Here is a 72089-nt window from a genome sequence, read left to right as displayed (position 1 = left end):
TTTATAGATGCGACGCCTGTTCCCCCGGATATAATATGCATACAAGAACCAGGCAAGAACATACCGAACCTCAGAGGATACAAGATGCACACGCACCCTGACCATCCTCAGATAGCAGCACTGACACGGGCGGACATAGCGGTGAGCGTGGACTACGTCCCTAACTGCGGTGTCCAACATCAGGTTCTCACGGTCTGGCCATGTAGACGCTGCAAGCCAAAAACAGTTATTGCCAACGTCTACAGCCCACCTAGAGATAGGAAGGCAAAGTTCGACGTGCTAGTGACGGCCGCATTGCGCAAAGTGAAAAGCAACGACCGGGCAATTATCCTAGGGGACTTTAACGCTCCGCACTCTGATTGGGGCTATGATCGAGGCACTCCTAAGGGCCAAAGGCTAGCCGACCTCGCGGAGGAGCATAAGCTGGTCCTGCTGACGCGACCGGATGAACCAACCAGAACGGGAAACAGTGTGGTCAAAGATACCACGCCGGACCTAACTTTCAGCAACAATGACAGAGGTGTTACCTGGACCAACCTAGGCGAAGACCTTGGCAGTGATCATTGCATTATTAGTGTCTCAGTTAACACGACGCTGGTTCGCCATAAATTAGGAAAAGCCACCATAACCCATTGGACAGCTTATAGACAAGCAAAGGCAGGCCACACCGTGCGATAGTGCTACAGAATGGACGGAATTCGTCAGGAGAATACACAGAAGCACTACACGGGAAATATCGACAACAGTCGAAACACCGGCAGTACGCAGGCATCTACTACACCTGTGGGAAGCGCGGAGAAGTCTGACCAAACGTTGGAAGAGACAGAGACACAACAGAAAACTCAGGATCAGGATAGCCAGACTTGCGCAGGAAGCCAGTGAGTACGCGCAGCAGCTGCAAGACACCAATTTCCTTCAGTTTTGTGATGCACTCAAAAGAACGCTTAGCACAAAGCGAACATGGGCTATTCTGCGCAGTATGATAGATCCGACAGGAACACGGACCACCACAAACAGAACACTGAAATTAATTGAAAATGAATACGATGGCACGGCCGATGCCCTAATTGAGGACCTTAAGAGCGTCTACATAGGAGTAGCGGACACAACATCAGTGCAATACAACTATGAGGGACCAGTCAACGCGGAGCTGGACGCACCCATAACAACGGCAGAGCTCTATGCAGCCGCACAATCTTTCCGTAAGAACACCGCACCGGGTCCGGACCACATTACAAATGCGATGCTGCGCAACCTGAGTCAGGAATCACTGCGGCAGCTTGCGACCTATTTCAACGATAATGTATGGTACGACGACGGGGAACTGCCAGAAGAGTGGAAAAAGGCTACTATCATACTCATACCAAAACCGACTAAACCCAGAGATCGGCAAAACTTGAGACCAATATCGCTCACGTCGTGTGCAGGGAAGCTTTTTGAGAAGGTGATCCAAACACGACTGAGCAACTACATCGAGCGGAATGAACTTTTTCCCCACTCTATGCTTGGCTTTAGGCCACACGTCTCGGCACAGGACGCCTTTCTTATTCTTCGCGACGAAGTTTTGGACCCGCCACGAAGCAAAGAAGCCAGGATAGTTGTGGCGCTCGATGTCAAAAAAGCGTTTGACACGATCTCTCACGAAGCAATCCTCGAAGGTCTGGAAGACATAGGTTGCGGAAGAAGGGTGTTTCGGTACGTCCTTACCTTCCTTCGCGACAGGAAGGCAACTATTGGGTTGGGCAGTACGCGCTCTGACGTCTTCGCGATGCCCAACCGAGGAACTCCACAGGGCTTAATCTTGTCACCTCTTCTTTTCAATGTCGGGATGAGGCGACTGGCCCTAGAACTCGAGCAAGCACGGGACCTCGGATGTACGATCTATGCCGATGACATAACGTTGTGGGCACACCGGGGTTCCTACGGAGAAAAACAAGACCTATTACAGGAGGCCATAGACAAGGTTGTGAACTTCACCAAGCACGCGGGTATGACGTGCGCACCCGAAAAATCAGAGTTCATGTGCGTACGCAGCAAGCGTCATAAGAAAACTACCACACCGAGGATAGACTTACATCTCGATGGCAAGGCCATTCGTGAAGTCGCCCAAATGAGAGTGCTTGGCCTGCTTATCCAAGAGAATGGCAACGTCGATGCTACAATTCGGAGCTTAACACCAACCGTTAAGAGTGTGGCACGTATGATATGGCGAGTCGGACACAGCCGCAACGCACTCGCGGAAGAAGAAACTATTAGGCTAGTGCAAGCATTTGCGATTAGCCGCATTACTTACGGCTTGCCGTTTCAAAAACTTAACCAAACTGAAATGAAGAAGGTGGACACCCTTATCAGAACGGCATACAAATCTGCTCTGGGACTCCCGAACACAGTCAGCACGGAGCGCCTGGAGCGGTTGGGTATTTACAACAAATATGAAGAACATGCCTCTGCAGTTCTGATATCGCAAAGAGAAAGGCTGAGCTCTACGCCCCAGGGCCGCTCTATTCTCCAAAGACTGGGATACAACGCTCGACCCTTGTTCTGCGGAGACGAAACAGACTTGTTGTCACGAGATTTGAGGGAGCACGTCCATGTCTCACCTATACCAAGAAATATGAGTGCCAGGTACCACGCAGGCCGCAGACAGGCCAGGACGAGGACTCTGCAGAAGCGATTCAGCAAGGAACCGGCCGTCTACTACACGGACGCGAGTGCAACCACTCGCAGGAACTTCTACGCGATCGCCGCAACCAATGGAGTTACCACGATAACCGCTACGGTTAAGACTACCTCGGTATGCGCAGCAGAGGCAGCGGCAATAGCTCTGGCGATACGAGACGCCGACTTTAAGGGTCAGTCGGCTCATGTGCTTACAGACTCGCAGGCAGCGTGTCGACTATTCATGTGGGGAATGCTACCGCGGAGCGCCCGAAGAATACTCGTCTCACGACTGGACCTGGACCACGGCAGTACATGGTGCCCCACGCACAATAGACTCGACGGGAACGAAAGGGCAGACCGCATAGCTCGAGGAAGCAACGACCGAGCAGTGGCCTGAACCCTAGAGGAACCACTGTCCGCCATGCGCGACATATTAGAGAATCAGAGGAGGGAGAGACGGACCTACGGCCCTCCGCACTGCAAAATAAATAGAAAATAAGCCCAAGACTGGCGTCGCATACAAACAAACTCATACCCACACCTAAACCTCTTACACAAGAAGCACCCGACACATTACGCCGACACCTGCCCGTGGTGCGGCGCAAAACCCACGCTGGCCCACATAACGTGGGAATGTACGGCTCGGCCAAGTAATGTCAATTCACCTTTTCTAAGCGTCACAGACTTCGTACGGCAGTGGGAGGCACTACTCGCAAGCGAGGATCAGGGGAGCCAGTTGGCCCTCCTGGACCAAGCTCAGCGAGCCGCAAGAGCCAGTGGAGCCCTGGACTGAGGGCCCCATCCAGACCCCCCATAACTCCGATTAATTGAGCAATAAAGTTTTTTTTTCTCTCTCTCTCTCTCTCTCTCTCCGCACCTTCAAGCCCCATGCGTTCGGCTAAGGCTAACAGGTCTCGTGTGCTAGCAGCCATAGTTCCTTGCCTTTAGAGAAAAAAAAAAATCCGAACGAACGGCTTTGTCCTGTCGCGGACGCCAATTTGTGATGACCCTAATATGGGGACGGAGGTTCGTGTACTCAGAAGGTTCTGACGGTTCTCTTAGGCGGAGCCTCCGAGAACCGACTTGAGGACAAAGCCGTTCGTTTTGAACACACACACAAAAACGTTTAATGGAACTGAAGAAGGCTAAAAAATAAATAGAAGAAAATAGCAAACATAAAAGAAACACTCAAATACACATCAAGACACATTTGGGGCTAGTACGGAGCTAAGTAGTGCGCGAGTCCGGGCTTGCCACGGCGGCAGGGACACACAACAGTCTCGACGCGGTGACGCGGCGACAAGCTGACGAAAGAAGTGGCGCTGGTCTCACCAAAGGTCGTGGTGTACGTTGGTTGACCGGGCGACCGGAAGTGGCCAGCTCTGGCTCGGAGAGGTAAACCAGGCGGCTTGGTGGCACCAGCAGACGGCGGCGGCGTTCTGGCCGGGCATATGGGTGTAGAGTTCGGGCCCGTAGCCCGACTGCTCTTGTCCTGCCCACGGGCACAGAAGCTCGATCGCCGACCTCGGGCAGCAGGCGGCACGACAGACGGGGGCGGCGTTCTGGCCGGGCAGCTGGCGTAGAACTCGGGCCCGTAGCCCGACTGTTCTCGTGCTGCCCACGGACGCAGAAGCTCACCGGCCTTGAGGAGCTGGCGGCACGCTCAGGTAGACGGGCGGCGCACAGGAACAGGTTGGCAGGAGGCCCCGGTCGGGTGAAGCCCTGGTGGCTCGGGTCCGGAACCCGACGGCCCGTCTTCAACGCCCGCTCCGGTGGTTGACCTCTTCCTGCCGTCGCTTCCTGGGACTCTCCTGGCGTCTCCCTTGCGTCTCCTCTGCGTCTCCTTGCGGGTCCTCTGTTCTGCCAGCGCACCACGCTTTTTCTTCTGATCTGGCCGATTTGGCATTTTCCGATTGGCTGCCTGACTCCCCGTGGTCTTTCCTAATTGGTTGCTTTTCTTCTTATTGTTGTTTTTATGCGCCGCGCGTTCTTGTGCCGGACGCTCTTCGGCGTCGTTGTGTTCCTTCTTCCAGCATGGAATCCGCCTCGGCGCGCGTGCACTCATCGTCGTCTGCTCCTGACCGTCCCGATCACCTCACCATGTTGCGCACCGCATATCACAGCTACCCAGATGTACCTACTAGTTGGCGCGCTCAAATAATTCAAATGATACGCTATTTCGTCGAAGTGCTTACAAATTGACTCAAAGTGCTTTGCAAATGTCGCTGATGGTACGCAAATTTGAGTAAACATGGAGTACTGCTAGCAACAACAACACCTTGGACGAAGGAACAAAAAAAAGAAGAGGGCCTAGGCATAAGAATGACAGGCTAGATTTTAAAAATGCGACGACACCTAAGCACTTATGAGTTGTGAATGCGAAAGCGTTAATATCAAGTTGAACGCCCTTGAGCGGTCTTCCGAGTCATGAACTCTTCGCGAGCAAGTGAGCACGTTGAACCGCTTGGCCAACGCCTCCTAGATGGCGCAAGGTCGGTGCACTTCGATTGCTGACGTCATTCTACATTGCCTGAGTAGAAGAGGACATAATTTATTTCAACGAAGACAGAGTGGTCGGTCTGAGCTAACGCCCTCAAGGCTGCTACTCTGCACAGGTGTACGGGGAACAATGACATAAAGGTGTGATGATACATTGCTCAATAGCCAGGGAACCAAATGGGGGCTCTTCGGTGTAGCCCGCGGTCATTTTGACGTCACCGCTTACGTGGCACCGGGCTTGGCAATGGGAAATTTTAGTCAAAGTAGCATGATGTCATAAGGCAGAGGGCACAGGCCTGCAATCTCTGTGCGGCTGGTTTAGCCCAGCAGGTAAGACAGACAGCATTTTAGCGAGGGGTGGTAGGTTCGAAACTGGCTACAGCCAACGTGTTCTTTTCGAATGTATTATGTGTGTTTTTTACAAAATTTATTTTCTTTATAGAAATTACCGAGGCAATGTCAGAACGCAGACGAGAGCTTGCGTGTCCAGGGAACGCGCGAGTAACACAGGCCTGTGAGAAAGAGGTTGACGTGGCGTCGCAGCGATGCCCGGGTCCCTCACGCAACATCTGGCACGCCAGCACTCCAGCGCGGCAGCAAGTGCTGCTTTTGGCGAGCCCTGTTCCGTCGGGGCCCGCACGCGACATGTCGTCGCAGCCAATGGCAATTTAGGTGCCATTTTGCTGCTACAGATGCCAGCTTTTGCCCTCGATGAGCCACTTGATGCTCTCGAATTAAATACGCGCTTACCCAAGAATTGCACGTAAAAGCAGGCGACAGTCAAACGCGATCATGGGAATACTATCGCAGGCGGCCCGCCATCGGCAAACAGATCACATGAATGAAAAGCTTTGTGAATTCCGCCCGTGCACGTTAACCTACTCAATGAAAAAAATGCATACTTACGAACACCAAGTTGATCATTATTTAAAAGACAGGTTCTTTACGTTTCTGGCTGTGAATTGGATCTGTAGACAGGGCCGGATTAAGAAAACTGGAAGTCCTGGGCTAATGCGCTGGCAGGCCCCATTTCCCTATACCGACCCCCCCCCCTCCCCGCTGTCACCTGATACGCTACTGGAAATATGCCATGTTTCATTTTAATTACACCAAATTAAGTAGAACGAAGTGCGACCAAGGGGATTATTATTATTGTTATTATTATAAGGAAAGCAACAAAACTTGCTTGAACCGCGTGATGATGTAATAACCAACACATATGTTCACTTTGTGATTAATCTGCGTTCTCTTTTCAGCAAAATCTAGGCTTTAAGGAAAGGTTTAGTGCACTCAAGACGAACAAGAACGTAGAAAAGACAGCACAGCTCAGATGCCGATTCTTCTGAAGCTAGGCTGTGTTTGTATCACCAAGTTTAATCCCGTGAGGAGACGCATGGTTGTATCCAAAACATTCTTTAGTAAAATTCAAGCATCAGACTACAGTAATCTTTATACACGTTACTTATACACTTATACACTACTCATACACGTTACGGTATACACGTAAGTATGCAGTAGATATGTACAATACTTAACGCAATACAAACACCATAAAAATGCACTAGAATACAGATGAAAATTACCAACAGTAATTACAAACCATTATTTGAAAATATTTTTGTTAAAGGTAAGATAAGCAAGGACGACACCAAATAAACATGGCACTATCAAAAACAACAAAAATACAGTTCTTTATAAGCACGCTAAATTTCACAAGAAGAACAAACAAGAGACGAACAACGAAGATTTGCAAATCTCGAATTACACTGCGCGGCGTTTCGTTGGCGACGTGGAGGCTGGGAGGCGACACAACGAACTTATTGGAACTATTCATGTATAGCGTAAAAAAACAGTCCTCTTTTAAAGTGGCATTTTTCGCGCCTTCGCTTTGGCGAAATCAGATATTATCTGTTCGAAGGATAGATCGCGAAGGAGGTCGCTTTCAATGGACATGGTAGCAAGTGAGTTCACCTTGTCGTAAAGGAGGCTCGAACGAAGGCGATTTTTTATCAGCGACAACTTGAAAAACGATCGTTCGGTCTCACAGTTTGCCACGAGTATGCTTAAGTACATTTGCGAAGCACTAGGAAGGTTCGGAAACACATCAATAAGCATTCTTTCATGCAGCAACTTCATTATTCCCAGGGGCCTCGGGTCTTGGCACACAGAGTTGCGCAGAAAGTTCGCAAACTGAACGATTTGAGCAAAAAATGCTGGCTCCAAATCATTTTTGTTGGATTTTACCAACTTCTCAGCCTGCTGTGCCAGAGAGGCCTCGCTCCCAAATTCTGTCAGCAATTTTAAGAATCAGAACCTTTCGGAGAGCTCAGTGTAGGCAGCCTTTCACACTTGCAAAGCAGAGCCTAGACTGTCAAGTACAACATTATAGGTCTCTACGATAAACGTTTTTCTACCTTGTAGCGCACTACGCCTGCTTCCGTCCAGGTGCTACTCAAAACGATGCGTTTGGCCTCATCCTGATAACATTGATTGGTACTTAGCGTGAGTGCTCTCTCTTCGAAGGTACCAAAGAGATGTCGCAAAGAATTAACAAAGCCTTCTAGAGATCTCAGCAGGTCTACAGAAGTTGAAATGTCTAGGCCTGGTTTCTGAAGTGATATGCTCGTTTTGTCAAAGCGCTCCAAGATTTCACTCCAGAAAATCGCCATGAATGCAATCTGTAGTTTTGTCATTTTCTTGAAGAGAGAGTGCGCTTCGTTCCTAGTGTCACCGTATTCTTCCCTCGTTCTTTAAGATAGCTTCAAGGCAATACAAGACTACATTGAAATTTTTCACAATGGCCTTACATGATTCAGCGTGCCTTGACCACCTGGTCTCAGAGAGACTTTTCAAAACAAGCTGCTGGCCAGTTCCGCCCATGCTGTCCAAAAGCTACATCCATCGCTTAGCTGAGGCAGCAAAGAACACATACAGTCTCTGAATTAACAGTGGAAAATTTGACTGCCTTAAGGCAACTGTCAACGCTACAAGCGCCAACTAAGTTCAGTGAATTACCAGCACACGTGACGCAGACTGCCAATTCGTTCAGGTGTTTGATTTCAGCTTGCAGTCCTTTGTATTTTTCCGACACATTACTGTCATTATCATAAGCTTGGCCCCTACAATCACCAATTGAGATGCCATTGACGTCAAGAGGGACATCACGGTATCGAAAAGATACGAGCCGGTATGCGATTCAATTAGAACAAATCCAAGAAAATGTTCGTACGCTTTTCCATTTAAATAGTATTGTAAAACAACTGACATCTGATCAATGTGAATAAGGTCTGGAGTCGAATCAACATTTAAAGACAAGTATTTTGCTCGTTTAACTTCGTCAACGAGACGTTCCTTAAGAGCCTTTGCCATATGCTCGATAAATTCATTACAAATGATTTTTGACAGATACGATGGGTGCACTTTTCCATTGTTCCCGTAGCCTTTGATGTGCTCCTCTAGAAATGATCAAACTTGGCAATGGACTCAAGCACTCCCATATGATTGCCATTTCTCCGTGAACCAAAAATCCCTTCACTGACCCTAGACGCTCGGTTGCGGTCAGCTAGAAGCTTAACTACAACGACTACGCGCTTCAACGCCTCTGTAGAGTAAGCGGTCTCAGTGACAAGATGCTTAACCAGCTCCTTGTCAATTGTGCTGCTCGAGTTAGAGCGGGCGAGGCATGCTGCCACGTAGTTCCGATGCTTGACGCTATTTTCATGTACGCAAACCTTTTCTTCTGCTCTCTTCCCATCAAAAAAGCCGTGCGTGGTGAAAGAACTGGGGTTGCTGGAAATCAAAAGTAGTTCGCACATGAAAAAGTAAGCGGAACCTTTGGACTCTGAGTACATTAACCAGTGTCGCATGGACGCCTCCCCATTTACAGCCTTTCATACAAAAAGATGAGGTGACATCTAGCGTTTCTCAGTTTTGTATTGCCTTTCGGAAGACGGGAAATTTTCTGCCTGATTTTGAAAATACAATGGCCCTTTCTCAAGGCATGCACTCCGAAAGCTGTCAGTACTAACGTCCGGCCACTTAGCTGGGTAAATTCGGAGAATCTCGCAACGTACCTCATGCTGCGGGGGTGTCTGTACTTCTCTATTCCCGCAACGAGCAGCCGTCTCATTCGTCCTCTCGAGGCACACTTTGTGGGTGGGAACATGATTATTTGAAGCCAAATTAACAGGCAACAACTGAGTCGGTTCTTGGAGTGTTGTTTCCTGGCCCTCGTCAGTAGAAGGAGGCTCATCGGGAAGGTTTGGCACCTGTTGATCAGCAGTAGTAGAAATCGGGCGTGGCGGACCGGACAGCTGGAGCTTTGTCGCAGGGGCCCGGCCGAGTAGCATAGACGTTGCTGACTCAGGAATAGGACAGGACTTGGTTAGCGTCGGTTGCTCAGAAATATGGACGACCAAGGTTGGCACCGTTTTCACAGGATCCAGACAACCAACATGAGTCAAACCTTGCTTCTTGCCAGGAAACCATGGTGATAGAGTTGGGAAGTCCTCCACAGAAGCACACTGGGTACTATTGGGAGTTTGACACGGACTCTGGGTAGAGCGATGATACTGCTCCGCGGAAGCTGCATCCGGTATCTACTTTGTCATCTTTGGTAGCTTCTTTTCAAGCTCTTCTCTTTCTAACTTCGCCTTTCAATTAGACACACCACTTTATTGCTTCCGACTGAACATTTTCGCACGAATGGACCTAATAGTTCACCGGGCACTTCGTCAGTCCGGTGCGACCTCAGGTGTCCAACGGTGGCCATCCCGATGACTGGTGCATGCTGCCTAGGTGGTCCGTAGCGGGTTTATGCGGGCGGGCGGGCTTATGCAAAATTAACCGGTGGCTCGGGGCTGAATCGCAGCCAGCGATCAACTTCCGTTTATACAAGCGCGCCGCGTCTGTCTATTACTAGCGCCAAAGCAGGCGTTCACATACGCATAGAATTCCTTGTACAAGTTCCCTCCTTCTCCGTACAAACTCACTCCTTGTCCCGTTCCGATCTCGTATTTCTATTGGCTAGGACCAGTCGTCTGTTCTGGGAGGTTCCCGATATTTCTTTCGCCCCGTCGACGCCGAGCGTGAGAACGAAGCGGAGAGGGCGCCTCCTAGAGCGGGCCAAGTTAAGCGCCCTCCGTCCTCTCTGAGTCATCGTTTTTCTACTTTTTTCTGGAAAGTTCGGCGGCCAGTCTGACCTACTTTTTCCGTCGAGCGCGCATGAGGGTGCGCAGCCATTAGGCAGGAATGGGCCCTGGAGACAGACCTTTGTGTCCAGCTCTCCAACTTCCCCCTTCACTCTTACACAACCGTAGCCCGAACAGTGAACATTCCATGCCCCACGGCACTCGGACAAAAGCACTGTGTGACGTCTTCTTTCCTTTCCTGCCTAGACTCTGCCATCAGACTCATCATCATCTGCTATCGGATTCATCCCCCCCCCCACCCAAATTACCATCACGGTAAAGAAAAGTCGAATGAGAGGCACTGTTGGGTACTGTAGCACATCCTTTCTATCAGAAGGACAGCGGCGGAACTATGTGAGAGGTGGAGGGTGGCGTGGTGGTGACGAAGGGCAAGGAAGATTTAGGTCCTCATCCCACATTACATGTTTCAGGTGTTTCGCCCCTTGCCCCTCCTCTCCAGACAGCACTGGACAGACGGATTGACAGGAAACCACGAAAACTCTTTCAAGCAAACGAATCTCACTTCGTAAGAAAGAGGGCCCCGCCGGGGTGGCGGGGGATTCCTGTTCTTGCAGCTCGACAAGCTCTCCCCAAATAATCAGGCTAAGCCCATGGTGTTACATTAGCAGGAGGGCCTCGTCTACTCGTTCTGGTATTCTCGCTTCATATATACATGTCGCTCGAAGTTCCGTTGCCCATGGTTCCATATACTAAGCAGGTTAGAATAAATGGGCCCCCTTATCCTGCTATCCGAGGTGAGGCCCTGGTCCTCTTAATCCAACGCTGTCTGCAAAGCACATTTCCGGAATATTTTAGAGCGCAAGTAGGACCCAGGGATACGCTTTACAAGAGCCTTAAGTGGAATATCGAGAAGGTTGGATGTAGTCTGCGAAGATAGAGATGTTAGAGACCGAAATGAATTATATAAGCCCTCTGGGTCATGGAGGAAACGGCTTTCTGTTGGAAAATATTCCCGCAGCACTACAACACACATTTATGTTTATCATTTTCAGTGACAAAATAACTGAACGGCAATACAGGCCAGGAGTGTAGTGTACCTATCAGAAAAAAAAAAATCACACCACACTGCCTAACCTACCGCTGCAGCGATAGGAAGAACCTCTGAGAGCCTCAACGCATTATGGGCGCACCTTGTGCAAGGGAGTGTCAGTGTTTTAACCACAGAGTTGTTTAAGCTTGAGTTCTGGCGCTGTCGAACGTTAAGAGAAAACTTCGCTGGGCGAATCGATCGGGAAACGTTAAGCGAAAGGAGGCTAAGCGAGATGGGGCAGAGGGACAGCTCTCTATGAGCGCGCGGCGCGGTGCAGCTGCCGTGGAGAGGAGGCGGGTTCCAATTCAGTTTGCTGGGCCTGGTGATGACGTAATCTCTGACAAGCAGGTGCTCTCCTGGAAGAGAGGCGATGTGTGTACTGGCGGCGTCAATATCTGGTCTACTTTCGAGATGGGCAGACCAAAGAAGATCCTTTCTTCTGAAGAAGCCGAGCGAATGCGAAAGAGTGGGGAAGCCGCTCGTGAGTGTTGAGGCGTAAGCGGGAATATCCTGAATATAAGGCTAATGCTGCCAAAGCTAAGTGCCGGAAGATGGGTGCTGATCCCGAGTTGCGCACCCGACAGGCAGAAGTAAAATGTCGACACGAAGACGCGCATCTGGATGAACGAGGTCAAGCAGATCGGCTACAAAGAGCGTCGAATCCTGGCTTGAGTACCATAGGGAACTTCAAGCGAGGATAGAGAATGGCTCCTTCTGGTGAGCACGGACGATTCAGGTGAGACTTTCTGACCGTTCAGTTTGGACAGAGTTGTGCGGTTTGAGGTAAATGTGCCGTTTAATGTCTCCAAGCAGAGATGCTGCCAGACTTCGTGAGAAGGCAGTTTGGGCGGCGGTGCGTCACTAAGATCAGGGGAAGTGATGCAACTACTGTGAGAGGCAGTTGCATATACTTTTTTTATATTATATGATATATTGCATTAGGTGGGCCTCACATTTCTATGCTATCCTCTGCGAGATTGCTGGAGTTGCATATACTTGGTCTTCAGCAATCTCGCAAAGGATAGCATAGAAATGTGAGGCCAACCTTTCACAGCGGCCACAAAGAAAGTTGGGATAAAGTGTAAGAACAGGACAAACTGTGCCGACTTTAGTGGGCAACGCATGATGAATTGGGACGAGATTTTCGACCACTACCGGAACGGCAGTGAGGGGTTTCAGGTGCCAAGCACTGATGTCGATCAAGTCGGGTCTGCTGTGCTTGAAGCAGATGATATGTGTGAAGTGTATCGGGATGATACGGGGCACGAGGAGTGCTATGCCGAGGAAGATCGCATTTGCCCGCGTGGAGTAGAATAGGATGAAAACCCCGCGGAGAAGGCGAAGAAGTTCCTGAGGACGAAGGACTGGTTGAGCAATTTTGAATTGTTAAATAATGCATTTGACTAAGCCTTGTGTGAGTGTTCTTTAAATACTTTAAGCTCACGTTGAGCTGAATTAAGGTATGTTTGAGCTTAGGTGCGCGAAAAGAACGCGAACAGGTCTGCTGTTTCATCAGTCTTCGCAACGTTAAGTCTGTGATGCTGGCCTAAATTCTTATACGTCTGCAAGGTTATAACAAAGGACGCAAGAGGTGACCCCAGTATCGCACGAAGCTAACCCTCTGTTCGTGTTTTATACGGACACAAGTTATCCGCACAGCCACCGCGCAATCGCTTTTGCATATCATACTCAAGAATATCCATTTTTGGTACTTGGGTGTCCCGTTGCTACGGCGATAATTGCGTTGCCATTTGATAGAAGTTGTCCGCCACAATTAACCGTAGGAAGACATATCGTGCTTGTGTTCGGGTAAGAGCGGAAACAACGCAAAATTTAAGAAATATAAAGCTATCTCATACCACAAACTATTAGCTTTTAAAACTAGAATGTGCGCCGCTAAAGTAATTTGGCGGCCTCCGCAGAAGTAGTGAATGGAATTACTGATATTATGTAATATTCAAAATAGGCTAAGTTTCGATGCATAGAGAGCGCATGGGCATGTAGAATAGGGGCTACCACTGTGAGAAAACTGACCGGCTTTCGGTTTCAACCATATTTGCAGAAAGTAAATTCCGAACGTAAAAGGCAAGCTTCAGCGCCCGGCTATCCTTAAATTGAAAATAATATTCAATCCTCGTTAAAATTGCGTATATTACTCACATATGTACCGCCTTCCATAAGACAGCAGCACCAGAGTTCTTGAAATATATAGTGGTCACGATGCTTTCGTAAAAACCTATGAAAAAGATTGCCTTGCTGCCTGAAGGGGCCGCACCGTGGCGCTAAGGCCGATTGAAACGGAGCCAAGCCTGGCAGCTGTCACGCGAGCTAGCGTAGCGGCACTCGCAATTCGACATGCTTTTAACGCGTTAGCGTTAAGGGCCCCGTATCGCAGGAAATTTGGGAAACCGCCCTTACCCAAGCCGTCCATGTGGCGCAAGGAAGTTTGTGAACTAATTGTATTTCCCAGTCTTATATATGTAGAAAATTTTAAAGTACCACTTACACACTACCTGCAGACATGATAGTGTTTGATTGTATTTCAATATACGAGAAAACATAATTATGTTACGCGAGAACTCAAACCCTTCCTCCAGCGCTTCTACCATGAATATAGCGACCACGGCGTCCGCCATTTTCGCGCGCAGGCGCGCGAATATCTTGGAGGCCACGAAGCGGCGCGCCCGCTTGTTTGCAACCCCTCCAGATGGCACCCGTCTCTGCCACATCGCTGCTGGTGCAACAGGCCGCGTTTCTACCAGAAAGCCGTTTGCCGCCAGCATTTCATTGTAAACATTATGGTTACATACGCTGCAGCTGCCGCGAAGCGAGAGAATCAGTCACGGATCTTTCAATGCTATCGGGTTTCACTCTTAAGAGCGAAGCTTAAGTGTCCTTCAAATTTTTTTTCGTTAGCCGTCACAGTCATCGAAACAGTTTAACTTCGAAGACCACAGACAATAAACGGCAACGAGCTCTGTGACCACATGCTTTTGACTGAGGTCTCGCTATTACGTATCACATCAGGTGCTAAGAACGAGAAAATGTAATAGCGTGTAGCGCCCCTTGTCTCAGGCCCGGGCCGTAGTCCACAACTCACTCCGCGCGCAGCGCCCGTCAATGAGGAGAGAGAGAGAGAGAGACAACTTCATGTAGTCGCCTGCAGAACGACACCATGACTAAATGGCGCCGTGACGCGGGCCCCGACGTCTTCTCAGCGGGTGGTCTCTACTCAACTCCAGCGCGTGTTACTCCCGCGGTCGGTCGCCCTGAGGGGCAACGTTCCGTCGGTTTCGCTCGGCCTTTGTCTTTCAAGAGCCGCCGAGGCCTGCTGGACGGCCCAGGTTTGGCTTTCGTGGTCGTAGCATTCCGCCGCAGCCGCGAGTCGTGGTGGAATCGTTGTACTTGTCGAAGCCTCATTGGGGAACTTGGTGCAATCCCATAGGATGTGCGTCAGGGTGGCCCTCTCCCGCTGGCACACGCGGCACACATCACTCACATATAATTTAGGGTATAGATGAGTCATTAACACTGGGGTGGGTAAAGAACCAGTTTGCAATTGTCTGAACAGCACCGCCTCCGCTGGGCTCAGCCCCGGGTGCGGGGGTGGGAAAGTCCTTCGAGCCAGGCGGTGGAACTGTGTGAGTTCGTTCAACGTCGTCATGCGATCCTTGGCACTACACCACGTTGGATGGTCGGTTGCAGCGGCGCGGTTGGTTAGCGCTCGCGCCACTGCGTGTGCCGTCTCGTTGTGGTTATCGTGCTTCTCGGACGCATCGTTGCCCGCGTGCGCCGGGAACCACTGGATTCTAACATACCGATTCTGTCGTTGCAGGTCAGCCGAGCACAGAACGCGCACAGCCTCACCACAAACTTTGCCCTTTGCATAATTCCGCACTGCACTTCGCGAATTGCACAACACCGTCTGGCACCCGGGGTCGGCAATGGTCAGGGCAATGGCCAACTCCTCCGCCTGACACGCCTCGCGGACCCGTAAGCTCGCCGCTGCCCTCGTTGCGCCGGACGACGCCTCGATGACGGTAGCTACGAACGTCGCCCAGTCTCCCTGGTATTCTGACGCATCCACGAACCTTGCGTGCTCGTCCTTGCCGTGAAAGTCGATGAGGGCCTTGGCCCTCGCCGCTCTTCTCTCCTTGTTATATTCCGGGTTCATGTTTCTCGGGATGAGGTCCACCCGAATCCGGCGCCGAGTTCCGTCCGGGACAGAAACGTCGCTACTCGCCGCTTTCGCTCCGGGCGTGAAGCCCAAGTATTGAAGTATGCGCCTGCCGGCTTCGGTCATAGAGAGCCGCTGCAGCTGGGCGGTCCGTTGCGCTTCCGCAATTAAAAATTAAAAGAACAGTTCAACATCCAACGCTGCCGGAGCTGGGACTTCGTCGCATTGGCTCCGTCAGATTTAGAGACCCAGTAACGAACACGTAGCTCCCACCCTCCGGCGTCGATACTGCCGGCTCTACTGCCCTTCCTGCTGGTGATGACGACCAGGAGGTCGCCCGACCTGGTGGTACTGCGGTGGCCGCTTTCCAACACATCAACCTGCCACCATTTTATTCCACTAGCCCTGCAGGTCAACGCGCACTTACGTCTTCTGCATATCACCAGTGAACAGACTAAGTTCTCACTTACATCTGGTGTCCTGCTTACCTCCGGACGTTGCCGTGGACTTAGAGGATGTTATCACCTCGCCGGACCCGACTCATCGCTGCGACACTTTGACGGTAGTTATGATTTCATGCAAATTCATTTGTACACTTTATTTTGTCTAATGCAGTCTTGAAGTGTGTCAATGCGCCGTCGAGTAAAACACCCTACGATTACATATGTCATCATTCTCTTTCTAAAACTCTGATGCGTTGCATGTTTGCCGTTTGTGCTACGTATGCTTGCAGTGGCAATATTCACTAATATCCATCCTCCTTTTTTTAGCATCTAAACGCCGAAGTACAAAATGCGGCGCCATCATTGCGTATGTTCGCAAGGACACCGCCAACACGGAAGAAGTGATGAATGTGGCCGGTCTGCATTTAAAATGTCACAACGCGGCGAGGTGGAACTCGCCGCTACGAATCATGAGAAAGATCGTTCCCACTTTTTCGAGTCACCTAGGCCTGAGAAAAATTCTGCATGCGTGCAAGAAGGCTAAATATCTAAATATAAGCTGAGGCTGCGGACAGACTGTCGACAGAAAGAAAACCACGGAGTTCCTGCAGAAAAGGCACGAGACAGCCGGGACTTTGCTTCCCGCGTAGCGAAAAATCAAAGTTTCCGTTGCGGAAATCTCAAGCAAAGGCACACTTCTTTGCAAAGAGGCGGTAAAGGCCTACAACGTAGCCTTGAGGAGCTGTTCGCAAGCACGTGTACTGACTGTTTCTTTATGGCTGCCCTCGTAGACACACGGCTTAAGTCTTCTTGGTGTTCAGCTGGAACAGCCGAACAGATGTGTTCTGCTATGATGGTAAGGGGGGGGGGGAAGGGGCTGTTTTGTTAGGGCAGAAAAATGCCAGCACTGTCGCGAATGCAGATACCGAAGGAGGGCCATGCAGACTGATGTTTAAGAAACATCAAGAAACATTAAAATGCCCACCTATGCAATATGCCTGGATGCATTGCAGGGGAAATTTCTCTCTGCCTTACAGATGGAACCTGCGCAGACACGGTTAAGGCCCTGGCCTATTGGAAAGGGAACGCTAGCCGCTTTCCCTTGCTTTCCCGCCTCGGAAGAGCAGTTTTTGCTGTAAATGCGACCTAAGCTGAAGAGTAATGCGTGCTCTTTGCGGCACCTCTGATAATGGCAGCGAAGCAACATCGGCTGTCAAGCACATATTTTGTGCTGCTCATGGTTGCGAGGCGCAACACATAGTTCGGAAGAAGGCAATTATTTTATCTGACTTTCTTTGTTTCTAGAGCTAGCCACTGAAGCAACCGTCATTTAAGCTGCGGGGTTTCTAAGCTAAGTGGCGAAGCGCCCATTAACTCATGACATTTTGCTGCAAAATTAGTATGGATAAAACCAAAATAATGCTTATTTTTGCACCTTGCACTTCTTGCGAGCTTTGCTGCAGCATTTATAATTCACTAGGACACCTAAGCAAAAATATACAATTTGAAGTCGCACCCATCGAACTCTGGCTGCCGTGATCAAAATCTGCACAAGACTTCTAGCGGTGCAGAGTAACGCCATAGCCATTCAGCTACAGTGATGAGTTGCAGAGTTCCCTATACCATCCTTATTGTCATTTCCTATCACGTCGATTATTGTACCTAAGATTTTAATAAAATAACCACAAAAACTTTCTGCCCCCCAGGAAGTGAGGGTAAAGGAAGAACAAAGAAGGTCATTTTATATATTATTGACCATATTTGAGTTTTGTAGTAATTTATGACTGTACGATGAGGGGTCGTACCTAGAGGGGACCAGTGGAAAGGCGCAAGGCATCTAAATCCTGCAGCCTCAGCGTATGGTCGACGGTAGCTTTCTATCGCACGGTGGCTGTCGATGAGAATCGCCTCGTCGGCGATTCCCCTCGCCTGTCGTTTCGAGTGAACAGCATCAATGCGCGAGCCCAGCCGGGCGCAGGCTTTCACCGAGGCCTGCGTGCGCCTGGCAGTACTACGCTATGGCTGAAGCTTCGTCACTGAGGGCGGTTTCGGTGTAGACTGCGTGGCTGAAGATAGGGAGGAGCACCGCGAACTCCTTTCTGTTTGATGCTGCGACTCGTGAGATAACTGCCTCTCTGAGTGATCAGCATTCACGTTTTAGGGAATCGGTGCCAAGACCTCCGTCCGGGGCCAATTAAGCGGAGCAGAGAAAGAGGATAGAGGCGTTGAAGGTACTTGCAGGTAGAGATGCGAGAGCATAAAGTGAGTGGATATCGTGGCTCTTAGTCGGCAACTGATGTGACTGCTTGGCAGCCTTGGCTATTATCTCGGAAGGATTCATCTGGGCATTTGGGCAAGGCGAGGTAAGGATGTGAAAGGCAGCGGGCGGTGACAAGCCACATGGCTTCGTGCTGGAGCGATTCGACTTTTCTTGCTTGCTTTTGAGTCATACAGTAGTACTTATAGCCTTCGGAAAAACGTGCGCGATTCAGTCCATCTCCAACCCCACAGGCATACTGAAAGTAGTGACTCATCGTTCAGCGGTCGCGCCTCTAGCGTCAGCTTCGTTTATTAAGCAAAATTGTGGCGGGAGTTTCATAATGAACAAAAACATTCAAGGATTTTGCAGTACTTACGTTCCCGTGGAAGGACTGGATGAAACGCTCAGCCATTCCTTCCCTGAAGTGGCAATGCGGGCGGTGGCAACAGAGCGCGGGCAGGCGAAATGTCCTTCGGGAGTCACGTACTTCCACAGCTCGTTATTATCATTCGAAAGCTCCGTCACTAAAATAGCCTGTGCGTTCGCAAACGTAAAGTGCACTTTGTATTACATGGATAATTAAACGGAGGGAAGTGCGGGGGCGTGCGTGAAACTCTTATATAGAAACAACCAACTTACCGCCGTCTATTCTCGTGAGGTTTCCTCTACACAACAATTTATGGACACAAGACATTACATTGTTTTTTGTCTGAAGCATTACAACTGCATTCTGGATCAGGTATTGTTAACAAAATAGTAAATCTGAAATCTGCAAACATTTTGCGTGGAATAATAGAGCTTCATGCATATATACGCGATATTTATCAAAGAGATAATCACATGACCTCATTGCCAACTGCAACTCCTCATAGCTGTGGTTAAAACTAGCGGCAGCAGCCTGTGTATAGTCGCTATAGACAGGCTATGGAAGGAACACGTGCGTACATTGTCAGTTTTCCTCATGTTTAGTGAGCTCACCTATTCTAGCATCCCCTTTCGCGAGCACTAATTAAAAAACGACAGAAAGTTGAGCTAGCTGGTAAGGATTCATTATGCAAAAAAGAAATGAAGCGTGCAGACAGGACACAAGAGTAGAGAAGTGGACAACACGAACGCCGACTGTCAACTGAAGGGAACACTGAGGCGAAAAAAGATGGAGGATTAAAGTTTACCAAGGAATTTCCTCAGCGACGCGTGATTCAGTTTCTTGACATTTCCTTGGTCTTCGAACAAAATCACGTTTGTTAGCGGTACTCCCCAAGATCTTCGAAGCCGTTGCTAAACTTTCAGTCCAAGCATTCCAAAGTAGTAAAAAACGGAATTGCCATGTCGTGCCTTAAGTCTTCTCTCACCAGATCCTGCATGCACAAAATGAGCGCCAGTTTTAATGCGCAGGTCCGGCGCGTATTAGAAGCAGGTTATCCTAGTGTAGCAGTGGCCACTGTGGCTTAGAGCCTAAAGAAGTTGGTTTCGAGGGGGATGGACGTGATTGCGGAAAGCAGTAATAGCAAAAAAAGAGTAGTGGCTATTCCGTACATTCATTATGTGCCGCACAGGCTTAAAAAAGTTGCAAGTAGATATGATGTTGCTTTCACTGCTCCCAATAAGCTAGGTAAGATATGCGCTGCCGTGCAGAGGAAAAAGGAGCAGGTAAAAGGCAAAAAAATAACAGATATTTGTCCAGTGAAGCACAATAAGAGCAACAGATTTACTGACTGTCGTATGGGTGTGGTTTATAAAATTCCCCTTAGCTGTGGCAAGTTCTACGTAGGTCAAACGGGACGGTGTATCAATCAAAGGCTAATGGTGCATAGAAGGTCGTTAACCGGTAGATCGCCTTCTAATCTTTCCCTGCATTGCCAAGATTGTAACTGCACGCCATAGTTAGATGAATGCGCTACATTGTACAGGCATAGGAATGAAGATACGCGTCTTATGGTAGAGGCATGGCATATCTCTAAAGGTGGAAGTGCGTGCGTGAGTCAGCCTTCGATTACCTAACATAAGGAAGAGATTAAGTGCCTCAACAGTTATCTCCCACGTAGACCGGCACAAGTACCCGACTGACACGTGGTGATACAATTCCTGAACTTGCGCAGATGAGTTTTGTGTCTTCTTTATTTTTCGCCTCAGTGCTGCCTTCAGCTGATAGTCGGCGTTCATGTTGTCCACTTCTCTACTCTTGTGCCCTGTCTGCACGCCTCACCTCTTTTTTGCACTCATTAAAGGCATTTTTTCTGAAAAAGGAAATGTTCCATGTAAAGCCACGAAGGTTGAGCATGTTTCATATGTAATTATATGATGTGTGCAGGGAAGACCCTAAAGAATAATCAATTGTTGGTTGGTGTGGCTATTATAACTTGCGATGCCTAACTTTATCAAAATTATTAAAACCTATAGCTGTCACTCGGACGTACATTCATGTATTTTACATGAAAACACAGGGGACCATTGGCGAGCAGTTCATCGAAGCGCGACTGATACCAGCGCATTTATCATTCAGCTCACTAAAACGTAAGCGTGAGAGCCGTTAATTGAAAAGCGGCACACGTATAACGAATTTTCGGCGCAGTCAACCACAACGTCCGAGTTCTCTCTCGCAGGAATTTGTGTGACGTGAGCTTGATTCTGCCCAGCAGTGGAGAAATTTAAAGGATCCCTTTTGTCATTCTATAGCGGTACGTGGAATATACTTACTGACCCAAATCGGCATGAGAAACGTTCACTGAAAACCAGCTCATCAGTCGGCATCAAAGTATTTTATTGACGAGTGGTATACAGTGAACTCTCCCTTGGATGAACTTCTAGGGACCCAGGGAAATAGTTCACTAAAGTGAAAGTTCCCTAAACTAAATATTCACTTGAACATGGAACAGCATAGGGCATAGCAGACATCGAGTCAAAATGTGAAATGCAGTTTTGAAACAGGGCGAGAGACAGAGGAAAGGGGAAAGGCAGGGAGGTTAACCAGAGGGGAAGATCCGGTTTGCTACCCTACGCTGGGGAGAGAGGGGAGGAGGAGGTAAAGTGATAACAAAGTAGAGATAAAGAATGAAGGGACCGTAGACATACAATCACAGTCGGTCGCTGTCGCCGCATACTGCCTCCGCACAGCACAGTAACCCTTGCAGCACTATAAACATCTGTTCGGGCTACAGCCGCTTGTCCAATTCTGTTGCCTTTAAAAACTGCAGCAGTGCCCTTATCCCCCTCTTCTGCGATGGCTTGTGATGGCGGCATTTTAAAATAAGTTCCTCTGTTCGAGGTCTCCGGTCAAAGCGCGCTATCGCGATTGCGAGCGATCGTCTCTATCAATTATAGCGAGGACAGTCCCAGAGAACGTGTTGCGGAGTCTCCTCGTTACCACAGTCATCACACGAGGCGTTGTCTGCCCATCCGATTCGGAAAGCAAAAGACTTGGTGAACACCTCCCCTGGCCATATTCGACAAAGCAGGGCAGCTTCGCGATGGCATAGTCCAGCTGGCATGCAAAGGCATAGAGAGGAGTGGGCAGTTTATGAAGTTATGTGCATCAATCTACAGGTTGTCCCACATAACTTGAGCCATAGTTTTAAAAAATGAAAAGTACTTCGGACGCGAGATGAACCAAATGCATAATGTTGGCACTGGCCTGGAATTACTCAGGCTATTTTATTTTCCCCTTAACGAACGGATAAGTTATGTTTATTTATTGAACTTTTTAAGTAATGGCGGCAGACCCCAAGTGTTATACGCAAAGTTGTAGAGTACCTCGAGAAACCTCTGAATAAATTGTTTACTAAGTGATATATCTCACCTTGTTCTTTCTTCTGCGTTCCTAAGAAAGCGCGCGAAATATGGAAAAAAAAATATCACGTCACGGAGGGATTGCACACTGTTATTGTGCTCCTCTCAAGCGTGCGATGGATGAACAAGGTTGGCTTCAGCGAGACTGGCACGCGGCAGGGCGTTATGTCTGGTGAATGTATCTGGGCATGCGGCTTTTATGGCATGACCGCGCCTACGTGCCACTGGCCGAGCGGTGCCGAAGCTATAAAGCGTCTAAGGAGAAGAAAGAGAACAAGAAAATAGATTTATTTTTTCATGCCTGAAATGGGAAAGAGCTCGCAGCCTGCCCACGGAGTGCCATGGGGTTGGGAAGTGAGGCAGCGTTAGGGCCCGAATAATTTTGCAGTGACCTTCAATCCAAAAAGTGCCCTTTGATTATAATGTGTGTTCGAATAGATCACCATGAGCTGCAATGAACATTTGGCATCTCACGGGCACATTTTCCGAGGCGTTCTTCATCATGGCATCAGGGATGGAGTTGCAGACTTGTCTTATTTTTTTCGTACAGGTTCTCTGATGTGGTTCGTGTCCAGTACACCTGATCCTTGACGTAGCCGCAGAGGAAGAAATCCAGGAGAGTTAAATCTGGCGACCAGGCAGGCCTATTGCAGTCACAATAAATATCGATAGTTGTTATTCTGACAACTGTCGCAGTCACAATAACAAATTTGTATAAGCGTGGGTAGGTTTGGCTGAGTGCGATATTAGAGACGTGCCGAGCCGACAGAAATTTGACCAAGCGGAAGGGCATACTAATAAGTAAACGTGTTTGACCGGCTGGTTGTTGATCGGGCAGTTGGTCCTTACGTTAATGGTGAAATCGGCTCCGTTGCATTGTTCGAGTACTGAAAGTGGGTTCGCGAACGCTTTAGGACATTCTTTGATAGCTGAGTATACGTTTCTGTTTTACAGCCAAGCTGTTAAGGGCTGGTTCCCTCGGGATCCCGTCCCTGTGTAGACAAAGAACTATGATATCAGGATTCGTTCCAGCGTCGACGTCTTCCACAGCTGGCTCGTTGGCTTAGAAGACAAAACTACCCATACGTGGGCCGATCCCGAAGATAGATAAATACCGGGCCAAACCACTGCGAAGGTGAAGCAGGAGTTAAGCACTCCCCATATGTGAACCGATCCTGAAGATAGTGCAACACTGGGCCAACCAGCGGCGGAGGTGAAGCAGGTGTTAAGCAGTCTCTATATGCGGGCCGATGCCGAAGATTGTGCGATACCGGGCTGAACCGCTGCGGAGGGGAAGCAGAGGGAGAGAGAAAGAAATAGGTTAACCAGACGTACTTCAACTTTGCTATCCTGGATTGGGGGAAGCGGTGTTGGGATGAGGAGAAAGAGAGAGAGAGAGGACAGAACAGAGAGAGGACAGAGAGAGGACAGAGAGGAGAGAAGAGTGCGAACACAGTTTCGCGCACAGCTGAAGGTTACTGCCGAGTCTACACACGGATGCCAAGACCTGCCTACTTGATGCATTTCAAAAGCGTTTTCGTGGCTTTGTGTGCCATCGACGCGTACAGCCATGGTCCAGGGATCTTCATTCCCGAAAATGGTCTATAGTCTAGCTGGTTCAATGCTTTCCGGAGAGCTTCACGGTTGACGTCGTTTTGGCGACAGATACAGAGGATGTGATCAATGGTCTCTGTGCTTCCACAAGAGTCGCACGTGGGCGTATCCCCCATTCCAATGCGGAACGAGTAGGTCTTGTTAAATGCCACCCTGAACCAGAGGCGGCACAATACTGTCGCTTCAAAGCGGGAAACTTTTGTTGGCACTTGTACCTTTATGGTAGCATCCAGCTTATGAAGATGACACATCGGGAGGTTTCGAGAAGACCAGTATCTAAGTGTCATAGCGTCAGCCACGATATGATGGTTTCTTGCAAAGTGGGTTCTGGATAAAGGGATTGGAACTGATCGGGCTTCCAGATGGCAAGACTGCGCGGCTTCGTCAGCGATGCGATTACCAGCAATGCCGGTATGTCGAGGTAGCCACTGGAATATATTTGTAAGTCTTTTAGCGATGACATGATGGTCATCTCCTCTAATTTCATACGTCAGCATCTCATGAGTCCTATAATATAGGACAAAATGCAGACTGAAGTGTTGCCTTAGAGTCGCTAAAAAATAACCCATTTTTGAGGTGTCTCTTGCAGGAGATATTTGACAGCAGCTCGCAACGCATCAAGCTCTGCCGCCGTTGATGTTGTCATGTGGGACAGTTTGAATTTTATTGTGGTTTTCATGGCCGCAATGACAATGGCACCTGAAGACCTGGTAGTTGAGACAGAACGATCAGGAAAGATGTGTATTCGGTCCCCGCATGTCTCATTGATTAATAGCAGCGTCATCTATTTCAGAGCTATTCTTGGGTGATTGGCCTTCTTTAAACCTGGAAAACATAGGCGCACCTGAGGCTCTTGGAGACAACACAAGGGTAATGAAGGCCTTGCTGCTGGTATGTGTCCTAACGGAACACAATCTGGATGGGTGATTATAACGTCAGCAAACGTTGTACAAGCTCTCTGCGGTGGCAAGAACGCCAAGCGATAGTCATGGAAGCGGGAAAAATGACAGATATGCGTCCTGAGACAATTCATAGCAACGTATGGTTGGATACAATGATCTTCGGCGAGTACGATTCTGGCAGCTATTGATTCACAGCGACCAAGTCCTAAACACGTGCCCAATTCTTGGCCCTCTGAGCTCTCCAATGAGCGAATATTTTACTTGCACGTACTGGACAACATTAGAAGGCTGTAGTGTAAATAGCCTAGGAATAGAGCTCTGTACAACTGAAGCATGGGGCGTACAAATGTGCCCCATGTTTCCCACACGTGAATCTCAGTACCTGGACAATCAACAACAGTTCTTCCTTCAGGCACGTGCAATGAAGGCCATAGAAAAGGTTTCGGTCAATTACTACACCCAACAAACTAAGGGTCTTTCCATAGGTGATGATGTGTCCAGTAATGGAGACTAGGTATGGTGTCATAGGTTTACGTGTTAATGCAATCAATGCACAATTCCCGGTCGACGCAGTCAAGCCTTGTGTTGGAAGGTATGCTGATGTCCAAGGTGCTGCCCGCTGCAATCGCGCGCGAACCTGAAGGCGAGTGACCACAGACGTCCAAAAGCAGATGTCATCTGCGTATATCGAGAAGTACATTAATTTAGGTAACACTTCAGCTAGACCAATGAGTCTCACATTGAACAACGTGGGACTTAATAGTCCTCCTTCAGGCACGCTGCAGTAAGTGTAATATTCAGCTGTGGATCCATCTTCTGTTTGTACAAAAAACGACCGGCGAGTTCTGTAGTGGCACAACCATCGAAACATGCGGCCGCCGATTCCAATTGTCTCCAGGTAGTTGATTGACGGCGTCATATGCAACGTTGTCTTATGCGCCTTTCCCGTCGAGAAAAAGGTCAACTGATATGCGCTTGCGCCTTTTCTGCTGTTGCACAAACCTTTTCAGGTCAATGACGCTATCAATTGAGAAACGACCCCGACGAAAGCCTGCCATGGAAGCTAGGTACATATTGCAATGCTCGAGATGCCATTCTAGACGTGCAAAGGCTATCTTTTGCATTACCTTTCCGATGCAGCTGGCCAGAGCGATAGGGCGATATGCCGCCAAATGCAACGGAGATTTCCCGGCTCTAGTGAAGGTACCAGCCAACTTCCACTGCCGGAGAACTGTGGCTCTATACCATGAGTTGTTGAAACTGCTCAGAAGCGCTCTTCTTCCCTCTTGTCCAAGGTGACCCAGGGCAGCATAGGCAACGCTGTCAGCGCCTGGAAAGAATGATCGTTTAGAAATGGCCAGGGCAGCTTCGAGTTCTTCCATTGTAAAGGACACGTCCATTTCTGGCACCCGAGCCGCATGGAGGACACATGCATCAACGTTCGTGCTGACAGGCTCGCCAGTGACTCTCACACAGAATTCAACACCACATCAAAGTCAGTTTGGCAAACATGGAAGGCCAAAGGTGCGTATGGGTGTCGTTGTTGCAGGAATCAACGAAGTCCGCGGACTGTCCTCCAGATATGTGAAAGCGGCTTGCGAGGGTCCAGTGATTTACAGAATGTCTTCCGTCGCTCACTCTCTAATTTGTCTATGCGACGCTGAGAGAGAGAGAGAGAGAGAGAATAACTTTATTGAATTGGGGAAAGGGAGATAGGGGATTAGGAGCCCAGGGCTCCACTGGCTTCTGCCGCTAGCCGAACGTGACCAAGAAGAGCCTTCTGCATCTTCGGGTCGGAACTGGCGAGTTCTGCCTGCCGTTGCTCCAGTGTGTTGATTAGATTGTACTTAAGTAGGCAACTTTCTTCTCAATGCGTCGTGCGTCTCTGAGATCATACAATCATTTATTGCATCTGTATCGTCGCTCAGCACGCCGTCGAATCGCATGAAGTCTCTTTGCTTCAATGTCGAAATCCGTTCGCTTTGAGGACAGCGATAATAGGCACTTGGCACCTTTCATTGCTTCTGCGATGGTGTCGTCGACGTTGCCGGTGAAATTTCTCCAACACTGGGAAGCTGAGACCGTCCCCGAGGAGTGGAAGCATGCGGAGGTAGTGATGATTCCTAAACCGGGCAAGAAACTGCAAATTGAGAACCTCAGACCGATCTCGCTGACATCGTGCCTGGGAAAACTGTACGAACGAGTGGTGACGCTGAGACTACAACAGTACATGGAGGACAACGAACTGTATCCCCACAACATGTTTGGCTTCAGAGCAAACTTATCGACTTGAGACGTACAGCTTCAAATCAAAGAAGAAATACTCGGGAACGTCCCCAGGAGCGGGGAGAACATAATAATGGCATTGGATATAAAGGGGGGTTTTGACAATGTAAGCCATGAGGCTATCTTCACGGGCATGAACGACCGGAACTGCGGGAGGAGATACGGCTACGTCAAAGCCTTCCTTTCAAACAGAACGGCAACGATTGGCCTCGGAGAGCTCCGATCAGAGAAGTTCCTTACTCCAAACAAAGGAACGCCTCAAGGGTCGGTGATCTCCCCCACGCTTTTCAACAAAGCCATGATTGGCTTGGCGAAACAGTTAAAAGAAATCGACGGCATACACCATGCCATGTATGCCGACGACATCACCATCTGGGTTAACACAGGCTCGCTCAGAGAGAAAGAAGAGAAGTTACAAGAGGCAGCCACCTGCGTAGAGGTCTACGTCAGAGCAAGAGGGCTAGCCTGCTCCACTGATAAGTCCGAGCTCCTGAGAGTTTGGAGAGGAAAGCAAAACCGCACAGTCCTCACCAGCAACGAGTTAAAGCTCAACGTCTACCCCGAGGGGAAGCCGATACCGGAAAAGACGTTCATCAGAATTCTGGGGATGTGGATACAGTCGAACCAACGCTGCACCCACACTCTCGCCCTACTCAAGGCATCCACCCTCCAAGTGGCCCGCATGGTCACGCGCATCTCACACAGACGCCACGGCATGCGAGAGGAAGACACACTCAAGCTGGTCAGAAGCCTGGTCGTCAGCCGAGTGGCATACAGCCTCCCATACTACAATCCCATCAAGAGTGGGGTACAACAGGCGGACGCGATTCTACGCAAAGCCTACAAAACCGCACTCCACCTTCCCCACAACACCTCAACCGAAAAGCTCCTAGCCTTAGGACTACGCAACACCTTCGAGGAATTAAAGAGGCGCAATTAGTCTCCCAGCAGCGCAGACTACAGCAGACCCTATCTGGCAGGGATCTCCTGATGAAACTAGGCTGCGCCGATCAACTTCAAGAGATACAGAGGACCGAAGCAATTCCGGACGAGTATCGGAACACACTAAAAGTAGCACCCATACCCCGGAACATGGATCCCAACCTACACAAAGCACGCACAGAAGCGAGGGCTGAATACCTAGAAAAGACACTAGCGCCCCAAGAAACGACGGTATATGTGGACGCAGCCACATTTGCCAGAGCAGCGGGGCAGAGCAACAGCAACGCGGTAGCAACGGTGATTGATTCGAACCTACGCGAGATCACCAGCGCATCACTACAAGGCTGTACAATAGTCGAGGCTGACGAAGCGGCCGTCGCTCTCGCGGCAGCGGAGGGATATCGGTCTGAACGGTCTCTAACAATCCTTACAGACTCACAAACGGCATGCCCCAACTACCTACGCGGCAGAATAGGGCACGGAGCGCTCCACATACTCCGATCCGGAGACCACATAACACAACGACAAACAAAAGAAGAACCAATTAGGCATACGATAGTATGGACGCTGGGACACACGGGAGTGGCAGGGAACCAGGAGGCGGACAGGATAGCTCGAGGGTACACTTATTACCGAGCATCCAACGTAAGCGACCTCGAGGGGACCGAACCTGTACCCCAAGACTATTCAGCGATACCAAATTATACAAGAGCTGCAGAAAGCGGTATCCACCACCGCACACCTCCCTTAGCAGAGAGGACTCTGTCGCGTGGAGGCAGCTACAAACGGGCTCGTGCCCGAACCTAAACGTACTCAGCAAAATTTATCCCACACAATACAATGACAAATGGCCCTGGTGCCACGAAACACCCACGCTGTATAACATAACGTGGGCATGCCAGAAGATAGACGTGGTACCCGTTATACCAAAGCCAAGTGCGGCGCAATGGGAGGGAGTGCTCTCCAGCGATCGCCAGGTCGACCAAGAAGGTCTGATTCGGCGAGCACAACTGGCAGCAGCATCCAGTGGAGCCCTGGACTAAGGGCAACCGACCGTTGTGCTAGAAGATGGACGAAGCCATCTGAAGACCGCGGAAGACTAGCGAACCTAGAGCTGATAAAGTTTTTCACTCACTCACACTCCGATACGCTTCTTGCATAAGCGACGTAGGCCAACTTCAGTCAGTGCACTTCAAGATACCACGAGAGAAAGACCGAGCGAGTCCATTATTCGTTAGGTAGGTCGGAATGTGATCACTCCTGTAAGTCTCGATGTCGCAAAACTATTAACATGAGACGTGAAGTTCTGTGACACTGAGCTCTGACACTAATTTTTCAAGGCCGAAATAATGACTAAACACTCTTTCTCTGTAACTGAGTAATTAGCCTATGTCTTTGTCAGGGTTCGGCTGTCATGGGCGACGACATATTCATTGAATCCCGCTTTTCGTTGTGCGAGTATAGCTGGGTCCGAAAGAATGCCGTGTCGCGATACGACATGCCAAGAAGGATGAGCTTTATGGCATGTTCAGGAAGCCCCGCGTCATTGAGGTATTTAAAAACGTGCTCGAAACGGCTGAGATGTGCGCGAAAATGAACGGAAAAGATAACAACGTCATGCAAATTGCATGGATATGTGTTCCATTTGAGGCCGCGTAAAATATTATACATCATGCTCGCAAAAGTGCCTGGACTGTTACACACGCAGAAATGCATCACGTTGAATTTGTGTGATCTCTCAGGTGTTACAAATTCCGTTTGAGGTCTATCTAGTGGTGCCATAGGGACCTGACAGGTATCAGGTCCCTACCCAGCGAAGAAAACAACTCCACTCACGGCAAACATAGAAGGGCGTCGTCTATGAGCGGTTACGGGAAAACGTCCTTGCGCATTATCTTGATCAGACGGGGGTAGTCAACGCAATACCGAAGAGATCCATGCTTTTTTTAACAAGAACGACCAGTGACTGTCAGAATTCTGTTTGAAGGCTGCACGAGGTCGCACTTGAGGAAGTCACCAACCTGGTCACCACTCGCAAGGCACTCCGAGACGAATACTCGCTGAGGGCGTTGCCGTATAGGCGCATGACTGATTGCATCTATCTGGTGAAAAACAGTCGATGTGCGGCTCAAACCAACAGCATGGCTGTAAAAAAAAGTGCGACACTTCTGCAGGAGAGCGATAAGCTGGCCTCGTTCTAAAGCTGATGTTTCGTGATCGATGGAGCTGAAGAAAGCGTCGAGGGGTCACGGATGAGCCACATGGTCACAACTAAATGTGCTAAGGTCCAGAGAAGTAGAAGCGGCAGGAGCGTCAAACATGCAAAAGGTGTTGACTGGTTGGACGAGTTTTAGGTCTTCACCATGAAATAAAGGTAAAGGGCACGGTGTGGTATTGCCGACGAGCATCTTCGTAACTCTTGCGCCGCCCCGAAGAGTAACGAGAGCTAAGGACAGGGCCAGCGGTCAACATTTGCGGTGCAAGAACACCTCAGAGGGCATAAAGAGAACAGCGTCATCAGCAATAGCGGCGCACGACACAGGTGCGAGCAGGGAAAGGCATGGAGGGACGGCATTGTCCTCGGGCACAAGCAGTTTATCACTAGAAGTACGCTTTTCAAAAATGTCAAGCTCGGGAAGAGCAGAAAGTTCGAGTTCGACGTGACAACAGTCAATAACGGCGTTTCTTAGTTGCAAGGAAGTCCCAGCGTAATATAAAGCCATGGGAACAAGAGGGCAACACGACTAATTCGACGTCGTACAGAAAGTCCTTGAATGAAGAATAGAGAAGTACAGGCAGCGAGAGGCGTAACGTTTTCAGCATTAGCGCTTCGGAGGGAGAGGCTAAAGAGCTCCATGAAAACCTTTCTTACTAAGCGACCGAGTTCGGCGGACAAAACGGATACTGGAGCTCTTGCATCGACAAGTGTCATAACGGCGATCTCTTCGACAGATTCTTTAATTGGGTGGACTGGAGAGGGACGCGGACTTGTGTATTGCGATGTGGACGCAGTTCGTGTCTCAGGAACTGCGGCCATCAGTATTTGTGCTTGCCAAACTCGGTACGGCGACGCATCGCAGAAATCGAGCGACGATGTGAAGATGGTTATGGGCGGGTAGACACGGTAGAGCCATCAGGGCAAAAGGAAAAGGTAGGAAGGCTGGAAGCCTACGGGGAGAACTGAGGCGGGGAAGATGATGCCCATCGTATGTTATGAAGACGAAGCAAGCCAAGACCTCAATGGCGCGCCGCGTCACCAGCACCACCCCAAACAAAACATATTTGAGGCTCATGGAAGCTGCGCCACTTGTGAAGGTAAGGTCGGAGTCGTGGCTGAGGAGTACGAAAATGCTGTCGCTCTAGTAGCGGCGTAGGAATAAAATGCTGTCGGTCTAGTAGAGGCATCATCATCATCAGCCTGGTCATTCCCACTGCAGAGCAAAGGCCTCTCCCAAATTTCTACAACTACCCCGGTCTTGTACTAATCGTGGCCATGTTGTCCTTGCAAACTTCTTAATCTCATCCGGCAACCTAACTTTCTGCCGCCCCCTGCTACGCTTTCCTTCCCTTGGAATCCAGTCCGCAACCCTTAATGACCATCGGTTATCTTCCCTCCTGATTACATGTCCTGCCCATGCCAATTTTTCGTGATTTCAAATAAGATGTCATTAACTCGCGTTTGTTCCCTCACCCAATCTGCTCTTTTCTTATCCCTTAACGTTACACCCATCATTCTTCTTTCCATAGCTCGTTGCGTCGTCCTCAATTTAAGTAGAACCCTTTTCGTGAGCCACCAGGTTTCTGCCCCGTACGTGAGTGCTGCTAAAACACAGCTGTTATACAGTTTTCTCTTTAGGGATAATGGCCACCTGCTGTTCATGATCTCAGAATGCCTGCCAAACGCACCCCAGCGCATTCTTATTCTGATTATTTTAGTCTCATGAACCGGATCCGCGGTCACTACCTGTCCTAAGTAGACGTATTCCTTTACCACTTCCAGTGCCTCGCTACCTATCGTAAACTGCTGTTCTCTTCCGAGACTGTTAAACATTACTTTAGTTTACTGCAAATTAATTTTAGACCCACCCTTCTGCTTTTCCTTTCCAGGTCAGTGAGCATGCATTGCAGTTGGTCTCCTCAGTTATTAAGCAAGGAAATATCATCAGCTAAACGCATGTTACTAAGGTACTCTCCACCAACTCTTATCCCCAATTCTTCCCAATCCAGGTCTCTGAATATCTCCTGTAAACACGCTGTGAATAGCATTGTAGAGATCGTAGCTCCCAGCCTGACGCCTTTCTTTATCGGTATTTTGTTGCTTTCTTTAGGGAGGACTACGGTGGCTGCGGAGCCGCTATAGATATCTTTCAGTATTTGCACATACGGCTCGTCTACACCCTGATTCCGTAATGCCTCCATCCTGCTGAGTGGCATAGGACGCGCCAAAACGGTGGCGGTCATTGCATAGGGGCCGGCGAGAGCTTATGTGGACGAGATTGGGCAATTGCTTCTCGGTACGTGACTGGTGCAGTGACTGCCGTCTGTTCACGGGCTGTTGGAACGGCTTGAGAAATTTGCTCGTTGATGAAGTGGCAGATCGTAGGTAGCAAAGCGGGTGTTGGTTCAGGGACACGAGACATCAAAGATAGCTGCGAGCGGCCTCTGCGAGAACCAACCCCTGAACCTTTAGGAACACAGTAGCATGGTTGTCGCCGACTCCATGGCTTTGCAGAGAATGGGCGGGCGTAGGGGGACGTCGGGTGTGAAGCCGCTGCCTGCGCAACTGGTCGTAACTCTGACACAACTCTACCACTTCGACGACAGGCTGAGGACTTTTTGATAATAACACTTGTGTTCAAAGGCTTGCGTACGCACTTTTAGAGCAAAAGTGCGTAAGCAAGCCTTCGGTGTCACTATGTGAAAAGGAGATACGATTCCTCGGTTTATCTTTGTGACTATTACAGTACATGTTTTCCCCATGCCTTGCACACGTGTACGGTTCATCGAAATGCGCCACTGAATGTTCTTTTTTGCTGTTACGTTTGTTTCCGCTCGCACGGTATATATTCATGGATGCGTGAGAAAATAAAAATCTATAGTTGAAAGCGAAGCGCTGTGTCTGTGTATCTGTTTCTCTCTGCGTCCTCGTTCAGTCGCGTTTATACACTCTACCTGTACGTGATGATGTTATGTTTGATCTCTGGAACTGGTTGCTCTAGAGTTCACCACTGGTAGAGTGCTCGGGCGAGCTCGTGAGCGGCTTCGTTACCTGGGACTTCTTCATCAGCTGGAACCCAAATAAAAGTTACGTCCCTCCTAGGAGGGTTTCTCAGTAGAATTGAGAGAGCCTCTTCCGAGATTCAACCTTTGGTAAAAATTCGCATAGCTAATTTGCTATTGCATAATATTATCTCTTTTGCAGCCGCACAAGCGAGCGCTTCTGCAACCTCCTCGGCTGCACAGGCGTCCCTCGTGTACGTGGATCACGCTATCTTAACGCACCTGTCGCCATCAACCACCGTCGATACCGCAGCCACGTCTCTGCCGCAAGCGGCATCTACGTGCGCTGCTTTATACGCCGGTGTGTTCTTAGGCCTATTTACTTGAGCCTTAGCCTTGTGAGCTCTCCTCTCTTTGTTGTAGATGGGATGCATATCTTTAGGTAGAGGGGGGGCAATTTGGAAGCGCTTACGCACGTCCAACGGAATGTCCTTCTTGCCAGTCGGGGCAGCCCTGTCGCATTAGATTCCTGCCCATTCCATGATTTTCCTCCTTGTTTTGGACTGGCCTAATCTTTCCAACTGAGACACTCGTACAGGCTCAGTGAGTTCAGCTAGCGTGTTGTGAACCCCCATTTTGAGAAGGTGGTCTGCGAAAGACAGCAACAACGAGCTGAAGCCGCAGGCGATGCTGCTGAGGCGAAGCTAATCTTCTTAGTTACACTAAGGTGATTGTGTAATCTGTGTGACCTATGCGTTGAATTGCGCTTTCAGATTTGCAGCGCGTTTGCAGGGCGATTTACACAAAAAGAAACCATTAGACTAGACGAGCGCTGCACATCACTTCATTTGATATCCAGCATGGTGGTGTATGTGTGGATGCAGCATTGTCTCTTGTGCCAATGTATCTAAACTGAAATCATAAGGTAAGCATCTTGAGGTAGCCTGGCATTTCGTAACTGCAGTGGAGAAGAGCTATTTGTAAGAATTCCAACACAAAAAAAGCTGTGCTGAACAAATTATGTACGTTCTAGGTGCTTTGTGCAATGCACACAAAAGAGGCTCGAGAAACCTCAGTTTTGTAGCCCAAAATCTGAGGAATAAAACGCACGAAAGCTTGTTTCCTTTATTGTTTGCAGATTATGCAAAAAACCGCAGCAACAAAAGTTTTAGCAAGAAAAATCACCAGCGCTAGCGCATCTACGTACACGACAATGGAGGATGCACGTCACCGCTACGGAACACTCCGCACGTGAGCTCTGCGACGCGGCAGCTATCGGATGTCATCGCATGTGACATTGCCTGGGCGCTATCTCTCTCTCTCTCTCTACCAATACATAATACGCAGTACAATATAGATCCAGGCTTCCTTTTCACAGGTTTTATATGACACCAGTTGAGATGTGTTGTGGTCAATATGTAGAGCAATGCGTTCCAGGTGTATGCTTTCCATTGCACGTTTCAACTGCCATGATCACTGCTGTCAGAGAGAGAGACAACTTCATGTAGTCGCCTGCAGAACGACACCATGACTAAATGGCGCCGTGACGCGGGCCCTGACGTCTTCTCAGCGGGTGGTCTCTACTCAACTCCAGCGCGTGTTACTCCCGCGGTCGGTCGCCCTGAGGGGCAACGTTCCGTCGGTTTCGCTCGGCCTTTGTCGCCGAGACCTGCTGGACGGCCCAGGTTTGGCTTTCGTGGTCGTAGCATTCCGCCGCCGCCGCGAGTCGCGGCGGAATCGTTGTACTTGTCGAAGCCTCATTGGGGAACTTGGTGCAATCCCATAGGATGTGCGTCAGGGTGGCCCTCTCCCGCTGGCACACGCGGCACACATCACTCACATATAATTTAGGGTATAGATGAGTCATTAACACTGGGGTGGGTAAAGAACCAGTTTGCAATTGTCTGAACAGCACCGCCTCCGCTCGGCTCTGCCCCGGGTGCGGGGGTGGGAAAGTCCTTCGAGCCAGGCGATGGAACTGTGTAAGTTCGTTGAACGTCGTCATGCGATCCTTGGCACTACACCACGTTGGACGGTCGGTTGCAGCGGCGCGGTTGGTTAGCGCTCGCGCCACTGCGTGTGCCGTCTCGTTGTGGTTATCGTGCTTCTCGGACGCATCGTTGCCCGCGTGTGCGGGGAACCACTTGATTCTAACATACCGATTCTGGCGTTGCAGGTCAGCCGAGCACAGAACCCGCACAGCCTCACCACACACTTTGCCCTTTACATAATTCCGCACTGCACTTCGCGAATCGCACAACACCGTCTGGCACCCGGGGTCGGCAATGGCCAGGGCAATGGCCACTTCCTCCGCCTGACACGCCTCGCTGACCCATAAGCTCGCCGCTGCCCTCGTCGCGCCGGACGACGCCTCGATGACGGTAGCTACGGACGCCGCGCAGTCTCCCTGGTATTCTGCCGCATCCACGAACCTTGCGTGCTCGTCCTTGGCGTGAAAGTCGATGAGGGCCTTGGCCCTCGCCGCTCTTCTCTCCTTGTTATACTCCGGGTTCATGTTTCTTCGGATGAGGTCAACCCGAATCCGGCGCCGGGTTCCGTCCGGGACAGAAACGTCGCTACTCGCCGCTTTCGCTCCGGGCGTGAAGCCCAAGTATTGAAGTATGCGCCTGCCGGCTTCGGTCATAGAGAGCCACTCCAGCTGGGCGGTCCGTTGCGCTTCCCAAATTTCCTCGAGGGTATTGTGTACCCCCAGACTCAGGAGCTTGTTGGTGTTCGTACACTCGAATAGTTCGAGCGCCGCCTTGTAATCTCGGCGTATCAGGGCGTTGATTTTATTCGTTTCACATTGCATCCAGTTGTGGAAGGCTGCAACGTAGGTGACGTGGCTGATTACGAAGGAGTGCACAAGCCGAATCAAGCTTTCCTCCTTCATGCCGGCCTTGCGGTCGGCAACCCGTCTGATGAGACGTATTGCGTTGGTAATCTTGGCTGTAAGGCGGGAAATAGTCTCGCCGTTGCCCCGTCGGTTGTCTATAATCATTCCGAACACCCGGATTTTGTCGACCTCCGGGATCACGTGGCCGTTCCTCGTCACGATCTTGATGGCCTCGTAATCCCTCGCTTCGCTCTTCTTACGTCTGACGTACTTCGGTGGTAACACCAGCAGTTCTGACTTGCTCGGTGAGCAGATCAAACCGGAATCGTTCAGCTGGTCTTCGATCGCGTCGACGGCTTCTTGCAGCGTGCTCTCAATGTGACCATCGCTGCCTCCCGGAACCCACAGCGTGATGTCATCGGCGTAGATGGTGTGCCGGACGCCCTCGACACGAGAGAGTCGCATGGCCACCCCCATCATAACGAGGTTGAATAACAACGGCGAGATGACCGAGCCTTGGGGGGTCCCGACACTGCCGAGCCTCTTCTCTTGGAGCCGTAGATCGCCGGCGCAGAGCTCGGTAGTCCGCCCCGTCAGAAAATCCTTAATGTAATTGTACGTTCTTGCGCCCATGTTCAGTCTGGACGCCTGGGCTAGGATCGCAGAGTGCTTCACCTTGTCGAAGGCGCTCTGCAGGTCCAGCCCCAGAATGGCCTTGTTGTCTTTCGTTAGGGTGTCATCGTCAATGATATCTTTCTTCAACAGAATCATCGCGTCTTGGGTGCCGAGGGAACGCCGAAACCCGATGATCGTGGTGGGGTATAGTCCCGACTCCCCCAAGTAATCCTGCCACCTACACATGAGGACGTGCACCAACACCTTGCCCACGCAGGACGTGAGCGAGATGGGCCGGAGGTTGTCCGTGTTCCGCGGCTTGCCTGGTTTGGGGATGAGTATGGTCTTGGCAGTCTTCCACTGCTGGGGCAGTGACCCCGCACTCCAGCACTTGTTGTAGTAACCGGTGAGGTTTTCGATGGCCACATCGCTGAGGTTCTTGAGCGCTCTGTTCGAGATGTGATCCGGGCTGGCCGCTGACTTGCTGTTCGTGCAGGGCCGCTCGCACCTCCTCGACGCTGATGTCGCGGTCAAGATTCTCGTTGGCTTGACCGCCGTACTCGGGATGCCTTTCCGTGGGTGTAACGGGAAGGTACTTGCTGTTTATGCGTCTGATTACTTCAGTTTCCCCGTTTACCTTGACTGCTCTGTGAATGATCTTTGCGAGGCGGTCGCGTCGGTGGGATTTTGCTTTAGTATCGTCGAGCAGATGCCGCATGAAGTTCCAGGTTTTGCCGCAATGCATCTGCCCGTCCGCAGCATTACAGATTTCGTTCCATTGTTGCGTGCAGAGTAACCGACAATGAACTTCGATGGCGCGATTCAGCCCCGCCACCTTCTTCCTTAGACGCCGATTTAGTCGTTGCTTCTTCCACCCGTTTAGGATAGATTGCTTTGCTTCGAATAAGTGCGCGAGGCGGCTGTCAACCTTGTCGACCTGCTCATCTGTTTCTATGATTTTGGTCGCCTCCTTGACCTTCCCCGCGATGTGGGCTGACCATTCTTCTATGTTCTCGATTTCCTCCATCTCCGTTGGTAACAGGCTACGGAAGGCATCCCAATCCGTAAAATTATGTTTTCTGGTGTCCTCCGAGGCCTCGACCTCTTCCGGTATGATGACCTCTACAATGTAGTGGTCGCTGCCGAGCTCTCACCCCGTGTTGCGCCAGGAGATATTCCCCTTCTCGTCGTTCTTCACGAACGTGAGGTCCGGCGTCGTATCCCTGGACACAGAGTTCCCGATCCTTGTAGGATCAGTCGAGTCTGTGATGAGGGTGAAGCCCAGGTCTAATGTGTCTTGGAACAGGTCTCGCCCCTTGGCCAATTGCTTGTTATATCCCCATGCCGGGTGTGCCGCGTTGAAGTCCCCGCAGGCGACGAGCCTGTGAGTCCCCGCCACGGTGCTGGCTCTGTGAAGGAGCGTCTTGAATTTTTGCTTCCAGTGTGAAGGGCTACTGTAGACGCTGAGCAGAAAGGTGCTGTTCTTTTGTTTCTTGCCCGTAACGACCTCGATGAGAGTGTATTCAATTTTACTATTGTGCAACTCGTGCTCAATGGAGGTGAGTCCCTTGCGAACCAATGTGCATATCCCTCTACCGCCGCTGACCTTTGGAGACTTGGCGTATACCCGATAACCGGGTAGCGACACTGCATCAGTGCGAGTCTCTTGTATCATGATTATATCAGGCCTGCTTGCTACTTGTGTTATGTGTTGCTGCACGGCTGCCTTCTTGCTAGCGAAACCGTTACAGTTCCAGTGCCAGGTCACGAGACCCTTTACTGCTGCAGTTGTTGCTGGTGCTGGAGCGGCCTTGATTGTTGCTGATTGTACTGCCGCCTTATTTGCTGTATTGCTTTCGTTAATTGCTGACACGTCCGCTCGATGGCGGCGAACCTGTCGTTAATCATCGTGGTGAACGTAGTCTTAATATAATCTTCGAGCCCGTCGAGGTGTTCCTCGATTTGGTCGACCTTGTCTTTCAGGTTGTCCACCCGGTCGTTGAGGTTGCGCTCCTTCAGGTTCTCGATCGCTCGTCTCTTGGGTGCCGGTTCCTTCTCAGCGGATGTTGATGGTACAGCGCTGCTGATGCTGGGTGTTGGTTCACATGATACCGCTTGGGGCGTTTCGTTATTCGTGGAACGGGTCGTCAGAAGCTTCTTGATTTCCATGATCTCGTTTGCCATCTTGATAATAGTGGCTCGTTGTTCTTGCGCCTGAGTGCCTCGTTGGCTTCCTTCAACGTCCTCATCGCCTCGTCTTCCCTCGTCTTGCTGTTGTTGTTGCCATCGACCGTCTTGCTGGTGCTAATGGTCTTGGTCGTTGCGGTATTGGAGGTGGTGGTGGTGGTGGCACCCCCCTGTGCTTTCTTGGCACCGCTCCTTGCTGCATCGGCCCAGCTCACGCGGTCACGTGACTGCGATCGCGTACGGCTAAGGCTACGCTGTCTACTCTCGCTGGCCCTGCGCTGCGAGACGGAACGTGACACTCGGCGACCAGCTGGGCCGGCAGGTGCTGCGGTTGCTGACATCAGCGATGGAAATTCCTCAGCTCTGAGAGATGCTCGTTGTTGCTGCTGCGCTTGTTGTTCGGCCATCTTGCGCTCCCATCGTCTCCTTGTAACTACGTATGGGACCTTGAACCTATTCTTGCAAACCTTGTCACCGGTCAGATGTGGCCCTCCGCACAATCTGCAAGTGGGGGTACAACTATGGTCTTCCTTAGGGTCAACGGCCCCGCAAGCAAAGCAAGCCCTCACGTGAGGGTTTGGACAAACGTCGCGGCGGTGGCGCACCTTCCCGCACTGCTTACATACATCGAATTGTTTTCGATATAGGCTGCACTTGGTGAGAACGGGACCATAGCACACGTCATTCGGGACCTTCAGGCCCTTGAAAGCCGCGATGACTGTTGTCGAGCTGCCAATCCTCTTCGCGCCAAGTGCCAAGGGATTTCTCGAGTTAACAATGTTCCGGTCGATTGCGGCCGTGGAGTCCTCTATTGGGATACCTGTAATAATGCCTTTAACTGTGCCATATGGTGCGGTTTGATATGCCCCGACCACGTGTTCCTTGCCACCAATGCAGATCGATTTTATCTCGGCGTAACGTGAAGCACGTATATCGTCGGGGGTACTCACCACCATGATGTTTTGTTGCAAGTTGGGGCAGAAGGTGTCCGATGCTCCGTCCTCCCTTGATACTTTCGCCGCCGTCATGAAGGCCGATGCCACGGTGGCGGTCTGAGTCCTCGCAATGTTAAGGCCTCCCCGAGGCCGCACTGTCACCTTCGTCTCCTCCCTCGGTAGAGCGTCCGGCATCCTTACTGCCTTTGTCACCGAAGCTTTCACGTTCCTGGCAAAGTTCGTCGTAGGTCGTGACTGGCGAGCGGCAGTCCCCTGGCCGGCCAAGGTCTTTATACGCCGGCTTACGTGCGACCAGTCTGCATCGTCGTTGAATTCCTCGGAAGAAATTTCTTCCCCTTGAATTTCAACACACATCTGGCTAACGCCGGAATTCGCCGGGTCCCGAACAATGGACGTCTCCATCTCGGTCGACATGTTTGTATAACCGCCGCCCGAAGACGACGGCCTTTCCTCGCAGAGGTTCGGCCCGGCTATGGGCAGATCCAAGCTGTTCGATTAGGCTTAGTGGAACGGCGCCGGCCTCCACGGAAAGTCCCGGGAAATTGGCGAAAAATCGTACCTTTTGGTAGCCACCGGTACCGGTTGATGACCCGCACTCTGACAGACACAGTGGTAATAGTTATACCGCGGTAAAAAATAATTAGCACTGCAAAATTGGTCATAAAATCCGGAGCCGATGTGAGCACGTCAGCTCAGACCTCACTGCTGTCAAAGAATGTTGGCACGGCCCTTAGTTGTTCACTGTCAAACTTCTGTGTCGCTTTCCTGGCAAGTATGGGCTAGCCATATCCCCGTTAAACACGAAGTTAGAAGTTGAAATGTGACGCGTCACGCGCACTTACTAGACGCGGTGTGAATCGAGAGCAGGGTGCGAATCATGCCAGTGCAGTCTTGCTCGCTGGTGGAAATCGACAAGAGTCAAGTGGGCATTAGCTATCGGTTACATGCAATTGTGCCGCAGCAGCCAAGTGTAAATAAGAGCCAGTCACGAGCTGTTACTCAGCGCAAACTCTGCGACGATTATTCAACGACAGTTCGGTGCCCGATACCGCAATTGTCTGGTGATGAAGCAGCGATCATACCAGGAAACCAAAGCGAAGGTGCAACGGTTTAGATGTCCAAAAATCAGCTGCTAAACGCCACGTCTCACACGACTACTATAATAGAGTAGGCGGCATTTCATGAAGCCGGTGAACTGATTTAACAGGGGTGCGATATGGTGTTGATTGGTCCGAAGGCCTAGTCCGACAATAGAGGACTCTGTTCGAAGCAAACTCAGAATCTAGGCACACACCTTCTGAAAATGGAAAGTGTCTTTCGCGTCATTACGCATGGAAGAGAGTGAATATTGGCGAAAAGGTCCACTTTTATGTGACGCGGCTGTTGCGTGTGATGTTTAGTCTGACAACATGGCGGAAGCATAGGCAAAGATGATAACTGTTCCCCTTTCACTCTAGGCTCGCGTAATCAAGATATGACTGCGCGGTATTCCGTGTCGTTGCACTTCATTTCAATAAAACAATACTCCGAAATCAGCAGTCACTTTATTTGCGTAGCCCAGGCCAAGACCATGCCCGCTCGTCTAGTCACCATTACGCACGCGCACTGCCCTCCGGCTTCTTCGCTCGCGCCATTATCTCGGCATGGCAACCTCGAGCATTCATGTGAGCCGGGCGTTCTGGAGAGGTCCACGAGAGATGGACTGGTGTCCTTTCACGACATTACTAACCATTACAAACTTGAGCGGAGAATTTACCCTCCACCGGACAGGCAACCGGTGAAGGCGCAGGAAAGCGTCTGGCGAAGATTGCAGACGAGATCTTTCTATAACCCATACGTGTTACACCAAATCTACCCGGACGTTCAGCCGGAATGCAAATGGTGCCAGGAACTAGCCAATTATGACCACATATCATGGAGCTGTAGCATAGCGCCGCCACCGGCGGATATTATGCGTGATCCTTCTCTCGAGCAGTGGGATGCCGTGTTGGCCAGCTCAGACCCGGTCGTACAGACCAGGGCCGTGGAGTGGGCCATCCAGGTCGCCGTCAGCCATGAGCTGATGGCCATCTAGCACGGAATCGTCCGCACATGCCTTCTGACGAAAATAAAGTTTTTCCATCCATTCATCCATCGGCATGGCAGCTGCCACGACCGTTACAGGCTTCGCGCTCGCGTTTTACGACAGCGGTCCCGGGTCCTTCGATTTTTTATTTCGCCAGCCGAGAAGGGAATGGCGACAGTTATCACCTTTGCCTATGCGTCCGCCCCGTTGCCAGACCAAACGCCGCACGAAACAGCCGCGTCACAGCAGGGAGGATCTTTGCGCCGATCCTAACTCCCTTGCATGCATAATTATGGGATCGGCAATTGAAATTTGAATTTGGATATCTGGGAGCACAGATACGCTAGAGGAATTATTCCAACTGATACTGTGAAGAAACACGACTGCCTCTAATTTTTCAATACAAACATACTCACATACTGCAGCCAACAAAACGTTAATCTTTAATTTTAGTTGACTGGTTTGCCGACAGCGATAATCATCATTTCACTTCGTGTCCCCTTGGCCACATAACTCACTTGCAAAGGTAGCCTTCGCGTGCCTCGCAGTGCTTAATTTCCATAACCATAAAGCTTATTTTTGGGCAACCTGTGTATATATATATCCACCGAGTTAAGGAAACACTCAGCAGCTATGCCAAACTCGGGAGGCCAGGTAAGGAATGAGTTGCTTTTCTGTTGAGCGCGTAAGATTTCAAATATGTAAAAAACGTGACCTAACGGTCAACGCTCGTTCGCTTTATACGGAATACCCAGTGAAAGATTCTCAGCAATCACTGAAGTTACAGTACACTCAAAGAAACCAAGAAAACATACTGACGTGCTTTCAATGTAAGAGAAGGTCCCCTAATCCACACCTCAGACAAGACGACCTGTTATCGAAGAAATATTCTTCGCTCACAGCAATTCGGAGCGTAACGAAAGTACGAACAAAAGAAAATTGCTGCGGTAATTCTGATAACTGGGCACTCCGACTCGCCTTAAACATTAGACTCGGGCAATGTATGTAAAAAAATCTCAAAAAATCGATAGAAATTTTTCGCATGTCCCATATCCCGCTAAACGCAGGAGAACGGGCGTTGTCCCGGAGCGGAGGAAACCCAAGCCTGAGAGTTTTCCCCACTGCAGCAACCTGGTACCGCAGCGCTCAACTAGACAAACCGAGAGCTCATACTGGATTAAACAAGTGTGTTCTATTTCGCTGGTGTTGTAAATTTTTGGCAGCGGTGTAGTCGTGTTCAGGATTACACCGCTTCCGAAACTTTAAACCACCCGCAAGTGGTATACACTTGGTAACTGCTCTGTGTTTGTCTGGTTGAGCTCTCAGCCACCAGATGGCCGCACCGTGCAGCGTTTCACGTTTCACGTTCACGTTTACGCCCCGCTCAACGCGGTATTTCGCCAGATATGTCTTCGTTTAACAATGTACTGGATACGCTAAAACCCTTGAATGAGCGCACGCGAAATTTCGCTACCGCATCTATTCAGCCGAATTAGAGCAGGTCAATGGGATAAAATGCTCCATCATTGCAAATGCAATAAAGTCAACCAGGTGAGCGTCTGGGTTGATGTTTGATGGTAAGAAAAGTGGAAAGTAGGGAGAGCCTGGGAACTGCGCACACAGAGTAGGACGCAGAGTGGGACTACAATCGGTCAATGAAACGGCTGTTTTTGAACAAATGTAGCAGACCACGAGTAGCTTGGTACTGCAGCGACAAATATGGCCACGGTTTAAGAATTTGTTGAAGAGTGCAATGTTGTTAGTTTAGACCCTGAGCTCTTCCCAATTAACTTATTGACGAGGTTGTACTCACCATACCAGCAGACGTGAGGTAGAAGCCGTCCCATGACGTCAGCGTTCCGGGGTAAGAAGGCGTCGAAATTGTGTGTCCTGGAATAACTTGTTCTGTGAAGAAAATGTGCAATGGCAACCACACATCCATAAATCAGTCATCAAGGAAAGGTATATTGTTTTGCGAAAGAAAGCAAACATTGATCTGCTAAAAAGCCAAGTGGCAGCGGCCAATGTAGCATTGTGAATGACCTGCTCAAATTAAATGATAGATCAAAACTTTGTCAGGACCTAAAGAGACTGACTCCGCCATTTCCCCATTTTTCCCTACCGCAGCTGAACAGCATCTGGAAGAACGAATCCAAAGGTGACATGTAACCATACCCCCCGTGAAGGTTAGCACTGGTGACGTAGAGGTTGCAAGTTCGTTGCGGGACGGGACGGCCGCATATCGATCGAGGCGAACTGCGCAAACGCTCGTGTACATAGATTGAGGTGCACGTAAAACCACCCAATGTTAAGTTCACTTATTTTAATATTCGCCACAATTCTTGGGTAGGAAGATATGTGCTGTTTGAAGTATGAATGTTCATGTTTTTAATTTAGCAAATGATTTAAGTACATCTATAGGATGTCTTAATAAAGGTACTAATTTAATACCCACATGACTCAAAATTTCTATGTACGAAGGTCAGCACGTTTTAATTCCAAAATGCTATATTGTATTCTTGTGTGTGGAACCACTTCATCTGGAAACTTAAGTAGGTTACTTGTTCTCCAAAAAAAAGCCCTTAGAGCCATTGAAGGTAATCATGGAAGAATTCGGGATTTGGCTACAAAGTCCCAGACGTCGGAATACCTTTTTCGGCATCTCAGCCACATAGGGTATCGCCATTTCTGTATACCGCCGTAACGACACCTACGTTAAGATACTGGGGCTAACGTACCTTCAAAGACCATGCTACTGCCTTCCAGTTACCGCATGCATTGCACCCCAGACTCCTTGTCGCTATCTTAACTCCTTAAAAATTAATCGACGCATTTCTGCTAGACTTTCAACTATTCTTTCAACTGATGTCTTTCTTGTGTCTTTCTTGTTACTTGCGCAATGACCGCATGACCGGCTCCTTTAAAGCCACAAATACATGCCGCCAAAGACACCCCTTAATGCCTTCCCACTCTCCCGCTCTTGTCCCCTCGTCTTAGGAACCACGCTCACAGACGTCAGCCGACAGCGCTCATTCTCTTTGAAGTGTCTCCCTTTACAACCAGCCGGCACCGACAACAACCGCACGCGACGTCACTGTACTAACCCTTCAAAACTAACATGCCGAGGATGACGAGGCCACCTTTGAAGAAGATACGTCCTCCTATGGAAATGTTGGCCAGCGTTTCTGATGCATCTTATTCTGTTTATCGCCTTTATACCACAGTCTGGTATTCTATCTGTCAGCCCCTTTCTTGATTTTGGATTTCCATATGGCCGTATCTTGAGAGCGATTTGAGTTGGGGCATCTCGGTGCGTCGATGTCTCGTAGCTTTCAGCATGCTGTGTGTTCTCGACGCCCAGTTCGGACTGAAAAGATAGACACCACGAAGCTCACTTCGCTCGCTGCTGCTGCCGCGTTTCGTCACGCCAGTGTTTTGAGGAGTGTCCGCGGTTAGCGAGTGTGATATGTTCATGGTTACTGCGCGCGCTGACGCCATGCTTGTTCATTTAGTTAGCAAGCTCATGCTTGCAAGCTGGTACGGCCGCCAGAAGTACTATGCTTATTTTGTATGGTTGTCTGCTAATTTGGTGTCGCAATCGATGCTTCGCGTTTGGGCGAAACTGCGACTTTTTCGTTACGTGGACACTCGCTTGCTCTTGTTCGGCAAATTACACCAGAACAAAATGGTTATTATTGTTTTAAAGTTCTTGCGCGAGCTTTTAATCATAATGTTCTGCAGTTTTAGCACACTAGTACTTCCTTTGAGCATGGGCACATTCGTTGGCAATAAACCCCATGCGTTAGAAGCCACTCTTGAACATTACATTAAAGCGTTCACAAGATGTAAAAAAACGCATTGTTCTTTTCATGTTTGTGCGCCTTGTTCAGATCTAGCGGCCACGAACTTGAAACCAGCTTCCGCTATTACTGCACAAACGGAATCTGTCAGATACCCCCATCACATAATAGTTGCAGCGTGTACAATACTCATTGCTATTGAAAAAAGAAATGTGAACTGCTGACGCACACGCGGTGATGGGACAAGGAAAGTTGGCATACTTCCCGCACGTGTAGACGCTTTCGCACCGTTCGAAGAATGTCGCGGCAGGCTCAGGTACAATGACAGCATTTACCGCGCCTAACAGGATTTTGCATTTGTATTCGAGTATCACAAGAAAGTATACTGTGCCGGCAACAACGGCACTAAACCACCTCCGTTCGCGACGCGTCCATAATCGCGCCCGTTGCACGAGCACACGATGCCTCGAGCTCGCTTCTTTCCGACGCCGGCCCGGCTGCGGGAGCCACCGGGGACCTTCTCCGTCGGCGTCGCCGCCGCTGGGAGGCGGCTCTCAAAAGTTAAGAGTTGGCACACCAGCTCTGGGCCGTCCGGCAAGCCGAAGATGCCGCCCAAGTCCAAGGACTTCGAGCCGCCACCTGAGGCCACCACAACAAAAGCTGCCAGACCATTCTTGAATTTTTTCTCATACACTGACGCAGAGTGTGTGTGTGCGGGGGGGGGGAGGGGGCTTGTCAAACAGCGCAAGGAACGTTAAGCCCCACGCAGTGCCGCAGTAGTGTGCGCAATGCCATTAAGCAGCGGCAAGTTGTATGTCGGGCTAACTGATAGGTTCAAGAACGATAGACGCAGGGCAGATGATTTGCCCCTTTCCAGCTCGGCACGCTCCGACTTGGCCGACCACTGCCGTAGCTGTGTTTGTGTACTTATTCTTGCAGACAGTCGCATTTTGTCAAGAGACCGGCGGGAAATTACACGAGAAATTATAGAGGAGTTTAACATTGAAATGCTGGGATACACATGCGGCAGTACACGATCTATTTTGTTCGTAACAAAAAAATTCGCTCATCTTTGTAGGATAGGTTGCGAGATCGACTGGTTGTTATGGCAGCTAGTGTTTATTTTCAAACTTTCGATTAATTCTTATAGGCCATGACATTAGTTTCATCGACAGGTGGTGCTTCTAAAGTTCTTTCAGTGTGCCATTGTATGCTTGAAATTGTAGATCTTGTCGGGATATGAAGTTAACCAACGATCCTCAGACCGGCTGGCTTGGGGAGCCCACGGCAAAAGCAGAAATGAAGCAGTGCTGGGTTACACGGTTGGGGCCTCTTTTTAAGTGACGTACGCACAGAGCAAAGTTAGCTTTGAAGATATACTCAGGGCCATCGATCAAAATAAATATGCGGCTAAAGTGCACAAATAGCTGTAACTGAAAAAGGTGGACGCAGAATGAGGGAAGAAGCGAAGAAAGTTCGCAACCAAGTATAGGTTAATTGAAACTGTAAATATAGAAACTGGAGTGATCGAAAAGAAAGTGAGAGGCACAGAGACAATAAATTGGATGCAAAGAATGGAAAAAAAACGGACACGCCGGTTAACAAGAATGAGAAAAAAGAATTTAGAAGGGAACGCCTGTACAATAACACAAAGAGATAACACACACATTTGCTTATTGATACTCGAGCTAGTTACTTAAGGACAAAAATATAGCGGAACAAATATTTACAAGATGAGTCATGTGCATGCAGCAGCGAAAATCCTGAGCCCACTGAGTACATCCTACTGGAATGCGAATGGATTCACACAATGAGACGAAGAGGTAATGTGTACCCGCCAGGAATGATTGGATATAACGAGGACGGAGGTATCAGCCGGTCAGCAGTCGAGATAAGGAATAGACGTTTGGGGTATTGGTGGGAAAATGGCAGGCAAAAGACTGATACCACCGGATCCGTTACAGTCATAGGTAGCGGTAGAAAATAGACGGAGAAATTTTGCGTAAGAGAAAACAAATTAAAGAAATGTGTAGAAGAATCCTGGAATTTAAAGCATGCACCGAAAACCTGAAGATTTGAGCAGGCTAAGTGATCATATATAACCACCTTGTTTCTAAGGTGATGCCAGTAACTTATCACCAAATATTGCTCCTACAATAAAACTACCAGTTAAGAATTTGCGCTCGTGTCTAGTCCTTTCCTTATTTCGTGTGTTTCATGCTGAACTCAAAGTAAGAAATTTCATGCCCTATGCTAGCTTGTATTTTTTATTATTATTATAAAAATCTTACAACTCAGTAGGGGCACTCCCTTTTATCGGGGAGAGCGGGAAACCTTGGGAAAGGGAAGGCCAGAGTATACGCAATTTTCCACCAGAAACCCTACAAATACACGCAGCATGGTTTGAAACTATACAAGTCCGCGTTATATATGACACATTGTATCAGAACTGATTGTCGTTATTTGAGGTAATGTCAACCCTAGCCACGAGGGAAGTCCAACATAGGGAAAAGGAGAATGCGGAAGACAGATAGGAAATTCGAGAGCAATGTGAAAAGGTGCAAGGGCCCAACTTGGTGGTTCAGCTACGAGAAGCCAGGAAAACAGTTGTGCGTTGCCTAGGCGAATGTCAGTGAAAGGTTCAGGTTCTCGACATCGGATCATCCACCAGTAACCCATTTCGGTAAATTCGGCTAAGCCATCACATATATAAGTTGGAAGGTCGAGGTTCGACGTCTTTTTGCGTTTCTACATGGTATCGCAATGCAGCGAATGCCTGCAGGCTGATGACGCCCCTGCAAGACCTCTACTACAACCACAATAGGCGTTAGGTAGCTTTGCTTTCATACCCGCTGCAGTGTCCGACGCAGTGCGATGCCAGGGAAAAATGTATTTCTTCTGCACACGTAACATTCCGCGGTAGAGGAACCATGTATCATGAGCCATGTACAAGTCGTCGAAGTCGCCAACAATCTTCACAAGCCCCGTACATGCCAAGATCTGGTCGAATGAGTGCAGATCTTTCTTCCTCCCAAGGGCTCTTTCCAAGTCTTGGAGGTCTCCAACCAAGTTAAGTATGCTGAAAGATGCCATAGAACGTCATAAAGATAATTACAGTAGATTAGCTTATTACAGGATCTTAGGATTCGTTAGGTTAAAAAATAGTGTGACAGAACGAATGAGAAGTATCATTTTGTCAATCGTTTACAAAAATTCACCGACGAATACTATAATCTTTCATTCAAAATTTGAGCTCAGCTTTATACGTGTTTTCATTTCGCGATATATTGAGGCAAATAATTTAAGAGAGATATATAGCAGAGTCGGAGATCGTCGAAAATATGTTCTGCGGAGCAAGCGCGTGAGCTTTTACACTTCACTCGCCGAAGGCTCCAGTGTAGTCGCCATTGCCGCGTGTCCCCGAGAAAGTACCACATTATTCGCGTCGCTCATACGATCAGATTACAAAACAGTCGCAAAACATGACAACTGAAACAAGTGCGAACGACACCAAATCAAGGAAGCCAAACAAGCTTGAGCAATCGCTGACGCGAGCAGACAGAAGTACGAAACGCGCCGTCGGGCGGGTTTGCATGACACTAGTTTCCCTCACGCACGTCACTGAAGGGACCGCTCTCAATGGTTTGCGTCATTAGAGTGTTTCAGTTGAGCGTGTTTGCGCTCCGCTAAGCAGCCAAGAGGGGCGGAAGCGCGCATGCGCATGCGCCGTCCGCTCAGCCGTAAGCGGGCTAGCGGAGCGAGGAACACGGTCCGCTGAGAAGCTGGCTGAGCGGAGCGTGCTGCGCAGCGTTTTGGCTAGTGCTGGCGTCAGAAAGGATTGGATTGGATGCAGAAAGCAAGCGCGCTGGCTGCCACGTGGCGTTCCCTAAGACGGAGCTTTATGTTCCATTGGATAAAATGGACCGGTAACGCTTTACAAGCGCACGTCTAGATACTTCACGGATAAATAAGTTTATATATATATATATATATATATATATATATATATATATATATATATATATATATATATATATATATATATATATATATGCGTTTTACTGTATAAGAGTGATCGATAGATGTTTTTCTTTTCTTCCATTACCCTGAACATGGCCAGGGGGTGCTGCAACTACGAAAGGTCTGCTTCGCTCCGCTAAACGTATATCGAAAACGTGAAAATCGCCCGCCGCTCCACTGTGGCTTAGCGGGGCAGCTCGGAGCGGAGCGTACCGTTAGGACGCTCAAATAAAACACACTATTCGCAGCTCGCTTTTTTTCAAATCACGCTCGGTATTCGCTCTTTCGTCTTTCACTTTGCTCGTTCGCTCGGTTACGCCAACGCCGACGCTCGCCGTAGGAACGGGCTGCGTTCCGAAATAAAACAGAGGAACTTTGCAAGAAAGTGATACATCACTCGCACAGGGTTATGATTACATTTCTGTGCGAGGGCCTGCGATGCATGCACTAAATGTGCACCCATATCGGTGGCTTTTTCAGTTAGGGTTATAGTGTGGTGATACCGTGCACAGTTCCGCAATATATCCAGTTATTATTAATGATTTACCAAAGTAGTGCGACGCGATACCATTGATATTGGTGAAGCCGAAATCCTACAATATAACTGAAATACTTAAAGCGCTATTCTCACCACGAAATATTCGCTTTGAGTGAAACGATCATTGGTGAATTTATTACAACAAGGGCCAGTCTGCACGATTCAGAATAAAGTATCTGCTGACTTGTCGTTAACCAAAGAGAACAGCTATGGCACAAACCATCCGTAAATCGCGCTTACTTTGGTACATTTGCATTGCGAAATGGACGTTAAATTACTTAACGAACTCCGAGGTTCGGTTCGATGGCACGCTAAAATCGTAAATCATTTAAAATGTTTGCCAAATATCTGGAAGTATATATGAAAACAGCTGATGACGTTACGGGCTAAATTTGCCCACCTGCAGGCAAATAACTAAGGGTGAAGACAGAGGGCGAGCAAGACAAAATGTGGAAAACAATATGCCCCATTCAGGAATTCAAATAGGTATTTGCATGGTTACCTCTCACACAAACTAAAGACTTATCTACTCATGCTTCAGCGTTTGCATTGAGGGAAGGTCTAGGTATATTCTCCACCTAACTTCAGTGGATATTTCCTTCGAGACTTGACATTTGAGGAGGGAAGAAGACGAAGTGTCTTTCAGGCAGAACGCCGGGTCTTCCAGCTCTACCCATTTTGTGAATTTCTTAAACTTTGCCAGTGAACTGCTATTTCCTCCTTAACTGCGATGGAGATGGAGTCTCACGCACGTTCGCCGGACTCGGCAGTGCCCGCGGCGGCTGCCTCCAGGAAGCGCAACGGCACCGAGAGCGACACTGACAGCGACGACATCATGCAGTACTATGTCAGCAGTGAAGATTCTTGTGACAACGCCTTCGAGCTGGTGCGGAGTCGTAAAGCAAAGCGAAGATTTCTCAGCGCATCATCGAATTCGAGTGAGTCCACCATGAGATCTTCGCGGGATACCGAGGAGCTCACCATCCTGTTCTCGCCAGTTCTCGCCACTGACAACCTGAGACGCCTCAACAGGTAGGGCGTGTCTTCACATCTAGAGGTGCTGGTTCGAAGCGAAATCAAAGACATCAGAGTGAACACCCATAAGAACGTGCTAGCGATTGACGTAGAACACGCGGCTGCGTTGGATTCTTTGCGCGAGGTCACGGAACTTGGTGGGATGAAAGTCCGCCCTCATATTCCGCTGGGCAAACAAGTCCGTACTGGTATAATTTACCATGTTGACGACACCATTGTCGACTCTGATCTGTCAATCTTATTCAAGCCAGCTACGGAAAACACCATCATCACAAACGCGTTTTGTCTCGGCACGTCGCGGTGTGTGAAGATCATATTTAAGGGCGAATCCCTCCCATCGCATTAAATGTCGGCCACTTCCGACATGCAGTTCGCCCCTTTATACCGAAACCGCTGCAGTGCTGGAAGTGCATGAAGCTTGGCCATGTGAGTAGTGTGTGTATTAACACTATCGTCTGTTCTCGCTGCACTGGGCCCCACACCACAAACACGTGCGAGGCCAGTGTGCTGAAATGCACAAACTGCAGCGGCCCTCACGATGCATCTTCGAAGGATTGCCCTTTGATTCGAAAGGAAATGCAAATATTGAAGAAAATGGTTAGAGACCACTCGTCTCACCGAGAAGCAGCAACATCTATTAAGCGACGACGGTCACGTCGCCGACGTCGATCAAGGGCCTCCAAAGCCTCTGCAGAACGCCACACACGCATATTACCACCTACTCTTCCGCCCAGGCCAAACGCAATCAGCTCAAAGGACAAAGGTGCACCGAACAACACGGCTGCTGACGCATGGCCTGCACTCCCGAGGTTACATGCCTCTACTGAACGAAATACTTCTACAGCAACGGACACTTCGTCTGTTCCTCATAAATTGGCGGACCAAGATCAACAAATTGTTGTTATGATCAGCTCTCTGGTGAGTGCTATTCGTGTGCTTCTGGACAAGCTACAGACACCAACAGCTCGAAGTGCATTGCAAGTGCTGGATGCCATCAGTCCGGTGCTGGCGAGCCTTCAGAAGTCCAGCGCTTGGGAACTTCTACAGCAGAATCATGGCTCATCGACAACAACAGGGATTGTTCCGGGATGATGTCAGAAGTGCCTTCATATTCCAATGGAATGCGAGAGGCCTGAGGTCACGTATTTCAGATTTTCGACAGTTCGTATTTGAAAACCATTTTCCTATACTGGTCATCTGTGAACCGAACTTATCAGCCTCCATAAGACTATCAAGATATGAATATTTTCTTTCAAACACGTTTGTCCGTAGTAGGAAGGTTCTGGTTTACCTTCACAAGGACCTTACGTATTTTTCCCAACACGTAGCGCCACACGACGGTAACCAATGCGTCTGTGTTACTGTGAAAAAGAAGAAGCTGTCTTGTACTCTTATTGGCGTCTACCTTTCTCCAAACAGTCAGTTTGATAGAAAAAGACTGGAAGATATTATGGCTGCTACTCCCGATTCTTGGATAATAACAGGGGACTTCAACGCTCACCACCATATATGGGGAACATCCAGCATAAATTCGAGGGGCAGGTAACTAATATCCTTTGCATCAGGCCACAATGTGTGTCTTCTAAATGACGGAAGCCCGACATTTCTGCGAGGAACTACGTACAGCAGCTGCCTTGACTTGACTTTGGTGTCACGTTGCCTGACTTTAAGCGCGCAGTGGTTTACTGATATTGAAACCCATGGAAGTGATCATATTCCGACATATGTGAGAATCGATGGACTAGACGCCGCATTACCGGTTGTCTCTCGCCAAATCGACTGGTCAATCTTTCAAAATCGTATAGAAGACACAGGCAAGACACATATCGCACGCAGATTAGAAGACATAATTGCGGACGCTATGGAAGATTGTGCACGCTGCTTCACACATTCATCAAAGCGTACAGAGAATGACATTCAATTGGAAAGGCTTCGTGCACTACGTCGCCGAGCTGAAAGGAGGTACTAGCGCACGAAGTCAATTCTTGACTTCAGAGAAGCTCGGCGCATGCAAAAGAAGATCAAACGCCGAATGGATAAGCTAGCGGATCAAAGATGGAAATGTCTTTGCGACGCACTGGACCCCCACAAGCCATTGTCCCGTGTGTGGCGTACCCTGCGGGGCCTTTGCTCAAGTCCCCAGCAACGACACCCTTTCAACGCTCTTGCTCTCAATCAAAACCGCCGTGAAATACACGTCGCAGAGGAATTTTGTGCGAAAGTCGCCGGCGGCACAGTTTTGGTCCCTCACATGACTTTAGGCAACATCCCCTGGCCACGAGATGCAAGTATGAACGCTCCATTTTCTATGGAAGAGTTAGAAGCTGCTATGGCGCTCTGCAGGTGTTCGTCTTTACCAGGGCCCGATGGCATAACATATACTGCTTTGCGCCACCTAGGTCGAGAAGCACGAAGAGAACTTCTCAGCCTTTTTAATAGTTCATGTCAGAATGGTGTCGTCCCACAGGAATGTAAACGCAGCCGCCTGCTACCGCTTCTAAAAGCAGGAAAGTCGCCACTCGAACTGGCATCGTATCGGCCTATAGCTCTTGCCAGCTGCGTCGGGAAGCTCATGGAACGGATGATCCTCATGCGTCTCGAATGGTACCTTGAACGCCACAAAATTTACCCTGACTCTATGGCGGGATTTCGACGCGGTCGTTCATCGATTGACAGTGTCATCGATCTATTATCATCTGTAGAACAAAAATAATCTCGGAAGCGATTATCAGTAGCACTCTTTCTTGACGTGAAAGGCGCTTACGACAATGTTTCCCATAAAACCATTCTATACGCACTTTCGACAATTGAACTAAGAGGGCGAATATATTGACACTTGACTTGACACAAAGGTCCTTGTTCGTAAGTACGGAAGATGGTCCGACTACCGACCACTCCACATGCCGAGGGTTCGCCAAGGCGGTGTTCTGAGCCCAATTCTTGTCAACCTCATGCTTCTTTGGCTGGCCGAATCCCTACCGGAAACAGTGAGTGTCTCAATCTACGCCGACGACATCTGCATCTGGACATCAGCGGTCACTCGCCCGCAGGTTCGCGCACGGCTACAGAAAGCAGGCAACACAGGCATCTGACTACCTTCACACACAAGGCCTTACCATCTCAACAGAAAAATGTGCCTTAGTCGCTTTTACGCGAAAAGCGATGACTCGTTATCCAGTATGCATCAATGGTCAGCCTAAATCCTACAAGAGAAATCACTGGTTTTGGGGCGTCATTGTAGACCGGGACCTCACTTGGAGCCCCCAGGTTTCCCACTTAAAGAAGAAGCTCGCATCTATTGTTCACGTCTTCAAGTTCATCGCAGGCAAAACATGGGGATCGTCAGTGGGCTCCATGCTACACTTATATCGAGCACTTTTCATCGGATTCCTACGCTATAGCTCTCACGTGCTTGCTAAAGCATGCAAGTCAAATCTTCGAGAACTTCAGAGCGTGCAGGTGCAGGCAATACGTGTTTGCCTAGGCCTTCCGCGGAGCGCCTCAACAGCAGGGTACCATTATAATGGCTCAAGATCATCCGATCACGACTTACATTAGCACCGAAACGCTTAGAGCCCATATTCGTCATGTTTCACGGATGCAGTCAAGCTCTTTTGCGTGCCTGCCAGAACGACGACCACAGGCGTCCTTCTCCAACAAGGTCAGCATCCATCGTGCCTCCTTACCATCGGGCTTCACACCCTCAGCACGTTCAACCTCAGCTTTGTGGTGTTTAAAACAACCTCAAGTGCGTCTTACGGTTCCAGGAATAAGAAAGAAGACCGACCTGCCTACCTTGGCCTTGAAGCAAGCAGCTCTGGATTGTCTGCGCATTTTCTACTTTGATCTAGTCCACATATATACGGATGGTTCTTCCACTGAGACCAGCTCCACCAGCGCAGTGGTTATACCATCACGATCACTAAGCATCCAATACAATATTTCTCACTTGACAACATCGACCGGTTCGGAGCTTTTTGCCCTCCTAGGTGCCGTTGATCATACTAATAACCAAACGGCTAATCGGTGGGCAATATTCTGCGATTCAAAGGCGGCCTTACAATGTCTTCTGTCATCTCTTCGTCGCGGGTCATTTGAACAACTCGTGTCGGAGATACGAGAAATGCACCATCACATGGTCACGTAAGGACGCGACGTCGTGTTTCAGTGGCTGCCTGGTCATTGCGGTATCTCCGGCAACGACCTCGCTGACGAAGCTGCTAGGAAAGCACACGAAGGAGCAACCCTTGTTTCTATACCTTTATCGCGGACGGACGCAGCCCAACAGTTAGGCAAGCTAGCGCACTCTTTGGCATTGGAGAAGTGGCACACACCTGAATTCACTCAACATCGATTGCATTCCCTCGATCCCTCTATGCGACTTGCGGCTGTTACCACGTCTTCCGCGAAATGAGGAAACAGTGCTGTGCCGCTTACATTTGGGCGTTGCATTCACCAATGCATATGCATTTTTGATTGGAATGGCTGATAGCGCCGAGTGCAATGCCTGCGGTGTCGAGGAAACCATAGAACACCTACTGTGCTACTGCCCATCTTTTGAAGATGAAAGGCAAGACCTCTGCACAGCTCTCAATCAGCTAGATGGAAAGCCGTTCACCTTGAACAAGATCTTGGGACCATGGCCTCGCATATCGCAGCTGCAAAAGGACATCGGCAAATATCGCTGCTGCGATATTTGAAAGATACCGGATTGAGTACGGATACCGGATTGATTATACAGTACGAGTGGCACCCACGATGATAATGGAAGAGAGAATAATCTAGAGGAATTCGATATCCCAGAAGTAACGCCGGAAGAAGTAAAGAAAGCCTTGGGAGCTATACAAAGGGGGAAGGCAGCTGGGGAGGATCAGGTAACAGCAGATTTGCTGAAGGATGGTGGGCAGATTGTTCTAGAAAAACTGGCCAGCCTCTATACGCAATGCCTCAACACCTCGAGCGTACCGGAATCTTGGAAGAACGCTAACATAATCCTAATCCATAAGAAAGGCGACGCCAAAGACTTGAAAAATTATAGACCGATCAGCTTACTGTCCGTTGCCTACAAAGTATTTACTAAGGTAATTGCAAATAGAATCCGGAACACCTTAGACTTCCGTCAACCAAAGGACCAGGCAGGATTCCGTAAAGGCTACTCAACAATAGATCATATTCACACTATCAGGTGATAGAGAAATGTGCGGAATATAACCAACCATTATATATAGCTTTCATTGATTACGAGAAAGCGTTTGATTCAGTCGAAACCTCAGCAGTCATGGAGGCATTGCGGAATCAGGGTGTAGACGAGCCGTATGTAAAAATACTGAAAGATATCTATAGCGGCTCCACAGCCACTGTACTCCTCCATAAAGAAAGCAACAAAATCCCAATAAAGAAAGGCGTCAGGCAGGGAGATACGATCTCTCCAATGCTATTCACAGCGTGTTTACAGGAGGTATTCAGAGACCTGATTGGGAAGAATTGGGGATAAGAGTAAATGGAGAATACCTTAGTAACTTGCGCTTCGCTGATGATATTGCCTTGCTTAGTAACTCAGGGGACCAACTGCAATGCATGCTCACTGATCTGGAGAGGCAGAGCAGAAGGGTGGGACTAAAAATGAATCTGCAGAAAACTAAAGTAATGTTTAACAGTCTCGGAAGGGAACAGCAGTTTACGATAGGTAGCGAGGTACTGGAAGTGGTAAGAGAATACATCTACTTAGGACAGGTAGTGACTGCTGATCCAGATCATGAGAGTGAAATAATCAGAAGAATAAGAATGGGCTGGGGTGCGTTTGGCAGGCATTCGCAGATCATGAACAGCAGGTTGCCATTATCCCTCAAGAGAAAAGTGTATAACAGCTGTGTCTTACCAGTACTCACGTACGGGGCAGAAACCTGGAGGCTTACGAAAAGGGTTCTACTTAAATTGAGGACGACGCAACGAGCTATGGAAAGAAAAATGATAGGTGTAACGTTAAGGGATAAGAAAAGAGCAGATTGGGTGAGGGAACAAACGCGCGTTAATGACATCTTAGTTGAAATCAAGAAAAAGAAATGGGCATGGGCAGGACATGTAATGAGGAGGGAAGATAACCGATGGTCATTAAGGGTTACGGACTGGATTCCGAGGGAAGGGAAGCGTAGCAGGGGGCGACAGAAAGTTAGGTGGGCAGATGAGATTACGAAGTTTGGAGGGTCAACATGGCCACAATTAGTACATGACCGGGGTAGTTGGAGAAGTATGGGAGAGGCCTTTGCCCTGCAGTGGGCGTAATCAGGCTGATGATGATGATGATGATGATGGATTGAGTCAGCGTCTGTGATCCGGACTGAGTGACCGACTGATATCCCCAGTGGACTTTCTCTTCTTTTAATATTTCCGTCCCCCTTTCCCTTTCGCCAGTGTACGGTTGCCAGCCGGGCTCAGTCCTGGTTAACTTCCCTACCGTTCATTTATTATTTTCTCTCTCTCTCTCTCCTTCGAGACTTCCAGATTCTCTTTCAGTCTTTGAAGATAAGCTTTTTGTACAGATTCTGATACTAAGTAAACTACCGTTGAATGCATTGACTGCTCTGATTATAACAGATTCTCTTATCGTCTGCACTTAGAACTTGTTGAAATGCGCCAACCCTCAAAGTTTTCCTATCGTTATTTGCCTCGTAGCTAAATATAATTATTTGATGATGGGTAGAAGGTCACTATGGCTTTTATTTAAATGAAATGGCCGACTCGTTATTGCGATCATTGGTGAATGCTCAAATACGAAGTAAGGATAGTAGTTTTATCGGCCGTATAAATTTGTAAACATTCGCTTACTGACTAAACTAACGATGATACAATCTGTAAGCGTGACTTAACGGGGACAGAGACAGCGCTGTCTTTGTGTGTCTCTTTCTTTCCACGTCCTTGTTCACTCGCCCTTACGTTCTATCATGGTTTCAAACCAACTAGACCGCCAACTTGTTTTAGCTAAAATAACCAGCACGGAGTCACACGTGCGCACGTAAACATGAAAACATCTCGCTCGATGAGCCCGGAAACTTCTAGAGCATCGCATTCCACGCAGGGCCCCTGCGCTGCGGCCGCTAGCCGCCATCGCAGACGACGTGGTTGAATGGATGGATGGATGGATGTATAGATGGATGGACGTTATGAGCGACCCTTTGGAACGGGGCGGTGGGTTGCGCCACCAAGCTCTTGCTATTATCTTGCCTAGTGTCTTACCTAGGTTAAAAAATAAAATAAAAAAACACTATGAATTCCCGCAACCAAATTTTCTTATCCGCTATTGCGAACTGTGCTTTTGTACGTCTGCTTTTTTGTCGTTTGCCTAATTTTATTCAACCAATCCTCCAATCGCTTCTTACTAATCCTATTGCGGACATGGTTACTTTTCTACTGCTCTCGCTGAACACAAGGGCTTCAAGGAGGCCAGTGGTGCCTAAATCGACCGCTGGGTAGACGTCTTTATATTCCAATAAAACGTGCTCCATAGTTTCCCTGTTTTTACCGCAGCAAGCACACGCTTCTTCTTCCTTGTTATATCTCGCTCATCCCGATCTCGGCAGCCCGATCTCGCTTCGAAAAGTAATGAGCTTCCTTTGAGTTATCATCAACTGTTTCCTGATTTAATTTCTTCCTCTTGAGTAGTTACTCATGGCAGGTTTATTTTCTATTGCTGCCACCCATGAGATTATTTCGGCCTCTCTGACTTTCCGCTTGACGTTCTTTGTTGCTGTGTTGCTCACCCTACAGGCCGCATACTTGCTGGTGACATTCCTAGTTCTTTTCCTCCACTGTGAATCAATGTTTTTCGGTACAGATACCTCAACACTCTCCCAGCCCATTTACTTTCTTCGATATTCCTCAGTCGTTCTTCATGCTCAATTTTACTGCGCGATTCCCTCACTCCAAAACTACTCCAGCCCACATCACTTTGCAAAGCTTCATTTGTAGTCTTCCTGTGGGCGCCCTATGCGAGGCGACCCACTGACCTTAGGTTCACATCGCGTCCTGATTACACCCCTGATTTAAAAGAAACAACCGCATTTCCAAAAGTAAGTCGTGGAACCATTACACCTTTTCACATGCCTCGGAGCACCTCATACCTATTGTATCCCCATAGCGCTCTGTGCTTCATTAGGGCTGCATTTCTCTTCCCCTTCACTGTTATTGTTTTTTCCTGGGTTTCCATATATCTATTGCCTTCGTTTACCCATATACCAAGATATTTATATTCTGTTACCCGATGTATTTCCTGGCCCTGTGTTGCCACTGTCTGTTCACTGTTTCCATTGAATACAATAACACCTGCATTGCTAACACCAAATTTCAAACCTAAATTGTTGCCTTCCTGTCCGCAGATATTAGCCACACGTTCCAATCGCTTTGCTTGTTAGCTAGCGACACAATATCGACAGCATAAAATAAAGCTGGAAGCTGCTGCTCTACTACGGTACTCGCCTGTTTGTTGGAGAGATTAAAACCGTTATTACTTCCGTAATATTTGTAATGACATGTAAACGTCAGCGCACACCCCCTCGCGGCTCCCCTGTCGGCGGCTTCAATGCGCCCCGTAGACGCTGCGTGCTGCTCGCCACACTTTCCTATTCTAGGCACTGTAACTATAGGCCGTTTTTTCATGGGCGCCACCATATTGCCACGCAGTGGCGCCATCTATGGGCAATCGGCATGCTGGCTTAGGCGAGCGCTCCGTTTTGCATGGCAGGTATATGCTCGGCGGTAGTTTCTTGCGTTTGCTTTCGCGCTCGCGCAGTCTGTTTAGTGTGACATGGCATCTTCTACGTGGGAAACGGTTCTGTGAGACGTACTGAAGTGGTTTAAGTCGGCATGGCCTGACTTCATGCTGGCGTTGTGGCGGACACAGCACGCAGCGCGATGTGTGCGCGCATGTTTGAGCCTACAGTAAGGCTCTGAGATCAGTTCTGTATATCTAAAAATTCCATTCACTAATGTGACCTTACTGCAGTATTATCCCCTAGTTCTAAGCTGCGGTTTAGGACCAATGAAACATACGCGACGATCGCAACAGCGTGGGTACCTTTCTGCTACGATAGGAGCTGTACTGTTATACTGTGACAAGCGTTCAAACTATTTGCTGCGGATAACATTGCTTAACTAAATGGTTCGGTAAGTGAGGTTTTCACCCATGAATCAAATAGGTTTAGTTAGTAATAACAGCATACCTTACAGTGTGAAATATTCTTGTCCAGCCAAGCGATCGTTTAGGAAATGCGCCAGCATCGTAAGCAGTGGTAGCTGGTAGGTGCTGGATTACAGATACCTTTGTTCTATATAGCGCATGGTCCAAGCATGCGGCATCCACGTTTATTAATCTATAACCGTTGTGCGGCATGACTATGCCAGGTCGCACTGCGGCGTTAGCCCGTTTTCTCTTTCTTTTTCGAAAAAGAGGATGATAACTGATTTTTTTTTTCGGTTGTGTTCGTTCCGTTCTCTACGACGCACTCACACGTCTTACGGAAATTTCGTCCTCAAAAGTAGCCATCGCATTCTTTTTATGCGATCCATCTTGGATATAATGGCGTTACAGGGCAAAAAAGCAATGCCGAAGCAGATAGCTTATACATGTATCATGCTACCTGACTCACCAACCACAGTGAGAGCTGTGTTGAGCAGCGCCATCGGCCTCATGCAGGAGACTAGCGTATACATATAGTGATTTCAAGCCTACTGGACTTGAAATGCGTGAGAACGAAGCCGGTGGATCACAAAGATTTGATAGTGCCTGCCGCTTAGATGTTTCCTAGTTGCCTTAGCTCAGCGGTACATGGGCATGCGCTCTTATGTTTAGTTCCTACGCAAGCGATCAGATAGTGAGCAGATTTACCATTTCATGCTGGTACTACAGAGACACCGTCTCTATTCATTGAATTAAAACCAATATACGCAAAATAGTTCACAACACATGTACACACCGCGGCTGATATAATGTGCGTAGCATGTTTGCGCCTACAAGAGATATTTGCGGGTATTGTTGTTACCGATGCTCAGGAAGGCTTCCCTGACGACCTTATATGAAAGGACATTGCGTAAGTTTCACAATGTACGATGTAAAACATCTCGAAATCGTTCCACAACGCGCGACGGCAATACTTTCAAGCAGCGCCGCGCCGGATCGCACAAGCAAACCAGACAAGATGAAAGGCTCGCCGCGCACTCTTTCCTCCTCGCCCGCCCACGTTACCGGCACGGCAACTCGCTGCACGCCTTTTGCCGTTCGCGTTCTGCCGTACGACTGTGGTTATGCTTGCGAATGGAGAACTTGTCGTAGAGAGGATGGGCCCGGGACCCATTTATGCGGCAGCCACACGGCCATACTGCGAAGTGCCCAATGAGTGACCGAGGAGTGGTCACTCTGGCACCAACGGCAGCTTCCCCTCCGCTGATTGCTCGGGTGAACCGATATCTTCCCTAGGCCTTTTCCACTTCGAAGATGCAGCTGACGGCGCTTCAGAATGAATCACAGACGTTCAGAAGCCGCAACATTTGCTTACCGTTACTGTCACTCTTAGCAAAAATTATACAAAGAAAAGGAAATACGCTAATATTAGCGGCGCCGTCGGCTGCGAAACGAGCAAATCCGAGCCGGTCGTCTGCCGTCGGTAGCCGTGCATGGCAGCTGAGATAGACGAGTATCGGAGCTATCGTTCGTGTTTAGCGGCTGACAGTGGATATTGTTGTTTGTCATAAAATATACAGTTTGCGCTTCACTTTAGACAGCGGAAATCATTTTGCTTGGAAAAGGTGCTGCAACCGTTGTCGGCGTCGCCGGTGGCGCGTAACGACGGGGTCGTCGCTTGGCCCATCGGTCGTGCGGTGCGCGGGCCAAACTGCCGTCTACTTTGGACATCTCTCGCGCGGCGATTGTTCTACGGCCCTAGAGGCTCCTTCGCGGTTACGGCAGGTTTTCCTGTCGTGTGAACGTGCCTTTCGATCGGTGACTAATCCGCCACTTTCACCGTGCCAGACAGCGACCGGTGAAGTCGGATGCGTCATGTCGGAGTTGCTAAGTCTGCTCAAATCTTACACTGAGCTTTAAGCGTGACCCGCTGCTGCACGGCGATCAGTTGTTGCCGCAGCGCTAGAGCACAAGTGCTGACCCAGCGAGCACTTCTCTTTTTGACGAAGACGCAAACAGCACACGCTCGCTTCTGTGAACACGAACAGCATGCTGCTGGTCAACCAAGCTAGCGCGCGATACACCCTGTTCCAAATGGTCCGGCGTGCGACAGGACATGTTCTATTCCCGCGCCAGCCACACTATAGTAGAGCGTCCAATTTTCGCCGATGTAGCGTAATTGCGGCACGCGTGGATCGCGCCCGCGTTAAGCCAGGCTATGTCGCACGTTTATCTTGGCCCCTTCCCCCCCCCCCCTCCCCCGAACGCGCTTTTGTTCTAGTGGAGGCAGATCGCTTCGAGACCCTGCTGTTGAATGTAGACAACCTGTTACAGAAGAGCGGTTGGACTGGGAGAATATTACTTCGCATGAAAAGAACGTCTGGAACGCGCAACGGCGTTGTCACAACGCACGAAGCAGCAAACAAAGTACACAAACTGTGTGGTTACCAGTACGTGTACCGGAACGGAATACAAGCAAAGAAAACAGACAGCACGGGCACTGGTTCTCCACAACACATTCTTAGCTGTACTTCACTTCTGCAAGGCGATAATGGCGGCGTTCTTTTCAGTTTCAGTATGAAAAACATCTATTTTTGCGAGCTCTTTGTGACCAGTTGACCTGTTTCAAGCGTAACATTTTGCAGAGTGGCTACTGCATATTTTTATTATCTCAAACTGGGCTTCTTACGCGGTCGAAGATTTCGTTGTATTTGGTCTTTCAGCAATGACGAATAGAATGAAGATGGCTTTCACGCTTATGTCATGTTCCCGCTAAAATATATGTGGACACTATTCATCAGCTAGTTCGCTCATAAACAGATGGCATTTTCATCACACCTAAAGAATCGTTGCCCGAAAATATCGTCGCGTAGCCTCTGCGGCAGTTCGATTCGCAGCCGCCTACCGAGAGGGGTGTAATGCAATAGCGCTCCCATATATAGCTTTAGACGCCCGTTAAAAATCACCAGGTGGTCGATATAAATCCGGAGGCCCAACTATTACACATTTCTCGCAACTCCCTGTGGAGTCTGCGGACGCTAGCCCACATTTTTTTCAGTCTGATAAACTTCCTAAAAATTTATTATTGAAGTATTCTGCGACATATGAAAGATGTTGGACGTCGTTAGTCATTGTATACTTTCGAACAAATTAGAAAGGTATGGGAATGCAACCGGCATCTTTGATGCTTACTTTCTAAATATAATACGCAGCCTTACGGCCATACGGCAGTTTGCCGATGTAAGCAAGAACTCTATCTTAAAGCTTATATTTTGTTTATGCTGAGGAGACGCCAATTACAAGGAACAGTGTTAAGTCCTGTTATAACATTTCATAAACATCACGCTGATTCCTGACTCTCCTAAGTTTTCCGAAATTTTCCTTCTTGCAGATGGTATTGCATAATTGTTCGAGGTTAATTCAACAAGACAATTCAAGAACATAATGGTTTAACAGCCAAGTAATATAATAAATTACTTCTGTAGCAATTATTCATGTCTAAATATGGATAAAACAAAATACTCTTGAAGAAGAAGTCATAGTCATAGTCCAATACGCGGCTTTTAAATAATACTGCTAGAGAGGACATTCAGGCTTTCAAATATATACAAGTTCCCAATTCAACAGGTATGAAAAAAACAATCCTATAGTTGCTATACGGTTATTGGAAATCAGAAATGCTGAGGTCATAGCCAATTTCGATTGTTATGCTTTATCCTATTTTATTCTCAACTAAGCTAAAGCCTGAGATCATGGGCACTGACATGCCCAAGTCGCGTCAATATTTTGCAGAAGTAACCAAGGAGCGCAATGCGTACTTGAAATCTTTAAGGCTGAGTGCACGTGGGGTGTTGATTTTTGTAAAGAAGAGTGCGTGTGTTAGATGACGGCACCAGGAAACATCTCTGAGCTTTTCCCCTTCCTATCAATCGAAACTTTCTTCTGGCCGCATGTAATAATTGCCAATGGCGAACGACTGATTCCGATTGCTGGATCGAAAGTGCAAGACTATATGTCATTAGAAGTAAAGATGGTAAGAAACTTTACGATATCCTGCAAATTATTTTATGCAGAGAACCACAATGCACTTCAAAATACTTCCTCTCTGTGTGCTCTTCCGTACAACTATATTTTTCTCTCGAATGGCACGTGTTCAAGCGCCATTTTGATGTTTTAATTATTTATGATAATTTTTTTATTTGCCTGCATAGTGATGAAGATCCTTGTAATTGAAACTGAAAAGGTGAGCGCTCCTAAGCCGCATTTAAAACAAAACGCGAAACGCCCGAGCTGGAGACTTTTTTGACATAGCCTGGATTTCGCGTTGTCTGTGCTCACGTGTGACGGTTTCTGGAAATCTACTGTTGTACAATGACAAATAATGCAATGTTTGTGATGATATTCTGTGAATTTCGGCAAAGAACACGAAGAAATATCACTTGGTATTAGGCTGTTCTTTTTATTATTGACTACGGGTCAAATTATTTCTACATTGGAAGAAGTTGAATTCTACTAGTAAAGCTACTTGGTTTCCGGTGTCACGAGGATTATGCAGGATGGTTACGGAAGAAACAATAGTGATGACGTGTCTAGGCACGGAGAAGTGCGACACATATCAAGCAACTTTTGAAGATTGTGTACCACTTGTTATACAGGAAAAGAAAGATTCCCTGTAAAGCTGTCGTAGAAAAAGTAAACGCAACATTGAAAACCCAGCTACTTACAACGCCCGCGTGACGCCAGATATCTCATGCGTGAAGTCCAGGGTTTCGTTTTCCCAGGCATCGCTCAGGCCTGCAAGTTGCTTCTTATGAAGGTGGAGCTGCAATAGAAATACGCGTACAAATATTCGCGTGTAATGAAATTCGTGTACAAGCAAGTTGGCGCACTTTTTCAAGTGAAGGTTGTATTGGTTCACAAGTTTAGGTGGCGATATGGTCACGTAAAAAAACGCAGTTGCTCCCAAAGCAGAGCAGCTGCGAGAAAGGGCGGCTTTGATGAGTTGACAGCCGCAGCGGCGCCGGAGCGTGAGTCATTAGCAAAGATTCGAGCTGCATAGCGCGATAACGCCAAGGGCCCAACCAGTCAGAGTCGTTTCGCTTCCGCCGGGGTAGGAAATCACAGAAAATGGTATTGTGAGCACTGTGCTGACTTTGTTTCCGGTCAATTCATTCTCGGAAAATGTCTGGGACGGCCACGCGATCTGTGCTCCCCCTAGGAACTGGCAGCCATCGACGAGCCGCGGCCAGAACTCGCCCGTGAAAGGGCTCACCGTCGGTGCCCCAACCCACTAGTTAGAGCCCCTCGTTCCAAGGCAATCCGACAGCAACTAGAATATGGTCCCGAGCTGAGGGAGCGGGGGGCCGAAGCAGTCCGGCATCATTACCTGTGGGTTACTTAACCGTGACGAAGAGCGGGTGCACACAGAGCAGGCTTCGCTTACCCCCATTTGCCGGTAGGTGAAGGGTTGGTCATTTTCACTTTCTTCGCAATGACCTCTTTTCCCTCATAGCTCTACAATTATCCAGTAAAATTGGTTGCTCTAACATTAGAACAACTGAAAGCTGAGCTAGTTGGTAAAAATTCCTAATACAAAGAAGGGGTAAGGCGTAAGGCGTGCAGACACGGTCACAAGAGAAGGGAAGTGGACAACACGAATGCCCTGTTGTCCACTTCTCTTGCGTCCGTGTCTGCACGCCTTACGCCTCACCCTTTCTTTGCTCTAACAATTGTTTGAACGTCAAGAGGCCTCGATATGACGTTTTTTTAGTAACAACTGTTCCGCAGTAGGGAAAGAAATAACCAACGCTTCACCTACCGGGAAATGGGGATCAGCAAAACTTGTCGTGTGTGTACCTGAGCTTCCGCATGGCTAAGCAACGCACAGGTAATGGTGCCGGCTAGGTTTGGCCTCCCACACCCTCCTCTCGGCATCTTCGCGTAGCTTTTGGGATTGCCTGGAATGGGGCGCCTCTAGCGGTTGGATCGGCGCGCCGACGCCGGGCCCTTCCAAGGGCGAGTTTTCGCCGCCGCTCGTCGAAAGCTGCCCGTTCTGGGGGGGGGGGGGGGGGGGGGGGGGGAGTACAACGGGTGGCTGTTTCATCCGTTTTCCGAGACTGAATTAAAGAGAAATAGAGCCAACGGCAGCGCGCGCGAAACACTTTGCCGCCCTTTCCCTCCAGGGTGGAAGCAAAACGGCTCTGATTGGTTACGCGCGAGGTATGAGCCCACGCATATGTAGCCGGCGCAGCTGTAAACTCATCAAACCGCCCTTTTCCGCAGCTGCTCTACTCTGGAGTGCAACTGGGTTTATTACGTGACCACATCGCCTCCGAAACTTGCGAACCAAAAAAAATACACTGGTTATATTCCGAGGCAGATGATCAAGGAGATCGGCAAAGCAAGACTGCCGCAATCATAGCCATAAGATTTGTAAAGATCTATGCCGTGTTTGGCATGCTACCTTAACAACTGAAGCTAAGTTCGCTTTGCTAAAGACAAAGCACACCAGGGCAGTGATTTAAAGGTTCGTTGGGCACGCCAATTACTAAGCCACACACAAATATATTTATTTATATACGGTACACCCTGCAGTGCCGAAGCATTATAGCAGGAGAGTGGGTACAACATGAAGTGACTCGCACGAGAATATAATATATATATTGTTACGGGATTGAAGAAGCGTTCACAGATGGCTTTGAATGGCGGAGCCAACATGCGCCGAGCGTGCAAAACCCAATATCTTCTTTGTCGTCTCCAAAACCGCCATGCATGCTCTTTTATTCCAACATTACAGACTCTGACTTCCCCCTCGACGGAAAAATCCCCACAAATACACACATACGTAAATATATCTAGCGACGCGACTACATTATATATAGTACTGGCGCTTGCTTACACTTCCAGGCTTAGTTCTAGCAGCAAAAGCATAAATACCCCAGAAACTGGTTGGGAAATCGACGGCCTGGTAGCTCAGTTGGCATGAGAACGGAACGCGCAATGCGAGAACGTGGAATTGATCTCCATCTGCGGCCATTTGATTTTTTTCATACATTTTGATTTTGAGTAATTTATAATTTATTTAATTCTATTAGTGATTTCAAGTAATTTCCCCTGTGTTGTCACTGTTTTTTTGCTGGCTTCTTATGATATTATTGAAGAGAAGGATAGGAACGATATAGTTGGTTATCCTGTCCAGCGAACTGCTGGACAGGATAACCAGTAGTGGGTCGTCCTCTTTAGCGCTTTTTGCTCGTGAATGCCGCTCGTGGTGAGAGTCCGTGGGCTGCGCTAACAGTCAGCTCCAAACGCTGATGACTAATAAACGCATTCGCAAGTCGTGGAGGTTGCTGCGGCCTACAACGTCAACCCTGGAATTTCGATCCCGTACCTTACGCTCAACCATGCCTGAAGACGCATCCCAGCAAGCGCTGCCTCAATCGGTCCTGTGCTCTGGTGCGCCTCGCAACAGGGACCCTGCCTTTTTCAACGGCGCGGGCGACATCGACGTCGAGGACTGGCTGACCACATATGAAAGGCTAAGCACCTAGAACAAATGGGACGCTCCCGCTAAACTGAGCAACGTACTCTTCTATCTCGCTGGTGCCGCGAGTCTCTGGTAAAACAACCATAAGGCCAACTTTTCCACGTGGTCGTCGTTCAAGACCTCTTTAGCAGCAATGTTTAGTCGCCATGCTGTCCGCAAGCTTGCGAGCTTGAGAACACACAAAACCGGATGGATTTATCTTTCTGCTTCACCAGGACTATAGAGTAGGCCCAGGGACTGTTAGAAGGCTGACCAACTCCCCGATAAAAAATATTGCTGACTTAGTTTTCAAAAACACAGCGCACGGCTCTCCGTGGGTTATACTGGATAAGGTCACTGGCGCAGCGAAGCGTTGGTGCCCGTATCGATCACGTGATAGACTGTTTGGCTGAAAGTCGCTTGTTGACGGTTCAATAAAGAAAAGTACTTGCAAGGCAGGTTTATGAGTTTCGAACACTGAATATTGCTCAGGAGGGCATTCACAGAACTACCGGAAACGTCCGGTGTAGTGTCAGTGATTGATGCACACGATGGCACGACCGATGATCAAGAAACAACTGGATTTATTTGCGATGGTAGCAGATTGCACGATGAGCTGTTGGCGAGCGCGTCCTCCTGCTCCGAACGCTCGTCCTCATGTGACGCGTAACGTCTTCTTCCGCATCGCTCGCCAGTCGCTTGCCGTGCTTCTCGCGCTTGCTGACAGGCGCCGCTAGTCCCTCAACTAACATAAAACCCCTTGATAATTTGAAAGTAGCGACACTCTCCTTCCCACGGCGCTTTCCTCCTCGATTCTCATCGCCAGCCGGCTGCGCACGGCGCGCCTTTCCTCCTGGGCTCCCGCGGACGGGCCGCAGGATTCTATGGAGGCGTGCTATTTTGGGCCAGTTGCGCGTCCCAGTGGGGTTGAAAATGTCGAAAAGTGCTAATAACAGCATCGATAATGCTGGAGGTAACGTTTATGAGGAGGTTGGTTTTTTTCTTAAAGCCGTATGAACGGGGTATACCGATGTAAAGGCAGCTTTGAGGCGAGTTCTATACTCCATACAATTTTTCTGCCACATGATCAGATGCTTTACTTCGTGCGTCTGATCTAGTATTGCTTGTGACACATGCCTTTGTGTGTGGCTGCTGCGGGGGAACGCGCAGGGGCGAGGAGGAGGCGAGGTGGTCGCGTGGCGGCGGCAGAGTTGAAATAGTGTCGCTACTTTCAATTTATCAAGGGGTTTTACGCGAACACACCCGTGTCTTTAATCTCTTGCGTCTTCGCAATAGTCAGTCACGTAGTCTTCAAGCCAGCGCGGCGGTTTCCTTTGACGTGACCGACCGTCAGCTGCTCGAAACTGCGTCTGTTCACCTTCGTTTAGTGGTAGTTTGACACACGTATCACACTCGGCTTGAACGTGATCATTCTCGTGGCAGACCGTGGTTGCTTCTTCACATGCGGCTTGCGACAGTGTCCGGTTGAAGTCGGGTTACGCGTGGAGATGCTTCAGCTGCCTGGCTGTAGCCAAACTCGTTTCTTCTGTCCCCTTGCAGATGGTGTACGTATCTTTCCCCCCCTATCTGATCGTGTAGGGTCCGTCGTACGTTGGCCCTAGTTTTGTTGGTCTTGTACCTTTGTGATACGAAACTCTTTCTTTTAATTTTTTTAATTATGGGGTTTTACGTGTCAGAACCACTTTCTGATTATGAGGCGTGCCGTAGTGGAGGACTCCGGAAATTTTGACAACCTGCGGTTCTTTAACGTGCCCCTAAATCTAAGCACACGGGTGTTTTCGCATTTCGCCCCCATCGAAATGCGGCCGCCGTGGCCGGGATTCGATCCCGCGACGTCGTGCTCAGCAGCCCAACACCATAGCCACTGAGCAACCACGGCGGGTGATACGAAACTCTATCACCCACATTAAAAGATGGTAGTTTGTATTTGGGCTCGTACTTGCGCTTGAAATCGTGCAAGTACTCGTTTAGCGTGGTTTGTGCTTCTTCGCGCTTAGCTTCTGCTTGGTCTTCTCGTTTTGTCGGTGCTGACAGCTCATTGTCGATGGTTCGACGGGGCACGTAATTCTACAGCAGTTGAAATGGTGACATGTGAAAACGAACGTGCGGCTGGTTGTTTACCTGGGACGTTGTTTCCTTTAGGTATTCGCTTCAGTGATCCATGTTGTCATTTAAGTCATTTCTGAGTGCTGGCCATATTTTTGCATTTGCGCACTCGACAAGACCTTTCGTTTCGGGCGCGTAGGGTACGGTCAACTTGTGGTGGATGCTCTTGTCTCTCAAGTAACGTGTTGCTGATCGTAAAGTGAAGACTGTCATTGTCTGTTGCCACAGTTTCCGGCGTCCCGAATGTGAATAGGATGTCCTCTTCAAGAAAACGTATCACGTGTTCCGTTGTCTTGTCTGGTACATCACGTGTAGTGATGAATCTCGTGGTGACATCAACAGCCGTTATGAAATACTTCTTGGTGTCCTCGGTATTGATTGGCTCAATATGGTCCATGGCAATGATGTCGAATGGTGCCTGCCTTGGCATGCGCGGGTTTAGCGAACCGATTTGTGTTCCTGTCTTACCGTTGTACCTTTGCCACGTTTTGCATACTCGCACGTAGTATTCAACATCACGGTTCATGCTGTGCGAGAAGTAGCGTTGCTGGACTTTTTGGAGTGTCCGAGAAGCATCACCATGGCCGTCTTCGTCGTGGTTGTACGTCAGAACTGCCTGCTTTAGGCTTTCTGGTACTACGATGCGATGATTCTCTCGTTCTCCATCTGTGGTCACGTGTACAAGTCTGTCTTGTACGATCATGTACGGTGTAGCCTTCGTTTCTGCACGAGCTTGATCAATGATCTGAGCAAACGTACGAATATCTCTTTGCGCTCTGCTGAGTCGATGGTGTTCAGCCTTCCGGACAAAGATGTTCTGTGTCTTCTCTGGGACTCGTGATAGCGCATATGCGATGATATTTCTTGCCTGGCGTGTGGCGAATCGTGACGTTGTATGACATCAGGTCGAGAACAATGCGAGCGAATGGCCTCTGCGGATTCTTCTTTGACATGATGTGCGCTAACACCCAGTTGTCGGTGTATATTCCGAAGTGCCGTAGCCCTTGGAGGCATTGGTGAAATCTGTCTGTCATAGACCAGTACACCGCAATCGGCTCCAAATCTGTTGAGTGCTTCTGCATATCTGTGCCGGGTACCTTTTTACTTGCGTATTATACAATTCGTGTTTCATCCGCGGGTATCTGCGAAAGGACAGCACCAAACGCTCTATATGATGCATCGATGAGAACTTATGTCGGGAGTGCTGGGTCGAAGTTTGCGAGTATTGGTGCTTCAGGCAGGCTCTCCTTCAGTATGTCCATAGCTGTTTGGCATTCAGCAGTCCATGTTTGTAGTGCATCCTTCTTCGTAAGCTTCGTCAGTGGTTTAGCAATTTTTGCGTAATCTTTGATGTACTTCCTATAGTGAGAAGTCAGCCCCAAGCAAGATCGCTGTTGGAATCTCAGCGCTGACACCCGTTGTTGCAAATGGGTCGCAAGCCCCAAGGGTAGCGTTGGCCTGGCGGCCTGGGGCACAACTGGAAGCATCCGAAGGTTCCGGCAAAGCATGAGTCTACTGCTAACAGAACAACTTGTTTATTCTAGCATCGCAAAAGAGCGGCCGGTCAAGTCGACCGAAGTGGAGAAACGGGAGAGCACGTAACTCAACGGAAGAAATCGGAGCCTCTCTCTTGGCGTCCGGGGGCAGCTGCTCTTATACTCTCGGAGTTGAGGGCAAGAAGGAACGCCTCGATAGAGGCGCACGTGACGGGACACGGACACGCTGAGAGACAGGTTGAGACGAGTGTAGTGACGCATCCGCCGGGCCGGCGCCGGTCAGACCTCTTCGCTTCATACTTGGGGAGCTCCTCTCCCCGGCTGCCGCGCTTTGACAAGCGTGGGCACCAACATGCACACACACACACACGCACACTTGAAGACACGTGGCATTGAAACATGCCTGGACGCGCTTGGCGGGGAGGCGTATCGGCGGCGCTCAACGGGCCAAAATGTCCGCCGCTTTGAACGAAGCCCCGGCGTCCGTTGCATCCGCGCCGGCTATACCGCGCGTCGTAGGCGAAAGGTAACAGACCGCCCCGCCGGGGGAAGGAGATCCCGATGGTCAGGGGACTGCATCCGCTGTCCGGAGGCATGTCGCTCGATGATGCTCGTAACCGAAGTCGGGCGTCCTTCGGCGTTTCTTGAGCGCAGCGCACAAGAAGGCCTCGTTCTCTCGTTCAGGTT

Source organism: Dermacentor andersoni, chromosome 7 (assembly GCF_023375885.2).
Source record: "Dermacentor andersoni chromosome 7, qqDerAnde1_hic_scaffold, whole genome shotgun sequence".
Lineage (NCBI taxonomy): Eukaryota > Metazoa > Arthropoda > Arachnida > Ixodida > Ixodidae > Dermacentor > Dermacentor andersoni.
Note: the sequence above shows the minus strand (reverse complement) of the source record.